Source organism: Chanos chanos, chromosome 5, assembly GCF_902362185.1.
Source record: "Chanos chanos chromosome 5, fChaCha1.1, whole genome shotgun sequence".
Lineage (NCBI taxonomy): Eukaryota > Metazoa > Chordata > Actinopteri > Gonorynchiformes > Chanidae > Chanos > Chanos chanos.
In genome coordinates this window covers 41,492,605-41,564,693 of record NC_044499.1, presented here as the reverse complement: position 1 = coordinate 41,564,693, position 72,089 = coordinate 41,492,605, and the positions used below count along the sequence as shown (strand labels likewise).

Genomic DNA, 72,089 nt, shown 5'->3' with positions numbered 1-72,089 from the left:
AGTGCACAGCTGGTTACCACAGACAGAAGCTTGCAATGAGCACGGAATATGAATCCTTAATTAAAAACTTAATGACAAAAGTCATCTCTATAAATTCACCCCCTATATATAGCCAATGCTGAGGCAGTTTGGAAATGAAGCAAGATGTGTTTAAGTTTTAAGAAGAGTCTTTAATTATAGACTAAAGTACATCCTACGGTATTCATTTACAAACTGACTCAGTATCGGTTTTGGCTGCTGAATGCGCAGATTATACTCAAAATGTAGAGACTGAATTGCAGGAAAAACACAGTTGCTGTTGGTTTATTTCCAAGTACATGACAAATGCTCTCCCAAGCAACTCTTCCTTTATCGTCGATCACCTCACTTTTGAGTTCTGGTGAAAGCTGCCTCTAATTGAAAAAGTGGCAAATAACAAACATAATCGCTCACTCTAATTTATTATTCCGTGTTTTCAGCTGAAGGAATTCTCGCAGATTGAGTTTGGCCCTCAGTCTCATTATTCATGTACTCAGCGGGAATACGGACTGCCCGAGCACAAGAAGGAAATGAATGTCTGAAATGTTCACAGTATTGAAATGGCCTAATACCTCCCCCACATATTTGAAAGCTCTGCCCATTCAAAGTGCTCTTTATTTGTATTTTCTATTCATCTAAAAATTTGAACCAGAAATTGTAAAGAATAAGGGGATGAATTACCTACTTACACTGAACATGCAGGTTCAAAACTTTTGAAGTTTGTCTAAATTCCCTGACTGAGAACCTGAGAATGTCATGCTCAACAACTTGTTAACAACTTACATGAACTCAGTTTTATTATGTCACGGCTGGGGATGTGTGTGGGTGGAGGGTGATTATTGTTTATGAATCTAGTCTCAGAGTTATGCTGAAATGTGATTGCAGATTTAACTCATCTGAAATGCTTATTCTCAGTGTTGCTGCCTTAGCTAATAAGGCACTTTCTCAGTCCTTCACTCTTGTGATTATAATAGATTCCCTGGATCCTATACTGAATTCTTACAGGACTTTGCGGCCTTCTTGTCTAGCCTGGTAGTTAACACTGATAAGAAAGTGGCTGTTGGGGACATTCAAATGGATGATGAAAGTGACTCTCTGACGATAGCCTTTGCTCTTCTTGTTTCACTTAGAATGTACTGGGGTCCACACATAGCTCTAATCGTATTCTAGATCTGATTTTAAGTTGTAGTGTTTGTGTCAAGAATTTGACTGTCTTTCCTCAGAACCCAATCATTTTGGATCACCACCTTGTCACCTATGAAATAACATTTGCGTCCCTTGATGTATCAGCTCCCAAACACTGTATTGTTCTCAATATTACTTCATTCACAGCGGTAGACTTCCTTGATACACTCCCTGAATCTTTCTTATTCATAACAGAGCCATCTTATTCAGCTGCTCTTGAACTGATGACTGAAGGCTTAAATGCTACCTTATATGATACCCTAGATATGGTTGCACAACTTATGCAGAAAACACTTCGGAAGGAAGAAGTATGCACCCTGGCATACTAACCAGAAAGCCTTTAAAGAGGCAGCATGAAAACTGGAATGAAAGCGGCGAATGACCATACTGGGGGTAGCCTATTTCATATTGCTTGGAAAGAGAGTTTCTTGAAACACAAGCAAGCTCTTAAAAGATGTTAGAAGTTGTATGACTTGTAATATCCTTGTGTTAAATTTTGAAAAGACAGAAGTTTTCTTACTCAGTCCTATGGTTGCTAGAAGTACTATAACGAATTACACTTAACCTTGCTGGTTTCTCTGTCAATCCTGCTACATCTGATGAACTTGCTTGTTATCATTTATGCTGATCTCTTGTTAGATTCTCACAAAAAAATATCCAGAAACTTGTCCAGAGAAGCCTTTTTCCACTTAAGAAACATCTGTAAGCTAAGAAAACTGCTCTCCCATCCAGATGCAGAAAAGCTAAGTTATGCATTTGTTAGTCCCAAGCTAGACTATTGCAATGCTCTGTTTTCCTTGAACAGGCTCCAGCTGTTTCAAAATGCAGCTGCTAGAGTTCTCACCAAATTTGAGCACATAAGCCTTATATAGTGCTCTCTACATTGGTCCCCTGTTACATATCATAGTGACTGCAAGTAACTATTGCTCATTTATGAGCCTCTAAATGGCCTTGCTCCCCTGTACCTGTACCTCCCCTGTACTTGTTCTATCAGTTTTTATGTCAAGGTTAAAGACATATTTGTTTTGATAAAGCCTATAGCTAAATATCCTCAAGTCAAATACTCATCGTCATTCATCCACATAGCCAAGGAGCAGAGGTGGAGGAAGGCCTGTGTTTTTCAGTGACACGGAGTTTTTCTGTGAACTACACTGTTGAGCATATGCTGGTGGGGTGCTGGCATCTTAGGGAACCCTGACGCCTATGCTACCCCCTGCCAACCCCCTCCTTTTTTTTTTTTTAGTTATGCTACCCTAGCAAGCCCTGCCGGAGTGCCATATTGCACTCAGCTGAGCATTAATCCTCTCTGAGACCTAGCCCACCCAATCCAGATCATCCATTTCCGCACATCCTGCTGAGTACAACTGTGGTCCCTGCCAGCCATGACCCAGGTCATCCCACTCTGCTTGCTTAGTTGAGGAGAACCATGACTTCCGCCAGCCATGATAAGTTGCACGCCACCCCCCATCTCCATCTGCCAGCCTTGACTCTTTTTTTTTTTTAACCGCTTATTCACATTTTAGTGTTTTAAAGACTCAGACTTTCATAAATCTTTTATCTTCTCTTGCTGTTTATGAAATCATTTGTCAGCAAATCAAACTGAATTAGGTCAGATTTTATTAAGAACTTTCTAACATTTATAGTAGTTGATGATACTAATTTTCAGAGATCCTTTTTGTTTTATATTGCTTTTATGTAAATTTGTCAATTAATCTAACCACACTGGTCCAGCAGGAGATAGCTGAAAATGTTTTTGTAAATCTGGCATTCTGTGTGCTATCTCAGTCTATGTTTTTCTGAAAATGTTTTTTGCTTGTGATCACAGTTTTAGAAATACCAGCAAAATTTGAGTCAATCCAGCTAGATATGTTTTCACGCTAAAACTGAAATGTAAGAGTTGTAATACTGCAGGCACGTAGAAATCTCCTCTGGAATAAAAACTACATTTCTACTTGTCATGTAGGGAGATTTAAATGCATGCTAACGTGTATGCATGCTCCCCTAATCCAGTGCTGCTACTTGAAACCTCTGTGATTTGCTTAGTGTTATTTTACAGTGTGTTTTTACGGAAGCAGTTTAACAACACCAGTGGTTAATGTACAGTTGTGAAAGGGATGAAATATTACAGTATGCTGTTTCAGAATTTTGTGTATCGTTATGACAGATACAGTATTTTTCTTCGTGTCCTTGGATTCTACGATTTACAAGTGTTTATCTCTGTAATATATATACAACCATTATCACCCAAACTGTTTTGTAACCACTTTGAAATTACTTACTTCAACAAATTTTAAACACACTGGCAGTTGCTGTGCGTTTTATAATAAGCTGATACTTTTTTTTTAGCACTTGATAAAGCATTATTCATGAATCTCTTTTGTAGGCTACCTGCGTTCCTTGTAGGATGAGTCTAGACTTTTCTGCAAGTTGTTTTGTTTTCCCATATCTGAACTCAAAATCCCATGTCTAGCAGTAAATTTTCTCAGACTCTTTGTGCATGACTAAACAGCATAGGTGTTTCTAGAAACAGAGGCGGGGGGTGGGGGGGGGGGTGCGTTTTCTCATCGATGGAGTATTTGACTGTTGCATTAATAGGGCGGGTAACTCCCCTAGAGGGCCGTAGCTTCCGCTGATCTGAAATATTCATAGGAAGTAAAAACCAAAAGGATTATACCTCTGTTCTGACACAGCCTTGATAAGGAAAGCATGCCATGGGCTATCCCCCTTGTTCTCCATCTGCTTTTTTTATCAGCTCTATCAGTGTCAAGGTTTAATGAAAAGACCACAGTTGGTTATGAGGCTCAAGGAAACCATAGTTTTCTCTTAAGTCTATGCTGTGTAAAATGTGCAACCTTTCCATACTACCATTCATAGAGAGCCCTTTTGTCCTCTTTAGAATTAACAATGCCTATACAGATGGCCTATGTATGCAAATCTGAAGATCTGAGGCAAAAGAAAGTGCGTGTAACCATTCAACCCTATTTATAATCAGTTGAATATTGGCCACTGTAAACATGAAAATGTCATCAAGGGCTCATGCTAGATTTCATTATCAATGTAAATCAGAGCTTTTCAAGGTGTTTGAAGCGCCCCTTCTGGGGGGCATAAACAAGACGTTTGATAAAATTCCAACACTACCGTAGAAAATTTTGTTTATTTAAGTAAATGCTTACTATGCTTTGTGTTTAACTATAACAAACAGAAATCATACTGTAGGTGGCATAATTAGCCATAACACAATCTATATTTCTCTGAAATATATAATTAGTTCTAGTAGACTCTGTTTAATGCTCCACGCCATTCATTTTTGAAAGGGACAAAAACCTTCTGGCCTTTGCCCTGTACAAGAATGTTATTAGCTGGCTGTATCGCCAGAAGGGAGTTAGCAAAAGCAGGAGCAACAACATATAAATTTATGTTGTTCATACTTAAGCGTTATGTTTGGGGAAGGCATCACAATATCAGCCATGTCTGAGGAGAAGCACATTCTCTCAGACTTTAACAAAACCTGATATAAATCATTTCTTAGTTTCATTCATGACCAATAGGTGGCTTTCACAGAATGGATTTCCACACTGAAAGGTTTGTTCTCTTATTCTAAAGGCAGTAGGCTTTATATTTTGGCCCTCACTTTGGAGAAAAATCGAGATTCTTAGCATTCTTCAAATTTTCTCAGTGGGTGGTCTGCCCCCAACGCAATGCACAGCTTTAAACCATTTCTAAGAGGCCCCAAAGTGATACACCTGGGGAAGACACTGTTGCACAATGCGGATGTCTTACAACCAGTATTCACCGTCCAAATTCACCGTCCAAGTTTGAAGGAACAAAATTGGCCATGCTCCCTCGGGTAAATGTGTCACCTGCATGTGTCTCTTTCTCAGCGCTTGTCAGTGGTACCTGGCAGTCAGGCATCTATGTAATTGCAAGTATTGTTTCACAAATAGTGTGTTCTGTCACTTGACAATGCTACACAGCACACGGCATGAAATGAAACTGTGGTTCACCTCACATACTGGAGTAAGTGTGTGTCACCCTCACTTCAACTGAGGTGGCTTCTTTGTGAGGGGAGACTTATATGGGAGTGTTAGTGCTTCAAGTGTAAGAGTTTTTTGGTTTTTTTCTTTCACAAATATGTTAAGGGCATGAACATAACCTCCAACATGTCCACTGGTTTAATGGCGACAGGAAGTGACAACTGTATGAAAATTAAACATAAATTTATATATGTATTTGTATGTATGTATGTACTGTGTGTGCGTGTGTGTGTGTGTTCATATACATATATATATTAAGGGTTTCCGCTAGGCTTTTTTCTTGCCGGTCCGGTGTCCAGAAAAAATGTAATTACTGGACAAATTTTAAACTTACCGGTCATGTTTCAATAACAGTCTAGCTTACAAACGCAAATATAATGTAGCCCACCCCTAGACTGGCAAAAGAATGACAACAACCTCAAATCAGTTTGACTATTTAATGAACAGTAATGATTAAGCAAAACAAAAAGTAATGATTGATCAAAACCTCAACATTGGCTGCTAAAATGTAGGCTATTACGAAACATCTGTAACCTGTAACATCTGTAGCCTGTTTAAAAAAAAAAAGGCTAGGCTTACATGGCATTAAATGTAGCCTATAGACTACCAGATGACGTTTTATTTTCTCCTTTTTTTTCAATCAGTTTATTTTGTTTATACATATAATAAGCCAAATTAAAAAAAAACATAAATATGATATACAATGAATATTATTCAACCCAATATTTCCATTTAAAAACCCTCCCACTGCCAGTTACTCATGAGCTTTCTCTGGCTTCTCAGTTTCCTCATTGACCCGCATTAGTTGCCCATGGAAATGGGGTGAGACAGACAGCAATTAACTTCATTTTTAACAGAGCTTAATCTCCATGTGCAGTTCATGCGGGTTGGGGCATTGCTTAGGCCCCTAAAACCCAGGGCTAAACATGGATAAAATGTTCACAACTCAGAGCTCCAGGATTTCTCTTTGAAGTGCCGCAGCCTGAAAGACATGGGAGAGGATGAGAAGTGGGAAGGAAGAAAAAGAAAAGAGAGAGTTATAAGGACGCAGGATAGGAAAAGGTTGCTTTGTTGGTCATATGAATAAATACCACTACTTAAGACATTGTTGTTATTATTTGAGCTTGTCATCGAAAAATAAGATTCCAGAAAATATTCTTTTTCATCTATATCAAGATCTATATCAAAGTCAGATGTTTGGTTCTTTTCAGATCATTGCCATTGTTTTAAAATACATCCATTATCTTACAGCAGTGTGTGATAGTTTCTCTTCCTAATTCGAGTATTTACCCAGCAAACGTTCTGTTAAACTCACATACACACTCACAGAAGAGGACAAATGGTAAAATAATTAGTATAGCAGGATGGCACTATTTTTTACACCATTTAAAGGCTTACAATATTAAACTTATGTCAGTTCATTTGTACTGTGTACCAGGTTACTAAAAATCGAAAAACAGTTAGAGCTGCATACAGTTACAAGCCAAATCTAATCACACTAACGTTTTAAGATTAATATGTATGTCACATTCCTATATACATGTTGAACTTGAAAATTCTTTTCAAATCTAACCACAAAACTGTGAAGTTTCCTTCACAGACCTGTGATGGATACAACTGGCTTAATGAAGACGATAGTGACACCACAAATCTCAGCTGACCAGTCAAATAGTTGTCACATGATTGTTTTCATTGTACCTTTTCAGTTTCCTTTGGCTAGCAGCATTGTATCAGCTTTGCCATAAGCCAATCAGGGGAGAAATGATAGCTAAGGTACTGGCACAGAGTTCCACTCTCTGCTGGGCTGGGTAGAGGTCTCATTTATCTGGAGTGAGAGGAAATGCCACTCTTATGAAGGTTGGCCAGCTCCACCACCCCCTCTGGCTCTCTCTCTCTCTCTCTCTCTTTCTCTCTCTCTCTCTCCTACAGGAGCCATATTAATAAAGCTGCCTTTTTGTCTCATTAGATCACCATTATCTCCCTGTTTACTGTCTCTAATATTCAGTGAGAGACTCTTATGGCTTATTTATCATGTCTTTGCTATGCCACAGATGAGGAATATATTGGCCTGATGCAAGCTGAGTGAAACGAGAGGATCTTTACCTTGGGGCTGTAAGTGGTGTGGATGGCAGATTTGAAACAGTGTGATGCCGTCCACAAACTATACAGGAGGGCTTGACCCTGCCCAAGCGCACCATAAACTAATGGGACAAATAGTCATCAGAGAACAGCAGTGTACACTGAATTTTATAGACAAACCTGATGAGGGGGAAAAACCACCAGGAATTCATCACAGCAAGTGTTTAGATTACTTCAACTAAGTGTCTTTTGTAGTTTATTGTAAAAGCCTCTACAGTTTACTTACACCTTCTCTGTTGCATTTGATTAGTACTAGAAACGTAATGAGTGGCGGATCAACAGCTGTGTATGGCTTATGTGCAGTATTAATCAACCGCCTGCGGATTAGTGCTGTGAGAAGCCAGCTTTAAGGCTTGAAGAGTACACAGTAGCGTTATTTTCACACTAATTATGTTGAAGACAGGCTTTAGTTCCTTTTCCAGCCCCATAACTAAATAGTCTATGGATTTACCTTAGCAATCCTATTACAGGTTTGCAGATAAAGACGACGCAGAGCTGGGCTGTCATACTGAGTGAGCCGTACAGACACAATGACTGATGCAGCAGATCAAAAGTCTGTGATTCAATGTGCGATTACATGTTAAACATAACATTCCATTAAGTGACTAGATATCTATCAGAATCCAACAGGTTGATTTGCCACTGATTAAATTAATTCAGAAAGCAATTTCTGGTCGAAAGTTTCATTAAAAGAAAGAAGATAGTTGGGAGGGATGCAAAATTATTTAAATATGTATGCGATAAGAATAATGTCTTATTAAGAATGGTTGTTGATTTTTTTAAGATATTAATTTTTTTTCCACAAAAAGAGTCTATGTGCGTGTGTGTGTGTGTGCGTGTGTGTATGCGTGCGTGTGTGTTGTTTACACACCAGAGTTGGATTTTTATGGCCTCCACGGAAAGGTTAATGGTTGTTGTCCCCTTATCTGTGAAGTCCTGGACGATTACCCTGTGAAGTGATGGGGAGTAGAGGGTTCCTCTGAGGTTGGACTGAGAGACTCCTTCAACAAGAGGAACAATGAACAGATTAGAGGCCAAAGGTGCCATGACCTACACATATACAGGGCACAGGTTATAAAGGTCTAGTCACTGGTGTCATGATGTAAGTGTTATTGGAGAATAAGCTGAGAATTTTTCAGATCTCTATTACTGAGGTCAAATTTCAAGCACTTGGTGTTTTTTAATAAAGCATCAAGAACATGCAGAGGGCATGGAGATGATGTATACAAGAGGACATGCACAGTGTGTCCACTACAGACACACACACCAGTGGAGATTTCGGTAGAATCCCAAAGACAAAAAGCTCTCAAAGCCATCAAGAGAAGCCTCCTTAAAGTGTCAGTCATTTCTGCTATTCCGCAGCCTTTTATGACATCAGTAATTGTGTTCTCTATTGAGTCTCAGAAAAGCTCACCTTTAGCCCTCTCTGACAGTCATCCTCACATCACCAAATACTTTCCACAGTTACTGTCTTTTCCATTTACTGTATTTAAATTAAAAAAAAAACACACATAGGGGGAACCGTTTAACAGTTGGTGTGGTGCTAAGTAACACTCCACACCAGTTTCTCGGTCCCACTCATGACGAATCCAATCTGACAACCCATACGTCTACGTGTCCATTTTTCAAGCCATAACCACCGGCCTCTCCACTCTGCCACGTGTTTTTTTTTTATACCTGTAAAGCACTGAGTTCTTCTTCTGCCAAGTCCTAGTTTTATTTTTGACACCTCACCGTGCTTTGGCCGTTGCACCATGTTGTGGGATCGATACAGATCCCTCCAATCTCTCAGCATGGCTGATTACACCTGGTTTCTCTTCCAAATTAACAGCTTCTCAGGAACAGTCAAGCCGCCTCTTGCCGATGTTACGATCTTCGGTGAAACCCACGACATTCACCTTTAAACATTCAAGTCTGTATTTATGTCCCAAGTTAAAGACTGTAATGTCATTTATCTGAAGCCTCTGAACTCTCAGTCATTTTCCTGCTGTGCTGCACTCTCAGCTACTTTCTTACCTGGAGAACCAGCACACCTTCAGATTTCATCATTTATTGTAAATCATCACCACTTTCTTCACAGAAGTGAAATTGAGTGTTAAAATCTCTGAGGGAGTCACATTCTTTCCTTCAGTATTCCATCAGTTTCATAGTTTCTTCAGTTTCCTCTGTTCAGCTGAGATGAATGTGTCCCATTAAAACATATGGCTTCTGTAAACTTTGCTTTAATGAGGATTAATAATGGAAAATGTTGGGTAGTCTTCAATATGAATAAAATATACTCATATTTATGTGACTCACGGCAGCCCAGGCTTCTGTAGGTACGCGTGTACATAAACATGTATTTATGTGCAATAAACTGAACACAGACAAAAACACATGCTGACACAGACAAACACATACATACACACCCCATACATGAAAATCGTCTATGCTCCAATGTCATCCGCTAGAAAACACTGAGAAAAACATTCATTTGTCACGGAGCACACAAAGAGCCTCTGCTGGTGCATTAATGGAACATGAATGCTCCTCTGTGCCCTGGGTCCCCTGAGCTACCTGCATCCTGAGTTCTTCTAAATGGGTGCTCTTGGCAGTGTGGCCTTGTCAGAGGCTCTCTCTGTCTCCCAGTTAGAGCAGAGATCAATGGGGGCCTTACAGACATTGTCAGGATGATAAAATAACACACAGCCACATGGATGCACTTATCCTTTTCTGACAAACTCCCTACAATCCCCAGGAATCCTCTTTCTCTTTTTGCATCTGTGCGTGTGTGTGTGTTGCTGTGTTGATGTGTTATGTGCTGATGCAGGGGGTGTAGGTAGGGGCACTGTTTTGCTCTGATAGATAGTAATCGTTGTGGTGGGTCAGAGAAGATTGGGACACTCACTCCTTCTGAGCGCTGTCAGGACGGGATGTTTGGTAATAAAAAAACAAAAAAAAAAACAGCATTTGTAGCATCAAGGATCTACAATTGAGCTCGCTCCTGTTTGCTGAGTTCCCAGTAACTTTTATTGCCATATGAATATACAATAATTCATTGAGAAAATCTGAAAAATAAACTTTAATCATCCAAAACATGATTGTATTCCAATGACTTTCGCCATAAATATTTGACAATCATAATTCTGCAAACATAACAAAAAAAAGAAAAAAAAGAAAACAAACAAAACTCAGTAAGTTATCACAAAGCATTTCTACTATGAGCTAATCTGAAGTAAGGCAATATCATTATCCCAAACAATGTGGCTGAACAAACAAATGCATTTTTGGTACAAACTAGGATTTGGATGCCTTTGATCGCTCACTATAGCCTACCACATTAACCTCTCATTAAAACTATGGCTATTTAGAAATGACTGGAGCTCAGTTTCCAAAAGTGTCATAGTTCACCTTATTTTGTAAAATAGATAATTGTTAGTTTTATCCATCATCAATGATGAGATCTTTGGCTTCTATGTTTTCTTTATCCAGTCTTTAGCATCAACCAGACTTAGACTTGCTCTAATATTACCATGTCAAGAAATAGGTCTCTGCTGTGAAACCAAGTGAATCTGAATCCAGACCAACAAACCATGTGCTAACAAACGAGTGAACAAATCAAGAATTTACACAATGAGCTAAAAATCATCAACTACTAAAGTCATTGTGGTGACACACAAAAGTCAGTGTTACATCTCACAAGATGTTGAAAACGTGGTAAATCAGAACAATGAGCGTAAACTCTTTAAAATGTTTGGAGATTCCTCTCTGAAGATGAGGCCCGCAGCATAAAAATGTCAGCATGTGTCCCAGGAGGGGTCCCTTACTCTAATCACAGTCGTCTCATGCAGTCAAAATGAATTAGAGACCAAAGCCAGCTCAAACCCCTCCATTAGGTCAAACCTCTGCATTTACATTATAATTGCATCCAAATTAAATCCTGTCTGCCTCTGCCATTCACAGTGCAAAAAAAAATCTTCATTTTAATTTTGTGTAGCAAAAAATTAATCACCTTAGCACGCTCTTTGAATATACAATGCTCTGCTGCTGTCAACTTAGATGCCTCCTCGTGTACAGAAAATTGGTATTGATTTCTAGTTTGTGCTTTAAGTAGTTTTACTGCATAGCTGTAGATGTAGAAGTCATGTCAAGGCATTTGAATATTGAGAGTGACTCCTTATTGCTTCAAAAAGAGCTAATTAAATCCACTGGCTCAGCAAGTCTTTGTTATGCAATTCCTTACTATTATACAATACACTCTCTATCTACCAGTACAGTGCAATCTACTGAAGTGAGAACAAACGACAGAAGAACTGGAGGAAAATGAAAAGAAACCAGTTGGACCACGATGAGACTCTGCTTAATGGTCCTGCATGTAATTAAGAGGGATGATTTTTCATTGCAGTTAATGGTTGAGCTCCCTTAGACTACATTATGAAAAGTCACAAATATGCAGTTTGTTTGAACGGCTGCTGTTATTTCTGAAGAGTCAAAATAAAAAAACAGGGCCTTTGAGGATTATTTGCTTTCTGTCTGCTGTGGTCTCCTTTGGAGTGTTGTGTCTGGCTATTCCTCTCCCATCAATATCCCAACTTCTGTGACAAACTCTTATGGTGTTCCAGTTTCATCATTGATTTTCTCCTTTGAAAACTAGTCCATGAGTTGCATCAGATTCCTCTCACTGAGATATGTAGGAACATACTTTGGAACTCAAAACTGGAGCATAGATTTTAGAGTCAGAAGAGTACAGGTAATAACAGTTGCTATGGTAGCTGCATGCAAATAGGGAAATAAGTGCGAGCCAGAACAACTTCTTCTGTTTTCCTGGAGGCCATCACAACTCTGCAGCTCCTCCTAGTGAAAGTATTGTGCACTGCAGCAGATGTTCCTTAAGGTGAGCATTGTCTGGTCTGAATGGTCTCTCCTCCAGCAGGAAATGTCTCCCACTTACAGTGTTAGTAAATGTCATTGACTTTGTAATTAGCACAAAGGTTGAAGAAGGCAAAACCTTACGCCCAGATCCTATGTGGTTTCCATGGCAACCCAATTTTCTCTGTAAAAGCATCACAGATACCTTCCCAGTGAAAGAGGTTAACATTAGACTAACTGGGGACTAATGATAGAGCTCAGAAGATGGAACATTAGACGGTAAAGCAGTCAAGCTCATGAGATTTCCATTCATAATATTCTTCAAATCATTAGGTACGTAGCTGTATATATATATATATATATATATATATGCAGCTGAAACATATATGTTTCTTAGCCTAAAAAAGGAGAATTTCAATGTCTGGCTATATAGTGATTAAACTTTTAAAGTGTTTTAAAGGTAAGACATCTCATTGATACTAGAATGGTTCTCCTAAAACTCATAAATGTCCACTCGGCTCCTCTTCATTCAGCAGACCAGTTCTCAGATGGTAGCCACTCGGGTTGCCTAGCAACAGCGCACTTAAGAATTGTACTTGTGTGCCACGTGGCTGCTAGATGGTGTTAGCACGCTCCTTTTAAACCCACTGAGCTTTGGTTCTTCCCATAGTACTTCCACTGCACCTAGGACTGGAGTCAGTGAACAAAAGGCTTTCCTTTTCCTCTCAGACCATGGTACATAAATAATCAGATTTCACTATAAGTAGTCTGAGTGTTTTCACTGGTTACATTTTTTAGGCTGTACAGTCCTAGAATTTCTTTCCTGAAAAGTTCAGTCCGACAGGTCCAGAATATCCTCTGGGCTGATTTTTGGGCTGATGTATCAAAACATCAGAGTAAAGATGCTTCACGGCATTGTAATATCAATATTATTCCACAAATAGCCGTTCATTTCTTCTGTTTTTTTAATTCCCATTTACTCTTGATTTTGGAATGCCCAAGTACCCATAAACTCTTGCAAATCTATGTCACACACAGCAGTTCTGTGAACTGCTAAACATCTCTTAGAGATGTAGCATACTTGGAGGAGAACCTGCAAATGAATGGACAATACCTGCAAATTCAGAGGTTCTTGGACCCCTGGTGACAGTCAAAACATTGCTGAGAGTTGACACTCTGTGTGGCACTTGCTTCTGGTAATAGTCATTGCCATAGACTTATATCACAAAAAGAGGTATTACACAAAAATATAGACCATGACCAAATTTAGACCAGTTAACACAATGTTTATTTTATTCTGATCCATTTGTGATTCCTGGAATTTTTCAGATCATAAGTGTTCTTGTGAAGGGCACCCTGTATCACTCTTTAGCCTTCACTTCCCTTTATGGCACAAGGTTGAGTTATTCTTCTCTCAGCAACACCCTAATCGTCTGTCATTTATTTTCACTCACGTTCATAACTCTCTTTCAGAAAAGGTCAGGGCACTTTATCTGAGGTGGGATGAGAGATTCTTTATCTTTAAGGCAAATAGCATAGACATGAAACTACGATGAGTGCAGGGTCAACCTCATCCCTCCATTGACCTCTGTACCTTTTGGTAATTGGTAGGGAGGTGCTTAAGCACATCATATAATCAATTATCTCTAGCGGTGACTAGACAGACTACTATCATCCTGTGCACATTAAAAGGTCCGTTACAGAGGGTTAAGGTGGCCTCACCATGTCAAGATTGTACAGCAGACTGTAGAAAATTATGCAAAGCAAATTTGCCTGTGTTACATTAACCCCCAAGAGTGTTTGAGTAATCCACTTTAGTGAGGGTGGGGTGAGTTGCACCTTTACAGAGTTAACCCACAGACTACAATGAATGAAGCCAGTGGAAAACAAGTAGTGGAACAACATAAATATTTCAGAATCATTCTAGACCACAAGTTACAATCACATGCTCTGCTGCACTGAGTCAGTATCTTAAAAAAAGCCTGCACATTCTTTAATTCTTAAGGAAATGGAATCAGTTAATGTGAACATTATCCTGTTGACCTTTTTTTCTGTCTTACTTTAGTGTTCTGACATTTTGTATTACATCCAGAACTCTCTGCAAAGGGACGTTATGGATGTAGAGGGCAAGACACTGTACATAGAAGCCTAGAAAAAAGTACTGAAACTACAATGGTTGCAGTTGTGCAAACAGTAGTCTCCCAGCAGTCACAGTAGTTCCCACTTTCAAATGAGCTTGAGCAATTGCCCTCTGGGAAGCATTCCCAAGATCCAATGGTAAGTGGGACAAAGTCCATTATATGTTCTATCATCACTCTACTGAACATGACTATGCAATACCTTAGAGTGTTGTGGTATTATGGGTCACTGAGCTCTGGCCTCTATTGATTTCCATCATTGACATTTCATATTGTCACAGATTTATGTGTTATGTGTATTGCTGTACCTGCCTGACCATTTTGTTTTGTCATGTGACCATTAAAGACCCAGCTTATTCAGTCATGGAGAAATCGCTTCATTAAACTGCTGCTATCTACCAATATTTGTGTCTTTGATCTATAGTCACATATCAACTCAATGTTATTATAAATTATCAGCTCTTACATTATGGATACTGAATATATGTTATTATTATTAGATTTAGCAAGTGTGGTAAAGAGGCTGGTACTCTTAGTTTCTCTATCCTGTTACCATAAAACAGTCCATTAAAGTAAACCTTCAACATTCATCCTCAACTAACACTGATTTTCCTCATAAAAGTTGATTCTCTGTCAGACAGCTGTGATACAAAATGGATGTTCAACCGAAGCCTGTGGTGAGATGCATACACGACAAGGACACTTGAGTGCCACAAAAGAGTTAAAGCAGAAAACGGAATGAGACTGATTTCTGGGTAAGAGTGTGGGGAGAGCAAGCAGAGATAGCACTTTGCCTCCTTGGAAAAACAGAGTAGAGATAAGGAGTGCTGAAATCATTATGTTCGGTGACTCAACCTGTCTGCGCTGATAAACATAAACAGTTGGATAATTGTTGTGATTGTATTTTATGTCATCTCTTTACTCTTATCTGTGGAATGAAAAGAAAAAATGAGAGACAAACTTTTACAGAACTTCTTCACTTGATTGTGCCTAATCTACCCTGAGACCTCAGCAATAATGTTTGCATCTTTGGACAAATCCTATGTCTGTGTTCACCTCTTTGGGTCAAGGGGTCGATCAGTTCATTTCTACTTTCTGGGCAAAGACAGTGTGATGCAACAAAATGGTGGCCTGAGGATGTAAAGTCACCCTTAGATGTTTAAATGATCACTTTTATCCTTGTTTTAAATATTTACTCCTAATGTATTCTTCAGAAAACTGTGACTACCTAGCGAAGTTACTATCAAAACAATTTCAGAGTGAGATATTTAGGTTTTAATTTTTTAATACTGAACTTTTTCAGAATCATAACTTAAATGGAAACAAAAACTAATTAAAATCTAAAGCATACACTGCATCAGACATAATCGTATTTCTTCATGGTTCACTACATATCACGACTTACATTTCACCTCATAAATTAGTGAATGAAAAGGTCATTCTTCTGCTGTGTTTGTTTCAATCCTGCTCCTCTTTAACCAACATTATTGAGCATTTCAAGTATGCATCTAAGGGCCCATAAAAAGCAACATCAATTGTGTAAGCAAAAAACACCCAAAAGTAATTTTACTGCTAAAGGTATTAACAAATGTGAGCTCTCTTCATGAAAGAACTTACTGGAATTTGCGGATATTATACACTGGGAGGCAACACACTTATCTATTTTCTTATACTAAATGAGGACCTTTACCTTTTTCTTTTTGTTACATGTTGTTTTGTGATTAAGTGAATGACATCACAAAAAAAGAATTTTATGTAATATGAATGCACATACATTTCAAAAATGTTTATCATGTCTTTAAATTAACACCTGAGTTTATCACAAATGTACTCTGACACTAGTCATCTCAAAATATCTTAACCACCAACCCATCGCTGATAGGAATACATGCTGAAAGGACTGACAATATGTAATACTTCACATATTGGCAGTCTCATTTACCAGGCACATTACCCAGTTTATTGTGGGTAAGCACAAAAATGTCAGTTACTTCCCTATGATTCTCAATGAAAATTTTATTTTTCCCATCCCAACTCTAGGTAAATTACATGGTTTCGAATATTATTCAGGAGGCTGACTGGAAAAATAAATCAGAAAATATGAAACCTACTATATAGATTTCGCGAAAGAGGCCGTCATGTTCCTAGAAAGCTCTGGTAGGCCACCCATTTCCAAATAACTAACAATTTTTTTTTCAGTATATTCAAGAACAGCCAAAGCAAAGGATGGTTCCTCTTTGCAGCTAAAATGCCCATTCACATTGGTGTCCACGGGGTGAAATACAGAGGGTTCATACTGTGGATGTGGAACATCATTTTACTGATATCCTTACACAACACTATCTGTCCCATCCTCTGCATGAGCAATCTTCTCCTGTGCCTTAAAGGCTAACCCAACACATCACAGGAAATTCTATTCAAATTTCAGTAGGATATACCACATCCATCCACACAGAAAACTATTCCTTGTGCTGACTTATACCTTGTCCAAAAATTCTCTTCCCTCAACATGTGAATGGATCAAGAAGAAAACAAATTGAGTATCCAAGCCTTTGTCTTTGCCAGTTTTAAAATACACTGTAAAACAAATTACTATTCAAAACCAAGTGGACATGATAACACTACTAAATCTCTATTGATGCCTCTGCGAGATATTTCAGGTACCTAGTGCATATTTATGACTATTGGAGTTTGTGTGCATATATAAATATTTTCTTATGCATAATAGTTCTTAATGTGAGTTGGGACCTTTGTAAGATGAAACATCTCAGTTATGCTGTAAAGCTACAAAAAAATCATTGTTTTAGAAAAAGTGGTCATTTGAAACAAACCCTCACAATCTTGTAAGGTCAGTGTAGTTCCTCACCATGGCGGCAATGTCATGCTTCCAGAGTTCATGCTGAAAGAGATGTAGTACAGTTGGACCTCTGCTGCACATTATCATAATCCTCATTAGCACAAAGACATTGAGAGCTTAAACTGTACAGTATTTAAACTGGACAACAATAATTAAGTTGCCTGGACATCCAAACACACTTAGGTAGAGAAACAGATGTCCATTTGAGAGCTGGAAGTCACGCAGATGGGAATCTGACTGTGTAAACACCTGGACCTTTCAAACTGCAGAGCAGAAGAAAAAGGCACAACTGTAACAAGTACTCTTTAATAACTCAGGCATCTGCCACCTAAGCAATTAACTGTGGAAGTATGCTTTAAAGAGGCTTATTTTTCAAATTAATTTTTACCTTGTGAATAAAATAATTAGGTAATAATGAGCCAAAAGTGCATAATTTAAACAAATTAAAAAAAAAAAAAAGTAAAGTAAGAGTTATGCTCCAATTTGAGCAGTGTCATTTTGAATATCGAGTCTTTTCTCACTTAGCTACCAGGATTAGCTCTCCACTGTGTTTGCTGAGAGCAACTCAAGGTGAGAAATAGCCAAGCCAGCTGGATAACAGATCTTATGAGATGAGAGTCTGTCAGTTTCACACCTAGGAGGCAGTCATGTCCCTTCTCACTGTGATGGGAACTCAACTGTCATTAATCTCAAAGCTTCTCTATGATCTGACAAGATAAATTTAGTCAGCCGAGGCGCATGGGACTCCATATTAGAGTAAATAAGAAGACTAAGAGATGAGGGTTCTTTGTATGACAACTGGAGAGAGAGGTGAGTATCAGGTCAAGGCAGCTAAAAGAGAAAAGTTTAAAGCCTTTCATCAGTGAAAGGTTGATAAAATCGTAATATTTCATCAAATAATAAAAGAAACATATAAATGGCTCTGAAGCTAAAAGCAGATAAAAATGGAGAGTCTGCCCTGCTATGCTTTACAGAAGGACACGCTCACCATGTTGACAGAGCTCAGACATCACTTATCATATTAACCACAGGCTGTATACTCTCCAAGTGGGCAGCAAGCACATCATTTATTGCACAAGTTGCTCCAGATCGTTGAGTGGCTGGTGACGCAGGACAGGACCATTGCAGGGTTCGGTAACTCTTCAGAGAGCTGATTAAAATCACCCTTGGACTTTCATTGGTCCCTATAGTCTCCGCTGTCTACTATGTCAGTGGATATATCACTATGCCTTTAGAGGTTCATTTATCTCCCCCAGTACTGTACTCCATCTGCCAGGGACAGGGATAGAGAGGGAGTTGAGGGACCCACAGCTCCCTTTTAACATCTCAGTTTAGTGAGGAGTTGCAGGAGGGATAAAAATGAGAAAAGAGCGGCACATCAAAAGACAGGATTTGAGGAGAACGGGAAACTGCTCTTCAACAATCGCATTTCATTGTGGAGGAGACAGTGTCTTTTAGAGAAGGGGATTATATAATCAAAGTCGCCTTCTTAATGACTCACTGAGAGACAGTAAAGATCAGGTCTTGGGACAGGTTTTCTAAAGTGATTTAACAAATTGCCTTTGTATTTTGAATTAGTGTAACAGGGACTCCCATTCTACCAGTAATTAATGGAGGTCTGATTCCTCTCATGTGTTTAAAAGGACACAGCTACTGTGACAAAAAAGTTAATTAGAAGCAGCTTTAAATAGCTTATGCAATTTTCAAAACAATCTTTGTTAGTTAAGGAATTACCGTGCATTAAAGTTTCTTTATTGAAGCATCTCTTGTTTTATTTGGTTTTCCTATCATATGTATGTCACATAAAGGAGTGCTTAAAGGAGTTCTATAAATGTTTTATGCCCAGTGATCTTGACAGTCTCCATATAGTTCTCCATATAGTCTTGTTCTTGTCTGTTGTCTTCTCTATTTCCAAAAGCTTGGGGAACTTTAGTATTTAATACCCCTTTCTCATTCAGATATATGGAATTTAGGCCCTGTGTTGGCCAGGAAGGGTGTTGTTATATATATGCTTAGATACAGCAACTAGATTTTTCTATTTAAAAACAGAATGGGCCTGGGAGTGTAGTGTGCTCCAGAATGACTTTAGTAGCCCCTTCATTCAGCATATTACAGAAGGGTAAAAAAAGTGCTCTGTGATAGAAATTTACTATAGCCCTCTGGTTCCCATTTTTTCCAGAATGTTCCACTTTCAAACTAAGGGTATTTTCAGATATTGTCCTTTACAAAAATAAATAAATAAATAAGTTCAGAACTTTTAAATGAACTGAGAGGTGAAAAACAAAATAAAAAATAAAATTCACTTTGTTTTGTGTTCATATTCTCTTATCCTCATATTTCCTGTTCTCATATTCATATCCTCTGTTCAGCTCTAAAGAGATCTCAGTTGACTTTTCATATACACTACCGTCTTACACCAGAATTCAGACCAGTTAAGTACATAAGAGCCAAAGGGGTCAGCAGGTTTATCCCAAGAGCAGCTCTGAGAACAGGCAAACTAGGAGAGATTTGTGTTCACACAGAATCGCAATGCAAATCATATACTGAGCTAAGACCATCTGCAGAGGAGTCTGCATTTGTTTGGAGCAGAGTTTGCAAAAATTGGCTGGAAGAGACTATGTGTGGAAACACTGTAACTCACAAATTTTAGAACTTAGCTTGTATCTTTAACTTCTGGGCCATCAGATTCTATACTGCTGTACGTCAGTCAGCAGGCCAGAAGTCATCACTATCCCCTATGGAAATGTAAACTATTTCTATGTGAAATAGCCACATGAAACTGACTGAGAGGCTTTTTTTTTTTGCACTTTGAGCCTTTCTATACCTGGGGCTTGCATGACCAATTTACACAAGTCTCATGTTAACATAAATGAATATTTTCATAATAAATATTGCAAAATGTGTTTTTTGCCACTGCAACAGATTCCACTTTGGAGGGTATGCTATCTCTCTTATCTAAGTTCTCTTCCATTGATCTGAAGTGAGGTGTGGCAAAACTTGATTAGAATTTCAGATGGCTTTGGGTGAAACAGTCCTCTGTAAATTTGCAAATGTGTCCTCCCCATTTCATGCTTCGCCACTGAACATATTGTATCACTCTGAGCTGTGAGATCTAAGCAATTCAGCTATGCTGTAGAATTGCTTGTTTTTGGGGCAGGATAGACACTTTTCTTTTGTCAGCAGTATTTAATAAGCAGGATAAATAAATCATAAAACATCAATCTGCATATTACATATACTACAAAAGTGCGCTACATTTAACAGGCATGTGTTCTGTACATGATGGTACGTAGGTATCACATCATCTTAGATAAATAGAGGAAAAACACCAGACTTATTTCAGCAAACGTCATGATAATATGATTACATGAATTTGCTTTTACCGCATTTGTACAGTAATCATTTTAAACCTCCCATTAGCCTAGTGATTATTTCTGCAGATTATGTACATAGTGAAACCTGGTAGCAAAGCAGTGTGTTTGATTTAGCTAGCCCCTTTCTTTTTAAACTGTACCTTTGCTAACCTCTCTCTACCCTACATAATCTCATTCTGTCCCACTTTAAAAGAAAGTCCTAACAAGCAATTTGGCTAATACATCCTGACAACCATAGAATAAATCACTTTGGAATTTGGATATCAATTTCATACCATTTGAATTTCCCTTTTATAATCATGCAAATCGCGCAAGTAGCATGCCACGCTGAATTGCGTGGGACAGGCTTGTCGTTTGATGTCAACCCGTGTTCACAGTAGACTACAGCAAGAGGTTCACTTGGCTCAAGCATGTATCTGAGTTTTCAAAGGGGAATCAGTGACATGCATCTCAGCCACCCCCGCTCATCTCTTTTACAGGCCAACTTTTTTGGGTTAGAAATTTACTCAGCAGATATGAATTCAATGCTTGGCATGAGCACATTGAATTTAGTTTCTGTAAAAGACCATTGTAATTCGGACCACTGGAAATTATGGCAACAAATCTGAGCCCAGATGTCCTCATACAGTAAAAGTGGAAGGGAATTGCATACTTTCATGAGAGATTATCAAATGTCCACCATTGATTAATGCTCTCCTGAGCATAATACAATAACTTGAGCAGACAGTATTTGTGTCAGAGGCAACACACAGGACCGTAAAACCTATGAAGCACTCAAGGTATAGAGGTGTTTGTGTAAAATGGCTCAAGGTGTAATGATGTAGCTGTGTCCGACACAAAAGGATTCAAACACAAATATATCATCATATGACCAGTGTGTGGACCAGTAGTTCCTCCCAGAATTTCCCTTACACAGCATAAACTTGAGGTTTAGGGGTTTTTGTAGTGAGAAGAATTCATTACGTCTCTCTGTGACACACCCTGAGGGCATCCTGCGTCTGATGTCACTCTGGAGGAGAGAGTGAAAAATTAATTAAAGGGTAACCACTCCTGATCACAGAGAGCACACCTGGCTGAGAACTCAAGCAGTGGTCTTCTATGCAGACTGGTTTCTTTCCCTGGCTGTATCTAAGGTGTGAGGTTTGACATTTTTGATTGCGTGAAGGAGCCTTATTTTCCATTTCATCTTTTGCATTACGTTTGAGCTCTCGAGACTGGGGTGTCTGTCAGACAAGTGTATGGCACTGATGAAGAAATGTTTCAATTTCATATTTTTACAGGACCTTCTGAACCGCTGATTGAAGTGCCTGTAGCTGTTGAGAATGAGGGTCATATCTGTCAGCTTCACAAGCCAAAACCAGCAAGGGCCTGAAATCGTAAGATTAGTTTTGTGTGATGCTGAATTAGCTCTGGAAATATTCCGCCGGACTAAAATCTTCAGAGAGAGCATGTCTATTGCTTAAGTCACACACTGTATACCACATTTTACTGGACTCATTACTGTCACATTACCATTTTAAGCCACAACAGCAAACACGGTTGAGCAACATTTGTAGCAAAGGCAATGAAACTTGCCAGCGTTGATAAATATGCTCAAGCCAACAAATCACTGTTCCAGCGGTTGATTTTTCTTCAGTGTAAATTCACCACTAAGAATTTTTTTTTAAACAGCTTCATTTGCAATACTTCATAGTATTTAGTTTCATATGGGAGGACAGGACTATTTTAGCCAGTGATCCTACAGAGACTGTGAACAAGAACATAGCACAATGAAACATCCACCCTCCACCTCACTCTACCTCCCCTCCTCCTCTTTCCACAGTAATTATGACTACAAGAAGAGAACTGTGTTCCAGTTTATGGGTCTCTGCATACTCCTTTGATTTTTTTTTTTTTTTTTTACGGTTTGATTCCCTAGATCTGGATCCTGGTCTCATTAGCACCCTGTGCACTTATGTCCTTTATCTGATTCTACAGAACTGCAAGCTGGATAATTACGCTTGTAATTACATTTCATTATGCGAAGACAGCTCCACCTGAACAATGCTAGAACTACCATAGCCTCAATCAGCATGCTGAAACGCTTCCTCCAGGGAAGGAGAGAAACCAAGGCTCTGCTAACAAGAAGAAAAACCGGAGGGACCGCAAAGCTTCTACCGCGAAGCCCTTTGGCTCTCTGTAGTGAACCAGAGAGAGGGAAGCAAGCTGCACGGGGGTAAACTGACTGGTGCATTTAAAAGTGTTGTGCTGGGACATCCCAGTCACTAGTCTCAGAAAGTATACCAACACGCTGCACTGAATTCAGGGCTGCTTATCAAAAAGAAAAGTGGGTTCCTTACAACAGTGTCCTGCCAAAGATGAAAAGATTGACATATATATATGAATTTTGGTTACAAATATAAATGTATATGAAAGAAAGTAAATATGCAGGGCACCTATATATATATACATACTGACAGACTGCCTAAGGGATAAAGGGGAAACTCAAGAGGAGGCATTATGCTAAATTATTCAAATACAGTACATACAGTCATTGGCAACAGCCAGTAATGACCCTTTTAAAACATTTAACAAAATTAATTACTATTCAAGGAAATCCTCCGGGGGGAAATTATACATTGCTCATAAAAAAACAAAGAGAGAAGAAACAGTTTTCGTTCATCAACATGCTTTTGTAATGCAGATGTGGTTTGAATTTTAAGGAGCTGTTAAAAACTTAGAGGAATTGATGTATTCCCAGATTGGGTGTGGCTATATTGTTTTTGTTATTGAAGCATTTTATCGTACTATTAAACATTTTGGACAAAGAACAGATATGTATATCCACTCATATGGAATCAAGCTTATGAGATTGTAACTCACAGTATCATAAACAGCTGTCACTGATGTGGGCTATGGTGCATTAATCTGCTGTATCAACAGATTCCAGGCTCTGTTTCAACATGACATTGAGAAGATGGTGGAGAATCAAACATATGTATCTCCCGGAACACGTTTTAGTTAGTGAGAGGTCTAGGGCACCGTGGAATATCTGATACAGGGATGATCTCAGATATCAGTGACCATCACTGTACCTATAACATATTAACTGAAGCAAGAAAAGAGACATATCATTACATTATGTTCTGTCAAACCACGTTAACCTTCTGGTGAGACGGTGAATTGTAGTAAAACATCAGTGTTACTACAAGCCACATTCAGAGGAACTCTCCTCTGTTTCTCAAGCCTGAGAAACCAATCATAAAGATTTTGGTCAAGTACACTTTTTTACATTTTTGAATGAATGGATTACCCTAATACTCAAAGCTTAGTTCTTTCCATTGCCCCATCTCCTTTGTAATTTAAAAGGACTAGATATGGCAGAGCAATACTGAAAAATCCAAATATATAATCCCCCTATTATACACCCTATATAATACCATTACATGCTTTTTACTAAAGCAATAGGCTTAATACATGAGAAGGAGCTCTAAATTACCAGGTTAGTACAGCCGTGATCCATCTAGGCTTCAGGCACAGCACAGGGCCATATGCTTCACAGCTGTGCAAAAATGCTGTTTTAGAAAAACATCAAGTGAATTAATACTGTTATAAAAAGGTTCCACCATAATCACTGTCATTTAAATAAATACATCAAATTTGAATGATATGTAATATGTGCAAAGAAAAGGCAAAAACCTTGTCAACCAGCTTTACTTGTACAAAACGTATCACTCAAAAAATATCAAGTGCATTTGACACTGATTTATGAACAGGTTGAGAGAAAGAACCTATCATACATCCATAACCACTAACCCAAACTTAAAATGATATATTAATTGTTTCCATGGGTGTTACTTTGTAAAGAGGAAGTTGCTTAATATTTTGCTTAGAGTGAGAAGTCAGAGAAATACATTGTTACACAATGTGGGTTGATATCAAGCGTGAGCAGATGGCTGTTCTATTATGCTCGCGTTAGCATGTCTGCAGAGTCTTTCTGACCAATCATAGTCCATGACATTAACAATTTGGTTTTTAATCCACTTCCTTTCATTGGGTCTATTCAAATGGAAAGTTGAAGGGTTAAGGACACAGGAGAAAGGAGCTATTTAATAGTGTCCAAACAAGGTCAATCAAATTAATCTGTGTCCTGGAACACTGTCCGTCATGAAGTCCAGTAGGGTACACTGAGTACTAATTTTCTCACCTAATGCATAAACAATATTATCTACTCCACATACAGACATCGTAATTATACCATATTCAGTTTAAAGTTTCTATTCATTCAAATATTCCTTCAGGGCAGAGCAAATTCATATGGACAAAATATCTTGCTTAAGCATTATATCATCCTCCTCAAAGATGCCTCAGAGTCTGGCTGTATCATCCCATAGTTTAGGGCCTCAAAAGCAATCTGTCCTCATGGTGTGGTGAGGAACATATCAAACAGGATTAATTAGAGAAATATTTCTCTGTGATTGTTCATGCAGTGTGATTGAACACAGGAGACCATACCTCCCAATTTGTCTCTTATCTCTTGAAAACAAGCCATGCTGCACAGCATTCTCTGAGCGCCGATCACCCACCACTTCTCCTCAGGATGAATTGTCAAATCTGCAGTAGCAGCAGAAAACCACATAGAAGGAAGAACACTGAATTAATAAAGAAGAGGAGATATGTGTAGCATCCGGGGAGCTGATTATAGGCATGTTCAGTGGCTGGGGAGATGCTCTCACTTCAATCTCCCAAACCTGCAAATGCATGAATTTCTTTTCCATTACTTCCAAAGCAATGTAGTGCATTAACCGTGGGTAATACTGATTTACAAGACTGAAACTAAAGTATTCCTGTTCGTAAAAGAACTCAGTAGATTTGTAACAGGATTTGGAATATGACCCACCAGAAACTATGCGAGTGGTGAATGAGTAGTAGTAGTAGTAGTAGTAGTACCTGAGGATTGATTTGACAAATTTCCATGAATGTTTACTATTCTCTGAGCCTAAAAAGAGTCTAAAATTGAACTGGTCAACAAACTTTGTCAATTAAATTGAACTGGTAAACTAAAACCTTGTTAGTTAAAGCCAAGTTAATCCCAAAGATAAAATGGTTCATATACTGTAACATACAAAGACCAGTCCTCGAAGACTCTGCTCCCAGAAGGGGAGCCCATAAAAGTCAGAAAGCATGACACACTTTTTTTTTTTGTTGTTGTTTTTTTGGGGTTTTTTTTACAAACAATAGAGGTTTTAAAAAATGAGATACATCAACATAAAACCCCAGTTGTGGCAAAAAAAAATAGCAAGAAATTTTAGATTTTTTTTTAGATTTCGATTTTTTTAAGCGAACCTCCAAATGCAAGTCATCTAGTTCAAATGATGTCTTGATCTCAGGCTCTTTGCTTCAGAGTGCACGTCATCTCCAGGGCACCAATTATGAGTTGAGCATATTAATTACAGCCTCATTACAGATTTCTGGGAGGCTTGCCTCCCTCTTCTCCTTCAAAGAGACACCTGCACTCAGCAGCGTCCTGAACACATGCCAGAGCAGTGGGTCTCAATCAAAGCCAATGCCGAGGAAAAGTAAAACATATCACGCTCACAAAATTCACTTCTACTCATACATAAAATCGTGGATAGATTGCGCGTGAAACCCTCTGCAGATAAAGCGTTGCGGAGTCAACCCGAAGGCTGCAGACACGTAACCACTAATGTTGCAGGAAGAAAAACACTGCGTGAACATGTGCACGTCACGAGGGAGTGGTAGTATTTCATCTCTGTTTCTCTGTCTCCCTTTCCCCTTTGGATGTGAAGCGGAGAGACAGAGAGGTGTATTCGCACAGACATACAACTCAATCTGTCAGTGGAGTACAAGCAGCACAAGGATATCTCAATCTTGTGGACTCAGTGCACAACAGACATTAGAGTTATTGGAGAAGAGCTTGTGTTGTGGCAGGGATCGATAGTATACTCTAATAGGGAGGTGGGAGGGTTGGTTGAAGGGATGGGATGAACAAAGACACTGATGCTGGGTTAAAGTCAAATGCTCCCAAGGATTTCCTCAAAGACAAAGAAGAAGCAGAGGTTGAACCATGTGTAATAATGACTGAAGATTTGATAAAGCACAGATATGCCCTTGTGGACCGGTAATATATTCACAGATAATTGTCCAGTCATGTCAAAATGCACTTTAGAAAATCAGTTGAATGAAATCGGTTGAAACACATACAATATTGAAGAAACGGTTAGTATAATACAGTTTACTGCTGGTGAACTCAGTTATCCTTCAACAGTCAATCGCTATCAGTAACATCTGCTGCAATTAACCTGTTCACAATTTGTTTGGAAGTTCAGTCATTTAAGAGAAAATATGGACCGCAGTTCTCTTAATTTGTATTTTGTTTATTCCCTATGGTTATTTGGGCTACTTGGTTTTGCTCTGGTTACTGTTGCTCTCTGGGTCAGACCTCATTTCTGTAGAAAACAACATCTTAATTCAGAGAGCTCTAGGAAGGGCTGCTGTTAATGAGATGAGACCAGAGCCCCCTGCAGTCATTAAACATCCAAGAGTACCAATTACAAACAGTTAAAGTGCTATCATACCCTAGTCAATCTACAAATCTGCATTATCCAAGCTGGCAATCTAATTACATTCAAGTCTAATTAGTAAATTCAATCCTCCCTTGTCCAGAACAACTGATGATAATACATAAATCCGGGCCATTTCTATATCTGTCGTAGGACCGGCAGCTAAAAGTTATTTTCAACCGATTCCACTAGGACTTACAATAACTGTGGACCATATGCTTTTGATGACAGTGACTGAAAAGCAAAACGATAACGTTCCTCGAGAAGAACAACATTCATTTCATCTTTTCATACGACTGGCCATGGACTTACACCTCTGAGAACTTACCCCCAAAGCACTTCAGCACGCCACACTAAACTTCTCTGATTTCTTTCCCTTCTTCCATTTTTATAGAGCAAGTACGCAGACCCAAAAATGAGCACATTCCTGCAGAGGTATTGAAAATTCCATTAAATCTCACATAATAAAAATTTTCTCCACTCTCACTTCAGACATCTTGATACGGCTTAAGAGCACCAATCCTAAAACCCTAGGGAACAACACTCTGTACCTCACAGTTCAGAAAAGGCGGAAGTTAAGCTGAGTTTTGAATGAGCTGTAAAGACACATTAACACCTGGGTCTCCATTTGACAAAAAATTTTGCGAATAATTCTTATGGCTGAATAAGGTGACTCTGAAGCAACTTTACACACATTAGATATGTTTGAAAGCTGCTGCTTCATAAGACCTTTCCCCTGCAAAATTAGCTCTTTCTGTCAGATAACCACGGACAGGCACTTAAGGGGAAAGGTCAACGGCCACGGGCACATCACGCTTGAAGCGCCTGAAAGACAACAATCAGAGGGGGGAAAAAAGGCAAAGAATATGAGGAAACTGGGTTCTAAAGCTGGAAAACAACTCAGAAAAAAAAAATACAGCAATATTTTTGGACATAAAAAGAGCATAAGGAGGGAGGCTTGGGAGATTATAGCAGACACTGAAACATAATGTTCCCAGACAGGAGCTGTGTCTAAAGCAGAGGAGTGGACTACTACTCTACTCAGAGTCACCTCAAAGATCAAGACATCATAACACACACATACAACCAGATCCCTCTGAAATATTACAAGAAGCAGCACATTAAACTTCAGAATTTTCTCAGGTGTCCAAAGGCATAACCCAAAGATGCCAGTCAGAAATTGACTTTTTTTTTATCAAAGCCAATGGAATGAAGAGTTAAATGAAGAAGCGACAACATGGAAATATGCCAGCACCATTCTGTTGAAGTCACTGGAAAAGTTTATAAATTTAAAAAAAAAGGCCAGCTCCAGCCAAATCTTGTTGTAACCAAAAGATATTCAATTTAATAACTCATGTAGTCATACAGTGGTGTTCTGAAGATCTAGCTTTGCTATTCATATCCCACTTTATAACTTGGGATGGGGTAGCCTATTCGTTGGTGTTACATCAATTACATCAGTGTCAAATTCATCACTTTGTTTGTTTTCACAATATGCCACATACTCTACTCTTACCCGACAGACTTACAGGCTTTGATTTGTGGGGTGTGTAGCCTACGGCACTCAGCAAGTCATTTCATTAGAGCTGGCAGGCCCTCTTTTAGCAGGGCCTGTACCACTGTGCTCCAGAAGGGCTCTGTGCTGCGTGGATTCAGTGCAGGTATTGGATTTGGTTTCATTATGTGGCTGGACATCCCATGGGGTGGAGCGCTAACAGGATTAGCCCGTGATGCTGAGAGAGCCAGCATCAAGCCACCTAATCGGAAAGCTAGCAGGTGCAACCATACAATCCTCCATCAACTACTCCTCTCTCCACACACACACACACACACACACGGTCATGTCTCCTTTCTCACTAACTCACCAAATACAGAGAGGAGCACAAATGTCCAAACCCCATTATATCCTTGGCAGGCTAATTCTTTCTCCTTCGCCGTCATGTTTGCTTCCTACCTGTCCCTCAGTCCACTTAGCTAAGACTGCACGCACCACAGCCTACCCCTCCTATTTCCTTTCTGCAGACCGACTCTGACTGGCACTCAGTAACTGAATCAGTCTGGTCAAAGCTACACCTCACCCTCCGAATGACTGCATCACAAGGCAGAGTGCTAATTCCACTCACTTACACACATACACAAACACAATACATTCTATCACACACACAGTCCACGCTGATTAACTGAGAACAAGACAAGACTCAAAGGACATTTTGGTGTAGTCTTTATTCAGGGGCTCTCAGACAGTCAAAAATAAGAGAGAGAACAAGGCAGAAAGACGAAAAACAACACTTACTTTCAACCCCACGGCCTCCACACAGTTATTTAAAGTGCATTTTTTTTGATTGAGATCTTCCTTTTTTTTTTTTTTTTTTTAAACTCACAATTAAGTTACAATGACAAAATGTACTGTAAATAACATACACATACATATAAATTAAAATAATTATACCGCCATATGTTTTTATTTGAGCTCTGAACTATAGTGCACAAATTCTGACAGCGTTGTAAACAGAAAGAGGAGAAAATTTGAAACTTGACAGATTAACATCTTATATGGATAAATGGAAGTAACCAAGAATATTTCTTTTTCCTGTTATGACATCAAGCCCCATATAGTAGCAGTACAATGTTGAGGGGGGGTTTTAAGCTTACAATGACAGGTGAACAGGGTATGTTAAAATCACATCAGCTACACAGTCATGGTGGTTATAACTCAGTGTAGTCAGTGCTCTGCCCAGGTTTACTATTGTCAGCTTCGACGCAGATACCGCTCATCTCCAACCGCTTCACGGATCTCTGTGCATCACGAATGAAAAAAAGTGATCCCAAAATAAACCATCAAATGTTAGTAATTTAAATAAAAATGACCAGCCACCTTGAAATACTGCAAATATCAGCAATTGTGCTGATACTTATAAAGAAGGAGATACGACAAGAATTGTTCGAGGGTCGGCTACAACCGAGGTACAGACCGATGACACTTAGTCCGTTCTGAGAAGTAAAGCAAGACTCAGAAATGCCCGAAACAGTCTAAAACAAAGGAGAAGCTAGTTCGGTATGATCTTCGCAATTCTGGCCAGTTCACATGTCTGGTTAAAAGGATTTGAAGGAGAGCAGAGATAAATTCATAGACTTAAGAAAAAGAAAAGAGTACTGCAACATAACCTCCTTTCTTTCTCTCATTCGTACGTATACACTCTCTCTCTCTCTCTCCCTCCCTCTCTCACACACGAAACAATACCTTGTCTCAAAATTAACTGCACTGGGGATGGATGGGTACACAAGAAAATACTCTGTATGTGTGTATGTGTGTGTGTGTGTGTGTGTGTGTGTGTGTAGACCAAATGATTTAATTCTGCTGGAAAACTGCCACAGACTTTAACAGGAAGTCTACATCTGTGTTTTGTGGGCAGGCCTAGAGACAAGAGGGTTCCTCTCAGGGTGTACCTGGAGCTACACTCATCACCGTCACAAATGTTGCTTAGGGACAGGACTGACAGAAACAACTCAGTTTTCAAAAACTTCTGCTTCTGGTATCAAAGTAGGACAAAGCCTCTGTTAAAAACAGACAACAAAAATTGTTGTCACATTAAAAGACCAAAATTCTGCATCTTAATACCCAACACTGTCCATTAATAAAAATGGACTTAAATCAAGCCCTTTGGGACAAAAAGGGGATTACTGCCAAACTGTTAGGCACTTGCACAAAGAACATTTGGTGTAGAATGAGTTATATTACTATTGCTAATATGTTAAATGCTACACTTTTGGAAAAGTAAATTATACATCCACAAAACAAGCTTTTCAAAATTAAAGAGAAAAATACATAAGTAGACATTGCAAATAAATAATGACTACAATATATTACTGATATTCAGTACAACAAAATAAAAATACAGTGGATATTTTCAAATCATCATGCTCTCACAATAGTCAAACAACATATTCAGATAAATAAATAGATAAATAAAGCACTCCTTTTTCACTTTGTTCTTGCACTGTATATACAACAAAGCACAATGAATTCAAGTGTTGAGTGTAAGGTCAGTGCCAAGGGCTCTGTGGTACCACTATTACTCCTACGTGAATCTGCTATTGTGAGGACACGTCTGAACACACTTCAGAACACTTCACCATAACAAGATCATCTTAAGCCCATCAGAGACATTATTTTTGAACACACACATACATGCACAGAGACACGCGCGCACGCACACACACGCGCACACACACACGCACACACACACACAGATACAGACACAGACACTCAACAAATACCAAGAAAACAAGGTGAGGGAGGGCTAGGGTGGAGAACAGAGGTAGAAAAGAAGTGCTTTGGAAATCAAGTACACTTGAGGAAGGGTTAAGGGTCACGGTAAATGGTTTCTGTCTAATCTTGTCATTCTCAAATGAAATGAGTTCTCCTCAGGTCCTGTCAAACTATCCACAATAACTGCTCTTATTAAAGAGACAGAATATGATTCTGGTTGCCAAAGAAAACGATGTTGTGATCATTTTGCGATTTGGTGGGATTGTTATGCGCATATAAGTGAAGAAGCATTAGGGTTTAGCTGAAGTCCACTGGATTAAAACAGGCAGATGATGAAAACTTCTGATAATAAAACAGATAACTGACAGGGAGCTCCATTTCAGCGCCATGCTAGCCTCTGTGCTCTCATCATGCTTGATATTGCAAAATAAAAGAACAGTTAAGTGCAAACAGGGGGCTAAAGCTAATGAGATGATTCACTTTTGTTTTCTTAGTGCGGCTATGTTTGGTATACGCAAGTTTTCCACTTAGGCATAGGACGGCACTGTGAAAATTTGAAATGCTAGACACAGAAGCAGCGGGCTCAGCATGATCAGGTTAAGAGTGCATACTGCCTGGTGTGCTGAAAGAGAACATTAAGAATGGAGGAATAGCCTAAGAGGCACATATTATGGCTTTAAATAAGGCTATGAAGCGGCTTCCTGCCTCCCTGTTACATAGTCTTGTAATCATGCACTGTTCTTCTTCTTTTTTTTCTTTTTCTTTTTTTTTTTTATCAAGGTCCCGTGTGATTTTTACAGGATTAAAGAAGAGATAAGGTTGGAGCGCAGCAGCGGAGGTAGTAAACGCCTTTCTGACCGGTCACTGTGGAGCCACCAAGCTTGTGTGTAAAATCTCAGCATCCTGTCTTTCCTACGCTGCTCTTCTTAAGTAACCATGCCAACAACCACCAACTATTCAGTCAGCGCTCTCCACACCAGGAGTACTGATTCTTAGTGTTTCTCTCTCTCTCTCTCTCTCTCTCTCTCTCTCTCTTTTTCTTCTTTTGAGTACCTCCTATTCAAAGTCTGAAAGACTTTCTCTCCGAGCTCTTGGCGCTCCCTCTCATTAAGGGGCTATGTGGGAGGCTGCTGCCCGTGGCCAAAACCTGATGGTTGATGGTTGCACAGAGGAACAAAGGCAAGCAGAGAGAGAACGGGGAGAAGACCAATTGAACAAGATGGCTCCTCAAAAAGCGTTCGTGATGGAGCATCCAATCACTGTAACGTTGGTACAGTGAAAGGGCTAAAAATCAGTTTGGGGGGGAGGGGGGGGGTGGTTCTTTCAGTGAGCACATACATGAAGGATGAATTGAAGAAAAATAAGGCAAGGAAAAAAGCAAACAAGATGGACTATGGTAGAGAAGTGTGTGCACTGTTAACTAGGGACACAACAGTAGCACTATTTTCATCAGTCATCGTAGAAGAACTGCGGCAAGGGATCAAAAATCTCTTCCCTGTTCCCACTAGTTTGGCAGAGAAACAAAAGTTTGTTCAGAAACTCAATTGTGCACCTTTTGACAATTCACTAAAAGAAAAAAAAAAAAAAAAAACTTTAGGGGACAGTAAATTACAGGCAGGCTCTCAGTGGGTTTTCTCAGTCCCATACTACACCATCTAAACCTAAACACAGAAATAACTGCTACATGTTACAGACAGGAAGCCTATTATGCACACAGTACATGAGTAGTACACATGAAGAGTTGTTGGGTGAGTCAAATTCAGGTGCCCATCGCGAAATGGTCGGCGTGTCAGTTGTTATAACATGTTTATTACACAGTACTTATGCCTCATCTAGCGTGGAAAGGGTAAGAAGGCCAAATTTCAAACAACAAGCAGGTGTAAATAAACAGGCACAATACAGCAAGTTAGAAAAGCAGAAATACTCAGCGCTCCACCTAAGTGATAACTGACTTTTTTTTTTTCACTTTTACATTGCCGTTTATTTGATTAATCTTATTAGCAGGTCGATTCAGAAATATTCTTTATGTTGCAGTTAAGATCCTTCTCATTTACGATTTGACAGTAATGGGCACAACCGTATCTTCTTTGTCAGGGGGCATGTCATAAATACTAACCTGCTTCTCACGTATTACATTAAATGTGCTTCGTTTTAAACCTAGCACTGACAGTGGGAAAATTGAGTGTAATACATCACATTAGCGGTTCCTTAAGCATTAGAGTTCCCCTCATGTGAGAAACTCCTGAGGAGCAGAGTAACATAGGCAGTTTTTTGGGCCGGCCTTGAGTGTATGTGTTATTTTGAGAGCACAGTGCATCTAATGCTCTTCTACTGTAGGTAATGTTCCAAAGAATAAATAGGATTTTGAGACTAGAATTTCACACAGAGCTTAAGCAGCGACCTTGCCAGAGGGGAGGCTGGGAGTCCTGCGGGAGGCCCTGAGCTGGCTTTAGTTAGGATGTTGGAGGACTGCAAGTGGAAAGAGTTGTGGTGGTGTGCGGCTGGGTGGGTGGGGGGGGGTATTCTTGTTTGGCCTTGCTCCAGGGCTGTGTCTAGAAGACAGTCAGTGACTTTTTGGCTTGGGAAGGCGCGAGTGATTGGGTGCGAGTAAGCCCCGGGGTCTGGCCACTGCTTCTCTGTGAGCTGACGTCTGTCTCTGTGAGCGGTCTTGAGCAGAGTGCGACGGAGCGGTGGCAGAGGCGGGCGCCACGGCCTGCGGGGCTGAGCTGAAACTGAGGAGACCTCGAGATGGCGAGTGCAGTTTCTTAGCCCTGGATGGACTAGCGGAATCCACTCTAAGTCCGGTCCTGCTCTGGGCCCCATGCCGCGTCTTTGCGGGTCCTGCAGGACTTTCCTGTGGCTTAATCAGAGCGGAGGTTCTCTTGTTTAGGCTGGGGGGCTGAAATGTGTGCAAGGCGAGCTTCTTTTGTGATTTCTTCTCCGACCGCTGGCGAGAAGTCTGACTGGGCTCCAGCCGATCCGGGTCAGTGATTTTTAGATGAGTGCCGAGAAAAAGTCGGAGCTCATTAGGGCCAGAGCACAGAGGGGAGGACGGGACAACAGCAGCAGCAGCACTACTAGCACTGGAGGAAGGACACATAGCAGCAGGGCCTGGCGGAGGTGCAGGACAGGACTGAACTTTCAGTAGGCGGTCACTAGTCCCTGCATTAACACGTCCACTTGGGTCTTCTGTGTGTGGATTTGCTCGTCTTTGCTGGAACTGGTGCTCATTATGCAGGAAGCTGGAAGGCTGTAGTATTTGAGGCTATGAATGAAAGGGGGAAAAAAAAAAACATTATTTTACATCTGTAACTCTGATTTACTTTAAACAGTCATTCCAACTTGGCAGAGGTAGAGGACCAATAAATGACAGGACACATTTCAGGAACAAGTGACAGTTCCATGAAAGGACTAACAGACATTAATATATTTAAAGAAAAAAAAACGCGTTACACAGAAAAAAAAGGCTTCAATTTGTCTATTCTGTTGTGTTCTATTTCAACACATCTGTCTTCATGGAACTGTCAAAAAAATGATGTGAAGCAAACGAGAAATATTCAGCACTACAACAGCTATACCTCAAAGTTAAACAACTCTTATGTGACAGGCAGTATGCCAAAACTCAAATGACAAGTTGTCTGCAGTCTCTGTAACGGTGAGTCATCTTAGTGGAACTTTACGATAAGATTACCATCTCTAAACATTGGCCAACAGGCAGCAAGGTCAGAATCAAAGAGCCTCACGTCAGAGCATTGTGATTCAGCTTATGGGAACCTCTGTCATCTCGCAGAGTTGGATGCTCTACAGAGTCACCAACGCACAGTGAAGATCTTCAGTTACAGAAAGGTCGGTGCCCGTGGAAGGGCATGTGAGCAAACTCCAGCCTGGTCATTAACATTTAACGGATCCTCGTTAAGGCAAGAATGGGTCCACATCCACAACCACACATACATACACTGTCAATCACTGAGCTGTCCTCCTACTCAGCTCAAACAGAATTATTCTGTGTGATGCTTCCCTCTGTGGTTGGTGGGACACAGGCTATGGTGCTGGATGCATGCTGTGCTATTGTAAGCTGGGCTTTTGCTTGGCATTTGGGAGCATGGACTTATGGGAGCAGATAGACCGTTAGAGATGAGGGACCAGCAGCAAAGGTTTAGCCTAGAACAGGGGAGACCACCTTTGCAATCCTTGTCTTGTCAGAGTCTCTATACACTGCAGAAATGATACATGTAGAATACCTGAGTGGGTTGCCAATTACAACGAAAAAAAAATCAATGGGACCCAACGCAGCACTACAGAAACCATATATATCCTTAGGGCATTTTCCATTCCCATGTACAGCTGAAATCTGTATGATACAGCTTAACAGAACCCTTCTTAATCACGCTACTATTGAATATAGTATATAATAAAATGAAATATGGATCCCATAACATCAGTCTCACATTTCAGAGTCATAACTGTGAACATATAAAGCTCTAAAGAAGCGGCCTAGGTGTTGCAATAGATCAGAGAAAGCAAAGTAATGTTGGCCTGTGTCCCTCTGATCAGCCTCATGCACCAAGAATGACACAGCATTCACCAGTCCACAGCAGCACCTACTGGTCACTATTGTAACTGCACCTCCACTTTAGTCACCGCAGGTTTGCTACGGTCCAGAGCTGAATTTATTGATAGAGCGAATCTTTCTTGTTTTCTGTCAAATTTTGCCCATGGCCTCAGGCTATGTCTTCAAACATGTATCCTATTTTTTTTTTTTTTTTTTTTTTTTTTTTTTTTACAGACAGTACTCCAACAAAGTGATCAGAGAGAAAAGAAGAAGGAAGACGGAGGGAGAGAGACAGAGAGGTTGTTCAGGTGGAGCGGTCCTATGAGCTCAACCGCCCAGGAGAACCCGCCTGTCTGTCCAGACTCCCGTTCCTTCGGGGGGAGGAACTTTCAAAGGCTGAGCGGAGGGACGCCCGAGGGTGGGCTCCAGCTTTTTCTGGCATAATTTCATTAATAATTTATGACAGCTCACAGGGGATTAGGAAACAGTGGCTGACAAAAGGTGACAAAAATGTTCGGAAGTAAAATGGAAGATGGGTGTGGGTGGAGGGAGACAGCCAGAGACAGAGAGAGAGGGAGAGAGAAGGAAAGAGAGAGAAAGACAGAGAGAGGGGGAGAGAGAGAGAGAGAGAGAGAGAGAGAGAGAGAGAGAGAGAGAGAGAGAGAGACTAAACGGGTCTCATAAAACCCAGCAGGTGTTTCAAGGTGGGATTCTCCTTGATACGCTCAGACCCATCAGAGTCATGCACACATACTGGGGGGGTGAGGAAGAGATAGAGGCCCTCAGCATCAAACTAAAACCTTCTCCACATGTACTTTTTCCCCCTCTCCCAATGCCCATCTCCATCATACACAACACCAACTGCTTCTGTACTTAGCACCCTTCCTCACGACCCACTGTTACTGAAAACTGAGCACCTGTTCTTCTCCTGAGATCAATTTTAATTCAACCCCTATCTAAGCCAACACATTTGAATAATGACAATGCAGCACCACAAGTAATTTCTAAAAGCACAAAGCACTTTAAATAATGATTACAATAACAATAAAACAGAAGAATAAAGGTCTTTTGTCCAGTTAGCCCTGGAAGGTAAGGGAGAGGCAGAGAAGAATGGCAAAATGTCAGGAAAAATGATTTCAAATGTTGTAACAGGAGACCTGTCCCCAGGGTGGATTATATATCATTGACAAGCGATTTATCACAGGTATCATAATCACTGTCAGCAGAACTGAAATGAAGTCATTCATGTGCACACATTACGTGTCTCTGGTTACATAATTATCTCTTTACATGCCTCTTTTACTTTGTCCATGTACATAATACCTAAGGGAGCCAGAAGACCATGTTCCGAAATAGACATTTTCACAGAGAACTTCAGATGGATGAAGCCTAATGAATCCAAAATGAAGTGAGGCACACATGTGATAGCAGGATTTTGACATGAGAAATGATTAAAAGGTCTCAGAAAAATTCCCTTCCGTTCCCTAGTCTTGCCTAAATGTATGTTCAACTGCCTGTGAAATATTAGCTACAATTGTAATTTTTCTCATATGCAGGAACTTTGCCCTAATAGTTCTTTAATTTAAATGACAAGAACATTTGTATATGGTTTTACACATAAAGCACATAAGAGCTTGTCAAAAAAATTGCCTTTGTTTTGCGCCCACCGTTTGCTATTAGCAAAACATTTCTTTGAAAAGGATTTGTATTTGCATTTTCTCCTTAATAACATCCATTTTCTGAAACTAATATTCATTTTTTAATATGAAGTAAAAAAAAACCAAAAAAAAAAAACACCGTAAGGGTATGTATAAACAAGAGTGTCGGTGAAAGAGAGTAGAGACCTAGAGAGAAAGAAGGAGAGAAAGAGTGATTATGAGAAGATGGAGTGAAAGAGATAGGACAGATGAAGAGAGTAAAGCTGGGTTGAGTTTAGGGTGTTGTGTGGACACAGCCCAAGCATTGTAGGACTCAATGATAAGAACCAACCATGAGAAGGCTGTCAGACACAGATGGACTGTACAGACTGTGAAGACAGGCAGGAACCATGCCAGACAACCACGTGACGAAGAGACGGAGAAAGGAGGAGGAGAAGAAGAAGATACAAGGTTGGAGAGAGAGAAGGATGGATTTAAGAATGGAGAGGGGGTGTGAAGACATGGGTCGAACCGGGACGGGCATATAAAAGAAAGTGAGGTAGTACTGTACCACGCTGTATCTCTGAAGTACTGTACTAGATGTTCCACTCCTTGCCAAGGGCAGTTTGGGAGAGCCAGAGGGAGAAAAACAACAGGGAGAAGTCAGTCAGTCAGAGACAGACGGAGAAAGGTCAGGGGGAGAGTAGGAGGGCACAGGCATAGGGAGCGAGTCCCCTCTCAAGCACACGTTCATGCACGAGCACGTACACACAGACACACTCTAACATAACCACAGGAACATAAATAACCGTACTGAGGCATCGCACCCGCTCAGCATACACCTTAAACAAGGACAGCAGCATAACAAAAGGCATCATGCATCATACGCTAAAAAAAAAAATTCAACATAAAATAAAAGAAACACATTAAATCAAAGCAAACCAAAATCCAAATGACTGAGTGCACTTTTGCTTTGCACCTCTCCAGTCATTAGCACAGATGAACAGATATTATAATTTAGGGTTCAGCTGAGGAGTGTGGGATCAAGGGTTTTTTTTTTTTTTTCCCACTTTGCCTTGTCCGCCCTCCTCGATACCGACGCGACAGAGAGACGGAGCGGCAGAGCGCGTTTTGCCCAAAGGGGCGGAATCCAGCCCCCGCCCTCGTCCCGCTGAGACACATCAAAAGTGATCCTGTAATGAATTAGCAGCTCCATTTCTCACTCTGCCTTACTATTGCTCTCCCACGGCTGCTATCTGAATACGTAATCGTTCATATTGCTCGCGTGTCTCAGGTGTGTCTCGCAGTCAGATTCAATCTAAGCATTTAACCGAGAGGAGACCAGAATTCTCACAACCCTCCGCTGATGGCATTTTAAACAATTTTATCAAATCAAATCACCGACCATTAACGCAAGTTAGACGATAAAACGAGGGAACGGATAGGCTATGGAAGAGTGAGGTGGAATTTACATACTTTTCATTGTCTGATGTGTTTCTGTTTTGATAGCCACCATGGAGGACCACAGTGCAGAGCAATCTAATTACCCAAGACCGCTCAGCCTCAGCACATCAGCATCACTAATCGGCATGGAGGACGTTCCCCTAAAGACTGCAAGCACTTTAAATACTGACCCCCACCCCCCCCACCCCAGGGGTAAAGAAGACTTAAATCTGGAAAGGGTTCTATACAGTGTTTGCGTATGATTTACTACTTATTTCTAAAGCTTTGAAAACTTAATTATCGCAATACAAAGCCTTCTGTTGCTGCCACTCCCATGTGTGTCACGGTCTTGATGTCCATGACTTCGTTTAAACAATCTTTCCTTGGACTTGTGCGTTGCACCCTCCCTAGTTATGCCCACGCGTTATTCACACAGTATGTTTATAAAATTTGCACTTCACCTCGTGGGACAACACCTGACAAACACTCAGCCGTTTATATACGCGTCACACAAACGACGTGTTTTGCCGTGGCTGGTTTCGGTGAGAACATTTAATGAAGAACTGACAACATTCAGACAGTTTTGGTGTGCTTTGCTCAGAGAAAAAGAAAAAAAAAGTCCAAGCGAAAAATCCAAGTGAGCAAGACAATGATTGCCTGGACATGTGCAGAGCTGTTCTAGCGGTAAAAGAACTGTCTTTTTGACAACTGACCACAGGAGAGGTAGCCAAGCAACATCACACACAGACTACGAAAGGGATAAGAACAGCGATGAAAGACAAACAAAATCTGAGGTGTAGAGAGAGAAAGAGAGGGCAAAGGAGAGGGAGGGTGAACTGAAACTAGATGGGGTTGTGGGGGGAACGGGGGGGGGGGGATGGATCTCTACAGGCAGATGCAGAATGCATGTCTGCTTGAGCAGAGCTGACGGGCAGCAGGCCTTAGCACCAGGGTGTCTGGGTTGGTTTTAGGGGGTTAGTGACTCACTCTGTCGACGGTGGAGGGGCATAGATGCCTGTGGGCTCCCGTGATGCGGGCGCTGCCAAGGATAGAGAAGAGGAACAGGCAGTATGCCCTGTGTAGGAGAGAGAGAGAGAAACCATGCTAACCCCACAGCTTCTCTCTCACACACACGCAAACACACACAAAGGACCTGCGGTTTACCTTACACAAAAACACACACACACACAAGAGCAAGACACATTCAACAGCATGACAGTGACACAAACATACATTCAGGGATCATACAAACCAGACGGAATTCAGCACAGAAACAGAAATCTGCCATGTCGGGAGACTTGGAGCACAGCTTGCCATTTTGGGTGGACTTGTTCGGAGCTCAGCATCTGCGTCAACTGTACAGTCACTAAAGCATTTAGAAATAGCATCTGCTCTTTCCAGAGGAACAGGAAGCTGTTAACTCTTAACTGGCACAACTGAGATACGCCTCCTATTTCCTGTGGTGTCTCCTTCCCTTCCTACAGATTCATCAGATAATGCACCTGCATATTAAGAGCTTCTTTGTGAGTGTGTTCGTGACAGCAGATGAGTGTTTTCCTGGGTGTACAAGTGTGGACGGAGGTGTTTAGCATGTGTGTGTGAGGGGACACAGCCTAAGCACTTGGATTGAGTATGGATTCGAATACACGAAAATTGTCACCCTGGAGAAGAGTGAGGGTCTGAAGTGTTCTCCGACTGAGTCATCCTGCCTGCTCCTCGAAAGGAGAACTAAAGCTCCATGATTGGCTGAAACGCGGCCAAGACCATCATGCCTCCATGGAGACGCTAGCGCATTTCCTGGCCTGTCTCCTGCAAACCCCCTTTTCTTTGGGCTTCCTGGTGCCCCCGCGGTTACTGTTAATTCCAAAAAGGAAAGCACCTCTCATGTACCCCGGTACAACACAATCAATGAGATCCTCACTCAGCCCTGGTCATGAAAAGAGGGAGATGAGGGGGAAAAAAGAAAGAAAGAAAGAAAGAAAGAAAGAAAGAAAGAAAGAAAGAAAGAGAGAAGAGGTCTGCTGCACTTGAGCCTGTGGTTCTGCTAGTGCTGCTGTTGTAAGGTTTTTAACCCTGAGGACTTGTTAGGAGAACGTCACCACACAGGAAAGCCATGCTGCTGAGATCTACGGACCTGCAGATCTGCGGACCCTCTCCAGTTTTTCCAAAGAGATGCACTTGACTGTAGGCTTGATATTAAAAATAGCACACAAGATTCCACATAGCTTCACCTGTTTCACCTAATTCTTTTTGATCGCTGATTGATGAATGTCATATTTGATAATTACTGGTTCAGAAGTAGATGAAAAAAAAAAAAAGAAAGAAGTTGTGTGTTGTAAAGTGTGATGTCTTCTGTCGCCGGGTAAAATGAGCTGCGAGGTTTCCTCCTCGGCTTTGATGCTCTGAAGGATCAGATGCTGTCGTGCAGCGTGCGCTGACAATGTTCGAGCAGCCTGAGAGATCAGAGAACCCCGAGACTGCCCTGGATGCTCCCGCCGCAATTCAAAACAGCCTCAAACACAAACTGCAACACACAAAGGCAAGAGAGAGAGAGAGAGAGAGAGAGAGAGAGAGAGAGAGAGGAGGGACAGAGACGGAGGGAGACAGGCGAGACCGGGGTGGAGTAAAGAAAAAAAAAGACTCACACAGTGAGCCCACTGTGGTAGCAAATGTGAAACAGAAACCTCAAGTTGGTCCTGAGCCATTGCTACACTGTCCTGAGGCTTCTGTGTGACTTACTACTTTGCAGGATCCCTTTCCTATGTTTTGTTTTTCTTTTGGGGTTTTTTTTTTTCTCAAAAACAAAAGCAACACAACAATGACAGTCTCCCAATAGCCTTTCAAAGAAAAGGCAAAGTGAAATGTCAAATCTATCAAGGGCGGCATTTGCTTTCAAATGGAAGCGTTTGCCTCCGGATGAGAGACCGCATGCATGCTTCAAAGAGAGCGGAGCACTTTAATTCTTGCGCACCTGACTTATCAGAGTTTGTCTACCATGCATCTGTATGTCTGAAGGCTGGCACATTCAATCAGGGCCACGTCTTCCTTCCCACCCCAGGTCATTTCAACACCGCGGATGACCCACACTTCTCATTCTGTCTCCTCCTGTGTGTGTGTGTGTGTGTGTGTCTGTGTGTGTGTGTGAGAGAGAGAGTGTGTGTGTGTAAGTATGTATACATCAGACTCCTGCCTCTGAACTAAACCCATCTTCCTATCCTCTCTTCTAGCCACCTTTCCGCAATTTTTATTACCTCGTCCAGGTGAGGTGGAGACAGGGCTGTAAATCAGAACAGGAGCAATTTCACTCACTACCAACCCACCACCCACATATATTCCAAAGTCAGGCCCAGGGTGAGTAAATCCAATCACGGAAGGACACAAAAGTGGTAAAAAAATGTGTTGGTGTCTGTGATTAAGCTGCAGGTTAGGCTCTTGATTCCAAGCCCCGGGGAGCGTAGCGGTCGCCTTACGTCGTAATGCTAGTGTCCTTCCTCTCGGCGTTAAGATGAGACCTCCCAAACTGACTACTATAGCAGAGCATATTTCACATGAAGACTTTTCTCTAAAGCCTAACCTGCTCTTCAACAACTGCTTCCAAAAATACCGCCTGTCCGTCATGAACGGGCAAATATAGGAGCACCATGACGAAACTTCCATGCCAATGTTACACTAGTGTTTGTTTATAGGGTAAAGATAAAAGGCTCCAGTGCTACAACAAAGTCAAGTCAGCCACATTTTAGTTTAAGGTTAGTGATTACTGACTGATCTGGGAGCAGCAGTGTGGCACAGACTGGGCATCTAAGGCATAAGTCGATAGTGAGATATGAGAAGCTTTGGACATAGAGTTCCAGTGTGTATTTTTACAAAGCATGCTGTTTTCATACATATTATTCTTACTTAGATTCTAACACATATCAATCTGAATTTTATTCTGTTCAGACTATCTCACAGTCTCCTAGCGGTAGAACACTATTTCAAATAAGCCCTGACTCCAAATGACTGATGATATCACTGAACAACTCCAAAACACCCTCACAATAGTGACAGGACATGTTAGTCTTCTTCAGTCACCTGAGGAATGCAGGATTTTGGGCAAAAAAAAAAAAAGAACTCCATTTTTAAAATAATAATCATACAAGCCAGAATGTTAGTTAGTAAAGTAAGTCTGGGGAAATCTCTTCTAGTCTTGTGCAAGAGAGGCTTCAGGACTCTTTTTGAGGAGATACTCACAGCTTGGCTCCTCCATGGAGTCTGAGTGCTCTTATCATGCAGAGTGTGTCTCTCCTCCTGGCTCTCCTCTTCCCTCTGCAGGCAATGGCACCTGGTGGTCTCCAATGGGGTAGACTGTTAAAGAGAAAACTCAATGTCAGTTTAAAAAAAGAGGAACACAAGAGGTACTCAGGAATAGGGTAGTCACTCAAGCGCTACCCAATACAGCCTTTGAGAACACGCTAATTGATTTTAATATGCCCAGTTTAATATGCCCTTTTAACATGTATCAACTGGGGTTTTTTTTTTATTTTGGATGCTTCAGACAGTCCAAAGCGTCCGTGAACGCATTTATGCAGGCTCACAAAATCGCTTCCCAAGTCATTTAGATGAAGAAATCAACTGAGCATACATGCAACTAAACAGCCATCCACACATACTGCCTACTTGTCACAAAAATATTGTGTGTGTGTGTGTGTGTGTGTGTGTGTGTGTGTGTGTGCGCGCGCGTGTGTTTCTGTGTGTGTCTGTGTGTGTAAATGTGTGTCACTTTGACTACCTCTACACAGAAGAACCACAAACACACAGAAAAACACACATTCTCTTCATCTGAGAAGTCATGGACGTAGCTCAGTAAGTAAAACATCATTTGTGTGAGTGGGAAGCTTTAATGGCCACAGTGTGCTCAGTCAGAGACACACACTCCATAATGTCTGCTCCCTTCAGCACAGCAGCATAATGACAAACTGTGTGTGCGCACAGCACTAATAGCTGTTGGCCCACCTCAGGACACCACCAAACACGAGCCTTTATTTCCCAAAGAAAACACCATCCAGAGCACACAAATGAATCTCAACCCACAAAACACCAGAGCCTACCGACTCCCTGCACGGCCCCAGACAAGGGTGGAAAGTGAAAGAGGCAGCAGTCATGAGGAGAACGAGAAAGAGAAAGACAAAGAGAGAGAGAGAGAGAGAGAGAGAGACTCCTAGTCATCTTTTTGATGCACTAGCGCCGCAGAGGGACAATGCCAGGCTTTGTCCAAACGCTACGAATGCCTCCTAAAGCCTCTGTCATTTCAGCCAATAAAAGTACAAAGTACCAACGTAGAGCATAAATTACAAGGACCTAATGCACACCCCTGTCTGTTCTGTTTCAAAAATCACAGAGCATATTCCACTGGATCCGTTACTGTTACTTTTGCGTGTGTGTTTATTTCAGCACTGTGCTCTTAAACACAGAGATCTATGTAATATGTATACCCAAGCAGACACTCCATGTTAACTGAAAGATGGAATGATGAGAGGAGGACCTGAAAGAAGTTGGCGATAAAAAGGACAGCAAGCTTCTAACTGATCTGTGAGGCTTTTCCCACTCCTAATAAATGAAATTCCCTGTCAGGTCTGAGTGTCGCGAGGCATCCAGCATCACCATTTGAAAGCAGTCACCCATTTGATCACCAAAATCACCAAAGCTCCACAAGACAGTGCTGCTAAACTTGGGGACTCTGTGATATAATAACCATAGATCTAACGAGGTGTACACTTTATGTTTACTGAGAGATAAATCCGCCAGAGAGGTTGAGAGACTCGTGTCTTTTTTTTTAGCTCTGAAATTGCTGTTGCTGTAGCAATTGCCATAGAGACTTACGTTACATTATACAACAAAAATCATTTAAACAGGTTATTTAAAATATGTACTTTTCCAAGAGCTCTTATCAGCCTCTGCAGCAACTCTTGCGTTCAACAAAAGAAACTTTGAAGAGTCTTTGCTGTTTCATATCAACAAATCGATAGTACTGCATGGGACCACTTTGCTTTGTATTCCACGGGCACGCCGAATTAATTGCCACAAAAAAAAAAAAAAAATCAGTGTTTCTGAACACGTACGTGCCCGTTCTTTGGACATTTCAACTTTTAAATAGATTTATTAAGCAATTAGCTTACAGATTTGAAGAATAAAAAGTCATCTTTGAAATGGGCTTCATTCAATTAAAGCAGCACAGTGGCAAGCGACATCAAAAACACAAACTGTGTAGGAGGAAAAAAAAAAAAAAATCATGTTTTCGTCTTTTTTTCCCCCCCTCAGCCTCAACCTCTTTGTTTATTCGACTTATGCAGTGAAACAGATTTAGGAGAAATCAGAAAAAAAGAGAATGAAGGATAAAGTGGAAAACAATCAGACAGAGGGAGAGATGTGGGGTGGACTTGATTTTTCCCCCAGTATGAGATCAGACATGTTTTCCATTACTAAGTCTGATAATAAAAGCTCAAGTTCCAACCTGCATGAGGAGCAGCACAGGTGAACATAAGGCATAGCTGAGTAGCATGGGGCCAGGATGTAACAGAATTTTGTTTTGTTTTTTTCTTCATTTCCTCATGAATCCCCTCAGCTGACTGTCCCAACACCCTGCCCTAAGAACCCTAACCATAATGCAAACTGAGTTTTCTCCAACTGTTCAAATTCATGAATTCCCAATGCTCCAAGCTGTAGTTAAAAGAGCGACGGTCAAACGAATGGTGCGGAACAACAGATATATATATGTGTGTGTGTGTGTGTGTGCGCGCGCATATTCAGTGGAAGACAACAAGAAGTGACAATGTGTGTGCATATATGTTAAGGTAGAGGGATCTGTAAGAAGCTGCAGGGTTGAAACACACACACACTTACAGTGGTTTTGATGAAGATCTGATGTATTGCCAAATCATAGTGAAGGGTCAAGAGCTGTCATATGACTTAACCCTCTAGTTAAGCCCCATGAAAATGAATATAATGAGCTCATCCTATGTGATATAATTACTTTTGACACTTTGATAATAAAGGTGAAAACAGTTCTTATAAAAATGAGCCAGGCTCTAATAAATACATAGATAAAGTACAGAAAAGAAAAATAAACTATGATAACTTTGTAGCCTTCACCTTTTTTTTTCTTAGTTCTAAAAATACACACACGCACACACACACACAAAACAAAAGCAATCAGGACGAAAATAACATTTCAATCAAAATGAGCCGTTGTTTAACTTGACACTTACCATTTGCTGGGTGAGCTCAGAAATCATATTGTCTTTTCTTCTCAATTCTTCTCTCAGCTCCTGAACCTCCTTCAATAAATCTTCCACCTGGAACACATGACAAGATAACCATGTGATACACAGCTGTGGGGCAGACACCGTTCAACATCAATAATGTTGTACCCACAGGGGCACCGGCAACCTATATGACTTCTCTAACAACTGAGAGGAACTAAAACCATTTCATGTATGGAGTGGCAGCACCCCAGAGACATTCCTCACGCAAAAAAGAAAAGCACATTTTCAGACAAAGGAATTGGTGATCACAGGCACCACTCAAAAATAGCGCATCCAGAGATGTTGATAAAAGACTATTTACGTCAAAGAGCATTTAAGTAAAACGTTCCACTGTTTAATTTTGCTGGATGTTCTGTCTGTTTTTCGGTGGATAGGAACACATCATTTGTCTTTATTCAATAAATACAAAAATCACTGCGACTAGAATGTCACGTCTGGTGTTGATGAACGGCTAAACTCATGAGAAGACTCGTGAGACCAGTCCTGTCAATATTACCTGACTGATTCATGAATTGATTATCACACTGTCAAAAACGCAAGGCCTAACTCTCCCAAAACTTTTGCCCGCCAAATTTTTAAGCCGCAAGCATCTTTAATGTTGTTTTTCTACCACCGCCTGATTTACAGGGACAAAATACTGATCCACAGAAACAAGCCTCTGAGTATGTAGTTAACAGAGATGATGCTACAAGCATCTCCGATTACCAACTCTGCCAATCTTGCAATTCTCTCCATCTGCAATTGTGTCTTTTTCCATATTGATCCCACGGAACAATGACTCTGTATTTAGTGGAAACTGAATGCTGCCAGATTCAATTAGTTTACTTTTCCACAGTCTAAAGTCAAAACCAGCTTTGAAGTTCTTTGGTGATCCATCCCCAGATTCAAAAAGTGCTGAAATGAAGTGCCTTTTACCACAGAAAGACAACCTTCTGAGGACACCAGAGAAAGATCTGGAAGGATCCCATAGCTGGCGCACGTCCTCACTGTTGACATCCTTGCCACAGTTTCATGCTTGGAACACCTTTATTCTCTCCTGGCCAATTAAAACAATTACACCGATCCATCAGCCAAAGTCTTACTACAGTTTAACCCGCCTTCTCAACACAACATTTGGCATGGTAGCTAATTTAGCTCTTTTGATAACTCCTTTCCCACAGCACTTAGTATAAATCAGCAAGACCACAACAACCGGGAGACATTAACTTTGGAATTTTTCACATTCTCTGATCATTCTGCAAGCATTTATAGCCTGCACCTGCTGAATTTATCTGCTCTAGCTGTGTTACTTTACATTTAAGCATTTCATCAAGTGTATCGTGTTTGCTACATTGTCTGCATATCAGATGCGATTACTGTCGTTCCCTTTATTATTATTTTTATTAAATCTACATTTTACTTGTGTCTGCTCCACAATCAGATTTGTATTATAGTCAAAGTGTGCTACTTCAAGAATTGATGACTAGGATAGGTTTTTGATGATTACAAATTTAACCTTCATCCCTAGGTTTCAGAGGTCATTTGTCGATTTAAATAAACTGATACTCAAAAATTATTTAAATCGGTGTTTATTTTAGAGTGATTAATCAAAAACAGCAATAATTAACCGATAACATCCTACACAGCGAGGAACCACACACGAGGGAGCTCCTCAAGAGTGTCACATCCCCATTCCCTGTGAAGCCGCGCCAGCCGCTAACCACTGCGCCGTGCTCATAACCAATATGACATCGCCTCCAAAACAAACAACATCCAAAACAGACGAGGGCCGACGAGCCAGACAAGACCAGAAGGCATGAAGCAGGGTTGTGACGGCTTTCCAAAGACTAACGAAAAAGAAAGAGAATATGTATGCAGAAAAGAATGAAAAAAGGAGGAAAGGAAAAAAAAACGAATTTTGAGAAAGAGAAATCCTCAAACAGAGGCTCCCTATGTAAGTAGAGGGAAGCACATCAGAAATGGAGCGTGGGGGATGGGTTCATGAACTTTTAATCAGGCACAGCCAAACAGCACTCGTAGCCTCAGGGCCGGAGAGGTAAGCTGAATGCTGATTGTCAGTGGTGCTTCGCTAATGCCAAGTACAGTGACCACTCACAGGAACTTAAGCAAACACCATTCCTGACTTGCTAACATTACTGCCGTTGCTGCCCTAAGAGTCAAAGGGGCCAGGGCTGCCATTAAACTTAAATGAAGGTCTCAGCCTTTCTGTCTCAGCCTGTGCTCGCCTGGTCTAGACCGCAGACAAGAGCGTCTGAACTTAACGCGCACCTCTCATAAAGTCTTTCACCCCCCCTCTCTGTACTTCGAGCGCCTTTAGGAAAAGACAACTTTAAATTTGACATGGCAGTTCTTTCAGTGTTTCAACATGCATTATGTATATCACTACTGAAAACCCGAGCGCGTAAGCTGGCGACGGGAAAGAAGCCGAGACACGCGAAAGCTTTATTAGCCAGTGATGAAAAATTTCCAACAATTAAAGCAGGAAGTAAATGCTTCTCAGCCTATGGCAACTTTCTGAGCACCTTCCAACTTTCAAAGTCGTGGGTACGTAATTAAATTCTCCCCCTAAAATATCAGAGCAATATTCTCTTGGAATAAACAAACAAACACACACATGCAAGCAGGACAAGCTGAGGGAAGAGCTTTGAACAAACACATAGTAATGGCCAACCTGGAGGCTACTTAGCTAGTTTCAATTAGAAATATAAAGGTATTTAAGATTTACACGTTTTCAACCACATCAACATGTCCTCCAGTCAAAAAAATAAATAAATAAAATGTGTGTGTGTGTGTGTGTGTGTGTGTGTACATATTTAAAGCATTTAAGGCACGAAAAATATCATACATTGGGTATTGGTTAAATTCTTACTTGCTGATCACAGCTTTGCTCCACTGTTGACTGTTGACTACAAATTTCAGATACCATTGTATCTTCTACATGGCTCTCTTCCTCCATCTACAAAGAGAAAAGACATCAAAAGTTTTCAGATCTTAAATCTCAGTCTTTCTAATAGTCTTCCATTACACCCACATTAAACCATGTCCTCTCATCCAGCAATTACAATGCCATAATGACAGCTACTGCATTCACAGAGCATTGTTTACAACCCAATAACACAGTTAAAAAGCAAAATGGAAATTAATGGTGAAGAATACGGGACTGTAAGCCAAAGGTTTAATTATGACATGCAAATCAAGTGGTGACTGTGGACCAATGAAGTGCTCTCCAGAAGTAATGAAGGAATTAATCTGTTATAGGAAGCATGACACAAGCCAAGCCCCTGCATACAGAGAGCAGGGAGAAGACGTAGCTCAATTCCCGCTCTTTATTCGGCCCAGCCGAAAATGTCAGGCAGGGACCTGAGCTGTTCCTGAGGGCGAAGTTTTTTTCCGTCCCTGCATGATACAACGAGAACAGAGCAGCTGGCGATATGTACGGATCGTCAGCGTGAGAGCACGGTGATAGAATTTTTTTTCTTTTTTTTTTTCTTTGAGGATCGGTCAAAAGCGAGCCAAAAAACATCCACGTATTGGTCTCGGAAAGGAAAGGAAAGGAGGGGAGAGGAAAGGAGCACTTAGTGAATGGCAGGCAGGGTGCTGAGAAGCATGGCTAACGAAAAGCCGTTCGTTCAGATCTCCATTAATCAGGACTCCTGTCTGTCCTCAAAGGCTCAGCACTTTACAAAGCTACACTTATTTCACTGCACCTTCTGGGAATGAAAACACCACTCCTTCTGAGAACTCAGGGCGTTTTTTTTTTTTTGTCTTCACAGGGCCAAGGATTTTTCATCGTACAGTCACAAAAAGAGAGACCTGCCATAGCTCAGTCCTGCCCTCCCCCCTCCCCCCAAAAAATGGAAGGAAAAGTACTTTTAAAAAAGATAAATGTTATATTTTAGAGGACTATTTATGATGCTGACACACACAAGGCAAACAGATCCATAAACATCCACATTTCAAAACGTCTTAATGCAAGACTGACGTATGGAAACAAAACAACGTGATCTATTTTGGGGTGAAAAACTATTTTTAAGTTAGAGTTTAAAACTTCATGAATTAGTAAAAGGAAGAACATGAGAGAGATCAGAGCGATGGAAGGAGAGGGATTGTCTCTACTTCGTCTCCTGTGATCCCCTCCATCTCTCCCTATTCATCCCTTCATCCCTTTAAAGTCCTCCCACGTGTGAATACGGCGAAAAGTCTGCAGGCCTCCCCTGCAGCTCAGTGGCTCGAAAAGCCATTGAAATCATTTACCTCAGAACATGGCATTTCTGTCCACCATTTTACCTAGCAATCCTTCGCAACCAGTCCTAAATCTAAAACAAAGACCGCGTCGAACCTAAAAAAATTAGTGTTTTGGAGGAGGCACACGCAAACACTACCAGCGTGCCAGAGTCCTTCATCGAGATGGAGTCAGGGGCATGTGTGGAGAGCAGCGTTTACGTTAGAACGATGAGAGAACCGGCTGGCTCTGTCTGAATGCGTTTCTAGTGTTCAGCTGCTCATCACTGCTGATTCAAGCACACGGACAACACACCAACGCCAACCCAATGAACGTCTGTGTGTTCGCAGGGGGATCCTGAGACCTGCTCATTAATCTTGTCAATGACATTTGTCTCTGACAGAGATAGATTAGCCCACAAGCACATCTCTGTGTCTTACACATAGCAGGCCATGTATGTAAAGAATCTCTGGCTTCCCTCATTCATATTGACATTTTGGGTTGGGCCATAATACTGCCAGAGCCAGGCACAGTGTGGGTCTTCTGTGAAAATTGCATTTCTGATGGAAAGACATACTGTGTTGTATATCCCCCAGAGTCAATCATTTTTTGCATCTTAACTGGATCTCAACACAGTGGCGCGAGATAGACGCACCAGTCAGATTTCATGATTCAAGACTCAACAGACATTCAAAATATATGTTTGCAAAGAAAAGCAACAAGTCTTAGGGGGGATTGTTCAAAGGTCAACCCAAGCAAAATGGATATAAAAAATTAATACCGAGAGGACAAAAGAAATTCTAGCCGAATGATTTTCTGCGATGTTAACTTATGAAAGTAAAGCATGAAAAATGGAGAAAAAATATGTGAGTGTTTTGTGTGATCCACGTGACAAAACCTCTAGAAAAAAAAAAAAAAAACACCAAATTAAGCCAAACTTGTATTCTGTCTTCTTTCCATTGTACTAAGTCATGGTAACATAAAAGAGGTCGACTGCATAATTAATGTGCTCTGAATAAGCAGTATCTCTACTGTGTGAAAAAGGCCTAAGGCAATTTCAAGTATGTAACATAGGGCCTCAGAATAATTAAATAAACTAAACTACTTCAGAGTGAATAAAGTACCTCTTCTCTACTAACTATCTACACATTGAATCATCTGATAAGCAGTTTGAAAGTCCCAGAAGGTGATACATTTTACCTCAGGTGTGTCCTGTACGCTAAGCCTCCATTTGCACGGCTTTACGCTCTCACAAACACCAACACCGAGGTTCACTTTGCCCTTAAATCCATATAATAGTGTTCTATAATTAATTTACAAAAAAAAAAAAGCACAGATGACTGTCTCTGGGCATGTTTGTATATCCGTCCCATCTTTCCTCGAATTTCACCCGCAGTGCATCTGCCTTTCCAACCTCCTGTAAGTAAGAGTTTGCTCTAATACCCTTTCTGTATGCTTCTCTCTCTCTCTTTCTCTGAACAGTGTGAGTCTGACCACAGTAGTTTAAAGCCCGTCATAACGCTCATCAGAACTGCCGGGCTCCGGTTGTCCACGGGGCACACAACAGCAGGCCGTGTTAATCAGACCACAGCACCATCCATCATGCGCAAAAGCAAGCCCAATGCTTATTTTTCCACAAGCCTCCGCTGCTCCGCTCCTCCTGATCCCCACTGTGCCCCTGCATGTCAATCCAGATAGAAAGAACTGTGTGCATGAGAGCCCTCAGAATGTGTAAAAAAAAAAAAAAAAAAAAAAGACAATAGCACCCAGCATGAAGACAAAGTCAATCAATCGCAGCTTCTCAGATGCAGAAGCAGCAGCGTGGAGTGTGCAGCCTTAACAAGAGATTCTTAAATACAGTCTCTCTTTCTCTCTCACAGATCTAAAGACCATCTTAAAGAGGAACACATAATTATCAAGGTTGGCGCACACAGCAGGGGTTAAGAATGGTAAATCAATGGGGAATAGAACCGCTGCCAGCAGGGACCAGTGTGCATTAGTCAAACATAGCACCCAGACACCGATACGCCCAGGACATTGAGGGAAAAGTGCACAGCTGCTTGTAGGGCGGGCATGGAAGACATTACATCGGTAATCACATGTACTGGACTTGTGTAAACCCACAGCTCAAGAGGATGCTGCAGCTTCAAAAGACGCTAAATTATTTTTATTTGTGCGAAAACCACAAAGCTGAACCAATAATATCACGACCTGATTCTGTCTCAGCACACATGTTTGAAACAAGATGGCACATCTTTGCATTATAAAAAAAAAAAAATCAGGATGCAAACCAGTGGAACAGATAAAACAATTTTTAAAGAGAGTCACACTGTGCAACGAACTTACACGTGAAAGCTTGACAAACAGCAACGAGAGAGGATCTAACTGAAGGCACTACCAGTGTAATTAGCTTTGCAGACATGTAAGGCCAGCAGTGGTACATGTGTCTCTTACCTCCAGCAGTCTCTTCAATTGTAGCAGCTGTTCTTTAACAGAGAAGCAGTCTTCAACCATGTGCTTTAGTATCAGTTCGTCCACAGGCAACTGGCCTGACCCCAGGTACCCAACACCTTGGTCCTGACAGCCATCAAACGGCTCACAAACAGCACCTCTGGAAAAGCACAGAGACAGAACATGCACACACGCGCACACACACACACACACACAAAGATAGAGAGACAGAGGGAAAGAGAGAAAGTAGAAAGAGAAGAGACACAGTGTCAGGCCCAGAGCATAACATTTCCTATGTCTCCACAAAGACAAACGAGCCTCCGACAGGTGAGAGGCAAGTGAGAGGACACCCCAGACAGCCACATTACTCGTGATCCCTGCAGACCACGCCATGGTGTCTCAGATACGTCTGAGCAGCTCTCACATCAACTTAGGATGCGCATTTGTGCCCTAGCGGAGAATCAAGACGGAAGGACAGGATACGGGGGACGGACAGCGCCGGGGTTGGCACGATGGGCCGCGGGAAGGAAATGTCGACGCGGTGACGGAGCCCTCTGTCAGGAAGTGTCGAGCTATGGAAAAGTCAGATCCGATCTCCCCGAGTTCAAATCACGGTATGGGTAGAGACACGCTGAAAAAGAGCTGCTCCACTCTACAAGGTCTCTTTTCATAAAAGCACACATCAGCGCTGAGCCGTCTGACAAGCACTAGTCTGAATGCAGAAAAGCCAAAAGTTTCTCCTAAGCGATGAGGTTCAAACGAATATTGACAGTCAAACACACTTCCTGTCGAGTGCCTAGTGAAGGCTATTAAAGGGGGGGAAGGGGGGGGGCATATTTGGCATGTACTGTTATTAGATGTAATAGGAATGAACTCACTGCTGTCTCCTCCTCCACTGCATTGGCCAGTCTGCCCTCCCTGAGTGGTCCAAATGAGAAATCCCATCTGCATCTGTGACACACACACACATACACACACGCACACACGCACACACGCATGCAGATATGTGTATATTAACACTAGCACGTACGGCCAATAGAAAACAAATTCAGCTCAGGGACGTGGTGAGAAGAGGTTCAAACTGATTTGCCTCCATTCCAGAAATGTACATTTTGTGTGCTTAATCCCACTTCATGTGAATGGTTGGGCACGCTATCATGATTTTAAATTGCACATATTGTTATAAATTGTGTAAATATATATGTGCACATACACACAAGTAAAACTCTGCAACTGGATCTATGATTAATGTGATAAACTCAGAGCAGTCCCATTGCCTCAAGCCACCACAACACTGCAGAAGAGCATATCAAAACTAATATGAGAAAATAACTCAATCTGATGCCTGAGATTCTGCCTCGGCATAACCCTCAGGGGGTTCACATCAAGAGATCTACTTTCTCTCTTTCTCTTTCCTTCTCTCTTTCTTTCTCTCTCTCTCTCTCTCTCTCTCTCTCCTTTTTCTCCACACAGTAGTGTTACGCAGGAGAGGGAAGGTATTATGGAAATTATCAGATTTCATCTTCCACACAAAAGCAGTTCCCGCTCAAGTTGAGCTGTCAGTCTGACTGGGCTGAGGTGAAAGCAAAATGAAGTACAGAGTACTACTGCAGGGAGAGGAACTGTCTACCTTCTACAAGCCACAACTAAAGAAAATGTAGTATGTCTAATGAGTCAACTTTGAACATTTCTTCTATAGTCCCTTGTCTCTGGTCTGAAGTCTGGAAAAATTGCATTTATATAAACACACACAGAGAGACAAAAAAAAACAAATGGGCAAAGTTGTTGACAAAACAAATAAAAACGTCCCGCCTCTTGAAAGAGAGACTGAATTTGCTGTTTTGTTTTTTTTGGTTTTTTTTTTTTATTATTTATTTCCTTCAGCAGAATCACCCCTGTGAGCTCACCCAGGAGAAAGACGATTTACCGACAGTAGCCCAGACTGCCGTAGCGGATGTGTGTTTCCTATCAGGAAAACTAGCAGTAAAAATCTCAGGCCTACTCTTTCACCTGAACTGAACCAGTTAGAAAGAAAAAAAAAAACATCATATCTCCCAGGCAATACAGAGTAATATGGCCATGATCCGGCATGAGTGCAGACTTGGGATAAATCTGAAACTGAATTGAGAACTATCTATCTTCTCCCTCTTATGAATACTGCTCTGAGCTGTTTGAGATTTATAGAACTACTCAGTTTAACCCTCCATTACTCACCACTGTGTAAGGAAGCATCTTCAGGCAGGTCGACATCCAGCATGAGGTCATCTTCCTCCAAATCACAAGATTCCAAATTGTTAAGAACGTCCTTGTGAAGATAAATAAAAACGTAGAAAGATGGAGGGAGAAAACAGAGAAACATAAAACACAGTCATTCACTCAAAAAAAAAGACAGATGAATCTCAAATCACAGTCATTACAAAGTTGTCCTCATCTGACAATTAGAATGGAGAGGGACAACAGCGAAGGTAAGTTCTGTTCTTTAAAGAGGCACTGGCCTTGAAGAATGAGAGAGAGAGAGAGAGAGAGAGAGAGAGGGGATGTGTGCAGTTGTATTTCTCAAAAACTCGTAACGGACAGACATGCAAAAACCCCAGCACTGATGCGGAGCAGGACGCTTTTGTTAGCAAAGATCTATGTTTCATTTACTCGAGCCGTGAGAGGTACGGAAAGCAAAGAAAGCCAGGGTACAAATCGATACATTCAAACCCTGAGTAATGAAACTGTTCCCTATTATACCGGAGAGTGAAAATAAATTGCTTAGGTTTCTTTTTCAGAATGAGCGATCGCAACAAAAGACCGGCGACAAACCAAGGGAACGGGGAACAGGGCTGCTTGGGCAATCAGTCGGAGAGTAACATATTTGAGACAAACATGAGCACTCTGAGGAAGGGAAGGCGATGAAAAAAAAGGGAAGGGGAAAAAAAAATGTAGAGAAGTCCTCCAGTCGAAAAAACAAGCAGTTCGTTTCTGAGCGAAGTGCAGTTATCTGTGGACCCCAGTGGCCCTCACATTCCCCTCAACACCAGCACCTCCCCGTGCAGACAAGCTTAGTCACAGCGCAGGAGTCCTGTGAAATGATTTTTCCTCTTGACAGAACCTCATCCACCCACTGCATGTCATTACTGGATTTCTTTGGGGGCGGGGGTGAAGAAAATACATTAAATATGCTAGATTTGACCAAGACCACATCTTAGAAAAAAAGGGGGGGAAAAAAAAAAAGTATTGACGTTTGCTGGGATGCTGTCCAACATTCAAATTTGTATGTATCAAAACACGAATGCAAAATGTTGAACTAATACTCAATACAATGGACTCATTTTGCACTTTCAGTATGATCAACAGCATAAGGACTCCATAAGAATATATTAGGTAAACATATGTATAAACATGCTCCACTGGACCTTGATTTTCATGTTTACTGTGCAAATTATGTTTACTCTTTCCCTTCAGCACAAGAGGGAAATATTTATGGCAAAGAAGAGAGCTCATTTCAACCAAAACGTCCATTTGTCACTACACACATTACTCATTTTGCTTATGACATTTGGGTTACCACTAATTCCTCACAGGCTTGCGGTTGGCACCAACTAATCCATCCAACAAGTACATCTGCCCATATTTGGCTTCAGTTAAGATGAATTTAAAAATTAGGGCCAAAAAAAAGCAGAATGAAATGTTATGAAAGTAGACCCTGTACAACACTACTGTGTAAGCTGAAAATTAGTAAGCATGGTAATATTTAGCTAGGGGTGTCGAGCTGATTAACTTGGCGAAGGAACTATTGAGGTTCTCTGTTTCACCGAAAAAAGTGTCCTTCAGGTTCCATCCGTAAATGCAGAGAGATGCATACTGACCTTGTAGCACAATAGATAGGCAGAATACCAAACCACTTTTCCCAGTTCTGTTCACTATAAATAGTTTTTTTTTACTACTACTACTACTATTATTTTTTTTACTATTATTATTATCATTATCATTATTATTATTATTATTGTTCCACCATTCCCTGTTAGTGCTCTGAGCAGCCTTTCTGTCTGTCCTTCATTCAGTACTCCTTGCTTTCATTCTCTCTCAGCCAGGATCATTGTGTTTTCCCCATTTCAAAGACATTCATTTGCCATTTTATATTATTTTTATTTATTACTGTAGCAAGAGACCTTCTCATGTGGCCTCCAGAGCGGTTTCAGTACAATTAGAGTGGCCTTCCCAGGACTGCACCACTTAAACCTCTCCCGTTCAAACACTTTCTATCATCCAATTACACTGCTCACTGGTCACTCTAGAGGACGCCTGCTTTCAATCACTGGTTTGTACTATCAGCTCTGTGTGAGATGTTTTCCATTCCCACAGGCCTGAGTCCTTAATTGACTGGTGGGATTGAAAAAAATGCAGATTTTTTTTCTTTCTTCTTTTAGAAGACATGAGATTTAAAGGGCTATTATTAACAAACACAGCAAGGACACATCTAATAATACACCTCACTTTTGTAAGAAGGCAAGTGGTAACCTCCAGGGCCTCAAAACAGTCCAAAAAATGCCATTAAATTGGACTAGATTAATTGGATTAGATTAAATTAGATCGGACTCATTCCATTACCAGAGTTCATATTAAAACCACAGTTCTGCTGGATGAAAAGTAGCTGAATGCTGTTGTGTTAACACTGGTTACCCATTTGTCAACCCCTCTTTTTTTTCCCCAAAAAAAGACAGTGCAAGGATTCACAGTGGAGTTCTGCACACAGGTGCTGATAGGCATGTAGACACTGAGATCCAGAGTCGGTCTGAAAAACAGCATGGGTGAAAATCAGACCCTTTTCAAGCAGAGGCATGACTTCTGAAGTTATGTACTCCCAGCCGTCTGTAAGAAGCAACTGTGGAAATATGTCCATGCTGCTGGGACTCCCATAGAACTCCACCGGTTACAAAAACAAGAGACATGCTTACAATGGGAGCTAGCAGAGTGGAGAGAGAGAGAGAGAGAGAGAGAGAGAGAGAGAGAGAGAGAGAGAGAGGGCTTCTCATCAATATTTCAGACAGGTCGTCTTACCAATGGTGTGTGACAGAGTCTGAAAATACTGAACAAAAACACCAGAATGGCTGCACACCTCAATGCCTGCTATGGCAGTATGGCAGCTCAGATAGAGAGAGAGAGAGAGAGAGAGAGAGAGAGAGAGAGACAGAGCTTTGGGGGAGAAGACTAGAGAAGTTAATGTAGTAACATTCCAATTACCTCTCCATTTTGCACCACTCAGACAAAGTGATGATTAAATGAGGGATAGAGACCCGGAGGCAGAGTGGACCTTTATTTTTCAAAGGGACCAGGAAGCACAGATACAAGCAGAGTGAGTTCAACTCCACCAGACCTCTATTAAAATACAGCTCTCAATGTCAGCTCAGTCTTGTCAAAAGCCCTGACTCATTGTCACTCTTCCAGACATGTTCTGATTCCTCTCACTCCAGGGATGCCTGGAAGGCTCTGTTGCCTGCCTGAAATGCTCTGTTAAGATTTTAATATACCCTACAACAGGTTGTGTCGTCACCAGTCAGAACATTTTCTCACTCACGCATCCTGGCCCCAAGCACATGTCTGGGTGCATTTAGAGAGGGCAACTGCAGTTGAGGCAGGTGAAGGAGGAGAGGAGAGGAGAGGAGAGGAGAGGAGAGGAGAGGAGAGGAGAGGAGAGGAGAGGAGAGGAGAGGAGAGGAGAGGAGAGGAGAGGAGAGGAGAGGAGAGGAATTCCACTCTATTTGGTATAATCCAAATCAAAGCTGAGGGAGACAGAAACAAGGCCCCTCTGTTTCTGTTACTGGTTCTTACACAGGGTGATACACAGGGTGGGTTTGGAGAGGGAATAAGCTGAAGGGTAATGAAATTGTTGAGCGTCATCGGTTAAGTGGAGAGAAAGGTCAGGCCCATCACTGCGTGTGATTAAATCTGCGCAGCAACCTTAGAGAAACTAAATCCAGAGAGAGTCAGGGCACTGTGTGAGGAACTGCATAAGATTACAAGACAGGATTCACTCAAAGCGCTCTAAACATTCTCATCCTTACACACATTCAAAAGTCACTAATACAGTGCTGCAGAGTGTATAATAAAGACACCATTCCCCTCTCTCTCTCTCTCTCTCTCTCTCTCTCTCTCTCCGCTGCCACATTTTCCTATTACCCAGAAGGACACGTGAACCTCCCCACGTTGAGATAATAACTGCAATGAGAGCTAGCATCCATGCTGAGAAAATATGTGCTGCAGAACGAGTTTTAGCGCTCGCATAGGATTTGGTGGGGCTTATAAATCACTGTACACAACTCAAGACTTTCAGCTCCGACAGGTCCCTAACTCCCTGTAAGTATCACCTATTTAGCGCGGATGCAGAGCGTGGCTGGATTTAGCTTACCCTAATGACCGAGAACAAAAGAACTTAAGAGCCCAGCTTGCATAGCCCAGCTAATGAAAGGAGCCAATCTGCAGGAAGAGCATTCGTACTGAAACAGAAAACAAAAAACAAAAAAAAAGAAAGAAAGAAAAGAAAGAAGAAAAAAAACACAAGCAGCCAGAACACAGGAGCTTTGATGTGCGCATCAGAGAACGGATTCAAAAGAGCATTTCGACAAGAGTTCTCAGTAATGAGGTCAAGTCATTCCAAGGTTGACGAGGATCTGAACGAGGAGAGATGATCTAAAAACCCTTGTCCAAAGTCAAAGGTCTAAATTTAATCTGGTCTCCAATACTGAAAGTCAGCATCTGAACTGCCAACAACTCTATTCACCGCACTGATTACAGAGTTGAGTTGTTTTTTTTTTCCTCTCCAAAAAAAAAAAAAAAATGAACGATGCATTTTAGCCTATCAAAATCCTAATGCTACCGATGAACCCAGCTTTCCAAAAAGCAGCTAGTGTGAAGTTTGGCATGCAACTACAATAGGCGGCCCCAGGGGCTGTGGAGCTCTGTTGAGGTAATGTACCCTGCTTGCATATTCTCTGCTCTAACAGTGGAGATGATTATTCAAAGCTGAGCGAGTCGGAGTGAGGGCCCGCAGGGACCATGCGAGGGGAGTAGGCACGTATGAAGTCGGGTGTGACGCCCAAGCACTTCTCTCTCACAGCTCTCAGGATCTTAGAAGATAGCCTTCCCTATCAAGCCGGCCAGTCTGGACCAACAGTGCCCCCCAGTGGACAAACCATTGATATCTTTTAAACATAAATCTATGAAACACAGAACGCTCCTCTAGCACGGTTGATGGATTCGTTTGAATTATTATGCTATTTTAACCCGCGATTTTAAGGGTCAACTACATTTACATAGCAAGAATCCACAAATTTAGCGAACACCAAATAAATCAATGCCAGTATAACTGAATTTATATGGTTGTTCTTCTGTAAGTGGACTGGGGAAGTTACCAGAACATTTCTCTCAGATCACTGCTCCAGTAACATTTCTCCAGAATGACAATTCAATTATTCAAAGTCCTCAAGGGGAGCAAAATGTCATAGCGTTGATCTTTACTTTAGAGTTAAGTTATATGTCTTCTAGGAGAGCTGAAAGTGTACCGAAATCACCAACTAAAGCCATCAATAATCGGACTTTTCTACTCTCTCTACTTTCCTCCCAATTACCGAGTGGCACATTCTAAGCACTTAAGTCCATTCATTCCAGTGCTAGGACTGATTGTGCAAATTTCCAAGTCATGTCCCCTTGACCAGACTACAAAGTACTTTTAAATGCTTTGTCTCAGCACAATAAGAGCACATTAAAGGCCGGGCACGGACGCAGTGCCAAACCAGGCTAGCGAGGGCTGTCCGAGGAAATTCAGCACACACAGGATGATAACCTTCTACCGTGCTGACGTGGCTCATCGGGGCCCCTGTGTTGTGATGTCTGAGTGTGACAAACATTTCTGCACTAGGCTTGATGGAAGGAAAGAGAATGGAACACCGTCACACAGAGTTCTCTCGCTTGGCTGCTTCCAGGATGAAACACGTCCTCTCCCTCCGTCCCTACACTTCAGCGCGTACGAGCGTACTTGTGTGACTGATATTCATCGGTTTCTACTTGACCTATTTTAACCAACCCTTCGAAGCGGTACTCTCAGTTTTTTCATGGGTTTACAGATTGCTTTAAAACGTAATTGGTCTGAATGGTTTGACTTCAGTATGTTCATCTTCCAAACCCTGGTAATCATGTATCCAGCTCCTACACCCTACTCATCTGCACGGCACTAGTGAGGTCTCATTAAAAAACAAAAGACAGAGGAAGAGAGAGTGTTCTTCAAAGTCTCATCACACTGGTTCATTCACATCAACACAGCAAGGCCTCCATGTGACAGCCACTGGTATAATGAGACTACTTTGACTCTAACACCTGCCACATACTTATAATGAGTCCTATCTGGCTGAGGAGATGTCTTCGTTTCCCTGACCATGGACGTGCACATGATCATGGTAAGACTTGCCTGTGTTTCTGTTACCAAAATATTATCTCTAAATTTAGAGGGGTTCTCTCTCACACACTCAATGAAGAAAATTTGTACTCTGGGTAGCACAATGCAGTACTACAAAATTTTATACTGGTCTGAACATGGACAGCACAAGACAAAGGGCCATAGGTTTTAAAGATGTTTGCTATCTTTAACTTTACAAACAGAAAGCCTTTGAAAAAAGAAGCTGTGCAAACACATAGAGAACCTCATTTTTTTTCTCTAAAATTATTGGAGCCAATAGTAATCTTGCTGCAGTCCAAGATTGCAGTTTTCTATTATTAATCAAGTGATGAATCCTGCTCCTGTAGATGTGTGTTCTAGCCAAAATACATCATTACAATGCAATAAATTTTTGTTATACTTACGAGAGACAATTTTAAATAGATCTAGCAGTGAACAGACATCAGCAAAGTTGAATGAGACACACACTTTACCTCCTAAACTCCTTTTACATGATTATTGAATGTATACTCCATGAAGTTGTGTCCTAGTTAGTATTTTCCATTTGCTGTCTGGATCCCACTCTGACATGTCTTTCCTAAGCTGTTTTGAAAAGTCTGTCAGACAGCGTCCTTCATGGTGTGAAATGCTTATTCGAAAAGACAGTTTTTGTAAGCAAAAATTCGTGACACAAATTCTGGGCAAGGTAGTAGTTCCTCAACTAGAAAAAACCCCCACTGAGTCTAGTTTTCACAACAATCACAGCACTGACATCAATCAATAACCTTAGTATCAATGTTAATTATTTATCTGTGCTTGCACTTTTGGACTTTAGTGCAGCATTTTATATGATTTACCATTAAATACTTGTTACATCTCCACAGAAACTGTGTTGGTCTTCCTGCACCATGCTTAGTTGATTTGATAGTTAATCTCTGGTTGTCTTTGCCAAATATCAAAGAATAAAGAGTACAAAGTGAGGAGTCTACCACGGATTGATTCTTGGTCCATTCCTCTATCATTTGTACATGCTCCTAATTGGTAGAATTTTCTGTTAACATGTTGTTAAATTTCATAACTATGCAGATGACACGCACAGTTATATCTCTAATGTCTTTGATCCTTAATTAACTTTTTGATGAGCACTCCAACTGGATGTCCCTATCTTCCCAGCACTAAAGGAAGATGACACAGCAGTCGTCCTAATTGGTTCCAGAAAACCAAGAGGACAATACAATCATTTCAAACTCCAACAGTGTAGATCCAGACGTTAAAATTTTAGGTGTTACTTTTGACTTCGACCTTCAGTTTACATGTCATATTAAACCAGGTTATGAAGACTGCTGTAATGCATCACTGCCGCATCACTGCTGCAACGCTCTCTCACTGGCCTGCCAAAAAAGGCTTTTCATAGATTAGACATACTGCAAAACACAGAAGAAAGTAGTTCAACCAAAACAAAGCAGAGAACTCATTTAATTCACGCATTTACCTCATTTCAGAATTGAATTTAAGGTTATTTTACTTGTTTTTAGGGGTCTTACTGGTAGATGCCAGATCATGAGGGCACATTAGAATGTTTCACAGATAACATCCAGGACATTCTCAAAGATCTGCAACTTGTATTTCACAGAATTTTTATAGTATAATTTTAATGATGCTCCTTCAATTTCAGACTCTTTATGTTTGAGCAGTTTTTAAAAGATATCTCCTTTTACTTCTGTTCCATCTTCTGAAATTTCATGAGGTCATTTTTGTTCTTATATTCGTAGTTTTAACTTGTTACCATTTACATCCTTTTTTTTTCTTCACAATTGTAAATACTCTTCATAAAGAACGTTTGTTTAAATGTCACTCAGTTTACCATGATTTTACAGAGCCGAACTCTAAGTCAATGCTGCCCCCAACAGCATGTTGTTAGTACAACATGATCACAACTGCATTAAGCAAATCCTGCTGCAGCCTAGCCCTGTAGATGGTGCAATGAACTCATTTCTAGACTCTGCAGAACACAGAAAAATATGAGAACAGATACCATTTATACATCATTAATGAAAAAACCATGCACAACACATCTTGGAGGCTGCAAGTCACTAAAGAATGTACACTCAGTGATATTCACCAGTTCATCCAGTGATGGTCACCAGTTCATCCAGTGATGGTCACCAGTTCATCCAGTGAAGACAAACGCAAACATTCTCAAGACCATTTCCATTTCTATTATCACAATATAATGTTAAAACAGTGGTGCAGTCCTCCAAGGACCTTTTTGGCATGAGCCAATACCTTTGGTGTTTTGGGAGGACAATCTGTATATTAACGTGTGAAAAATTTCTTAATATTTTTAAATGAAAGCCTTAAAACAGGTTCAAGTTCCTTAAATATGTTCCCGGTACATATTTTGGAATTATTATGATAGGGAAAGAAACTGGGGAAATGATGTGCTATTGTATCACCTCTACACCTTTGGAAAATATTCATTTTTTCTAGATTAATCGAGGGTAATTTCTCTTGGACAGTCCACATTTTGTACGTTTATGGAACAGCAGTATAAGGTTTACAAAAACACCCTTTGTTGATTCTTGTCACCACAGCTGGTTTTCATTACATCAAGCTGTCACTAGGGGTCTCTCTTAGATCATTTATGGATTGGTGTGCTGTATCAACACGGCACTTCAAGCGTTCTCATCTACTGGATTTTTCAAGGAGAGATGACATGTTCAAATAATGTGCAAAAATTAGGTTTAATTTGATCAGTTTAAATGAAAATGATTTTTGATTTCTTTTTCAAAGAGGAAAAATGGCAAAGAGAAATATAAAGAAGGAAAGTAAGATTTAAAGGGAGAGAGAGAGAGAGGGAGAGAGAGAGAGAGAGAGAGAGAGAGAGAGAGAGAGAGGGAGAGAGAGAGAGAAAGATAAGAAGAGAGTAAAAGAGATCAATTTCCTCTACACAGAGATTAGGGTATATCAGTACTAATAACAGATCAAATTCAGCTGGTAGTGTTACTCATTAACTAGCTTGTTTTCATTCAAGAGAGATTTAAGATAGACAAAAAAACGGGAAATGCATTATATCTTAAACCTTGCACAAAAAGATTTGAAATATTATAAACCTGGAGAGATTTAAAATACATTTTAAAATATTTGCAACCCACTCTAAATGGGCTATGTCTTACATCATTTTTTGGAAAAGGGCACTTATTTCCATTACAAACTAAGATAAAATAAGTATTAAGTGCATGATGTCATTTCTGACCACATAGGTGCTGGAAGTGCACAGTCATTCCTTGGTTTGCCTTTGATTCCACTATATCTCCTGACCAGGCCTGAAGCTAGCAAAACGATTGGCTGCTGAGATAGGATTGGGGAATCACCATAGGCAGCAACCAATGAGAGCCTGAACGGATGACACCATTTAACAGAATACAATTAATAGCCCAGCTCAAAGAACAGGAAGCAGGGGCTCCAAATTTTTAAAGAGAACCCATCCTTACCAAATTCTGTGCTGTCTATTTCAGCATCAAACACGTTCCTGACTAAAACAAGAGAAACGCCCTGACCCTAAACTATTTTGCCCTTTGTAAAAGTCATACGTGGAAGCTAAAGTTCAGTTGAAAAGAGCTGTTGTCAAGGGTTAGGTGGAATTAAGTCTATGGAACCTCCCAAGCTAAGCTGCCAAGAGAACGGAATCACATTTCTTTTCTCACAGTTGAAAATTCCCCTGATAGAGGAGCTCTGCTTTTCTCCGTTGGTGAGCATACACATGCCACTGCATTTTCTGTTTGAGTACATGCAGTATTGAGCAAAGGTTAAATGCAATGTACATGCCGACATAGATCAGGATCTGTTAATGTCAGCATTTGTTGAGAAGTTTACAACCCAAAGACGCTGTTTACCCATTAAAATATACAAATGATTAAAACCTTTTTGCACATTATGTTATGAATATATAAATAGGGGCTGATTTCCCCAATAACCAACAAAAATTTGTGGGTAAGATACTAACATGTAAAAGGGGTGTGCAATGTACTACAGAGGAAAATGTAGAACTATGCTGGTCAGAGACAAAGAAAATACATTCATCTGTCAGGACAAACACCTGGTAACATCACAGACAAGTTTTCAGTGTAGTGACATCTTACTGATAGGACTCACCATGCTGTTGAGGTCAGAGTTGTAGCTCCCACATAGCTGTCTACTGCTACCCAAATGTTCCAGCCCCTCTTCATCCCACATGTATATACCCCCTGAACTATCAGAGGGCGAGAGGTCCAGTGAGGAGCCATTTGGGAACTCTCCTCCTGTGGGAAGGCTCTGGTTCAGATGGCAAGGAGAGATCTCTAACTCCTCTTTACTTCCTACAAAGGAACAAGAGGAGCAGGCAATAGTATGAGGGCAATCATTTGCATAAATATTCTACATATATCATATTCAGATATACTGTATGGTATCTTGTTCAAGGATAATGCTTGCCCCGATTTACAGCAGCAATAAACTATATATGGGTAGACATGCACTAACTTTTGTGCTGGGTGTTAAAATACAGTTTGTGTATAACCCCAAGAAAAGAGTATTCATTTCAAACTCACCTGTAAGTACTATATCTCCCCAGTCTACGTCGTCAGTCAAGAAACTGTGTGAGTCTGTCACTGGTGACACATCACAATACTGATTTACAGGAGCGTTATCATGTGCTTGTGAGTCTGATTCAGCGATCTCTCCTTCGTGGTTGTGCAGTAGCAACATTCCACTTCCATTACCAAGGTTGTCAAAGTCGTCCATGTACTCCTCACTGGTGTCATTGCGCTCAAGAGAGGAGGTCGAGGAGAGAGACATGTCTTCTGCGACTTCCATCGCAGGGTCCAAGCTGGGCTCTGTCTCTTTAGACTCTGAAGGCTCCTCAGGTGTTATTCCAGTAATTTCTGCATTACTGTTCAGATCTGATGTGGGAGATGGTGTCTCATTTGATTCTTTCCCTTCCCGTGCTGACTCAGAGTCAGCCAGTACCTTCCTTACCTGAAGCGGCTGTGGGCGCTTCATGAACGTCGGCCGCGTTAGCTTGTAGCTGAGCGCTGGGGATTTGTTCCCTGGACAGCTGGGCAGAAGGGACTTCATCATTGTAGGTGGCAATGGGCATCCCGTGCCAGAGGACATTGTTGGTTTCGCTATCATACTTTTACCGACACCGGTTATATTGGGGCCGGCCATGCCATTGGGTGATCTGGCTAATGGCGACTTGGCCAAAGGCCTGGGCATCTCCTTGGCCACATCAGTGGCCCGGTTAAAGGAGAGGGAACGGGTTATGGGCTGATTGGTCGGGGACGGGAGTCTTTTGAAGTGCGTGAAGCTATTAGACCTCACGATGTTCTCCTGGGAAAGGGATTTTAGGCTGTCACTGGACTGGGACAGGCTACTCAGCCTGCCCCTCTGCGAGGAATCAGGACTCAGGCCAGGCCCTGAAGAGTTAGAGTGTCCAGCCCCGCCACCAACCCCATTCATACTGCTCCTGCCATTATACAGACACTGTCCAGGTTTGGAAGCAGCACTATAAGTGCTGCCTCTGTTGAAGTTGGGGATAGTCCTTGGGCTGGTGGTAGACACCACAGGGCCAGAACGCCGCACCTTACCACTGGGTGTAGAGGGTTTCTTAATCTCCCTTAATGGCACCGGTGACTGAGGCTGTTGCACAGAACGCGAGCCTGTCCTATCTTCCTCCTCTTTACAGTCTACTTTACCTTTCTTCCATTTCATAGAGAGTGATGGGGGCATCTGAGTGAATCCACTCTGACTCCCTTTGGTAACACCTTTTCCCCCCGTAGAGCAAACAGGAACAACGGATGCTGTGGGCCAGGCACTGGTGGCACCTGGTGGGCGAGAGCCAAACTTGGGCAGCCTGGACACCATAGTGGGCTGTTTGAGCGCCTTGTGTTCCATTACCTTCCTGCTGGACCATGGATATAAGCACAGAGGCTGGTGCTAGCTGCAGGGGAAATAAACAGAAGGGAAGGAAGAGAAAAAAATTAGTCACAACAGCAATTAATAAAAGTTTCTTGTACAGTGTGATATGTTCATTTTATGATTTAATAAAGCCTCTACAAAGACAGGGAGAGTTAATCTATATGAAACAGCTTGATCCCATAGTACTCAGTGAGTGTTTCATGACCAGAATTAACCATGTTGTTTTTTTTTTTTTCTTGAAAAGATATGGGTGTGTCGTCTGCGTGCGTGCATACTGGTCAGAAAGGAGGGGCAGAACCAGAGCATGTCTGAACTAAGCAAGCGTTACCAAACATGCTTCGAGTCATTACCACTCAGTTCAGCCAATCACAACATCTCTCCCCTTGCCACACTACCAATCCCTGCTGCTGGCATTTAAAGGTAACAGCCCCACCCCTCAGAATGAAGCACCTCAACCTTTCTTACCATAAATTCACACCTGCTTCACAACCAAATGTCAAGTGCCTACGCAGCACTAGAACTATGAATGAAATGCGCCAACTCAAGCTGCAGACAGGGCAATTAAGTGGGATTGAACCTGTATTTTAGCATTCAAAACACATGGAATCATGTGGAAAGCATAAGCCCAGAGGCTAAACTAAGAGGTGGGAAACAATCTTGGCACCAGTGAGAGGTTAACAGGAGGCAATGTTCCTGGGCTACCCAGTTCTCCGCATAGAATCACGTGGGTGTTCTGTATGGGTTTTGGCAGAGAAACACAGCATGGCTAAACAGGGTCTCCCATTATTCTAAGTGCAAACATACAAAAGGATGAAAAAGCTGAACCTTCATACCGCAGTTCAAGGTGCCCACAGATACGTTGGAGGCGAAAGCATGACCACACAGATATATCTAGATGCCTCCTTGTCTTTCAGAAAACAAAATTCTCATTCATTTGGCTAGCAGAAAAATCCACTCCCATGACCAGAGACCATAGCTGTGTATGCTGGAAGCTAAAGATGTTCTTCTGATAATAATAAAAAAAAAGATTCCCATGGCAAAGTGTCAAGTGTCATCTTTCTCAGAACTGCTGAGATACTGTCTACTCTTCAATCATGGTGATATTAAGTGATAAAAAAAAATATTAGGCCATTTACTAAATTTATGCACCTTTTCCAGAAAAAGGTCCCAAGACAACTAAAATATATTTTGAGATGCGAAAGTAAAACTATGTAAGATTTAATCTGTCACCAGCTAACAAACCAAACACACCAGCACATCCATGACAATCAAAAAGACCAGGGAAAGATGTCTCCAAACATTTTTTCACTTGAGACATTTTGGAATTCACTATAAGAAGCAGGCGTTCCACTGAGAGTCATGTTTCTGACATTACATCACCTTGTCCTTCAAGGCTGACAAACTCAACAGCTCTTTTTACACAAGGCAGATAGCGTGTCAAGATCTGATATCAAACAAACACACACCCTGCTCTCTGACTAACACAGTGCTACTGCTAACAGAAAAAAAAGAAAGTCTTAAGTACAACAAATACTATTTAAATGTTAGCTCAGAACAAATACAATAGCAAAGCCAGTTTAGCATACCTTTGTCGCAAAACAGTGATGAACAGGTGAATTTCAGAGAAAACAATATTCATAGGTAGGGATAGCTCACAGCAGTGCTGTAAAAAGCACAGATACCTCACTCTAACTCCACAGAAGCCCAAAAGTCAGAGAAGCTGAGATGAGTCTGGGCTGTTCCATGTCTCTGAGGGTTTACTCACCAATCAATAAAGCACTGGCTTGAATCCATCCAGGCTCCACACATCATGACTAAGGATAAAGACCATAGACTCACTCTGCATGTGTGTGTGTGAGTATGTCTATTAAATCAGCACAACCTGTGTCTGTGAGTGTGATCCATGCATAAAAACAAATAATAATTTAAATATAAATTATAATAAATAATGTGTTTTCTGACATTAAAACACTGTAGTTTGTGTATACATCACGTTTTACAGCTATTAAAATAGTGCTAATGCTATTTTAACCAATATATCTTCTTTTAGCACACAAAAACAGAGAGTATAACTTTGTATTAATATTCAATACTTGTTAGAAGTTCATTATTTTGTTTGCAAAATAACTGTTAGTTCTACAGGTAAAGAATACAAAAGCATTTTTATATACCCATCTTGAACTTATGTTTTTATTAACTTTCCATTTCCAGTGGTTACATCTGAAGCTGTTGTTGATTACAAATGCATGGAACAAAATCTTTTATCATCATAAAAAGACATACAGCTTAATCATAGCATATTGTGTATTAAAAGTTTCTTAAGGAACATCTTTAATTCAAAAATCATATCAGCAACCCATTTACCACGGTGTAAACTGATATGTAGCCTGCAATAGTGGATTTGTGCACAGTACGTTTCAGGCAGAGAGAAAAGCATACGATGCTCTACTGCAGTGTCATGAGGTTGGTCAAGGACAGTGGGCACGTAATGATGAATGGAACTATTCTGTGCTAATGAGTTTAACTTCATTCTCCGGCTCACAGGCATACCTCACGCACACGCTCACACACATTCTAAAAAATGATCTCCTACATCACCACCGATCCGCTCGTGATGTGGCCACATATCTTGAGTTTTTAGGAGCTACGCTGACACTGGCTGTTATACAGTGCCCTCAGCACTGCAGTTTTGACCTGACTGTGGGAGTGTGGATGTGTGTGAGCAGTGATGTGAGGTAAAGCATGGGCCTTTGACAACACTGTGGCAGAAACGTCAACTCAAGCGCAGAGTGGTATTCAGTAGAGATCAGCGGAATATTGATCAGATAGGCTGAGCATAAAATCAAGCATAAGGAATGAACACAGCTGCCCAAGGAAGCACAGCATAAGACGTTTTTTTATTGTCCATAATATACTTTTTCATATTGACTAAACGTCTCAGGTAACTTGTAGTCAAAGCTCTACATGAAGGTTGTTGATTTTGTGTTTTAACGAAGCTATAAACTAATTGGACCTTCCTGGAGCAGAAATCTGATACCTCGTAACATCACTACTTTAATTCAAATTTTTCCAGCAGATTCAGAAATGATCAGTGACCACACATACAGCCACAAGCAACTGACTAGCACACTTACACACAATCTGACCCATATATTCTAAGCTTTGGAGACAATCCTTACTCTAACCTCAGGGCTTTACACTGGGCCATGCCAGACAAGGCTTCAGTGCTAGTCTGGGTAATCCCCTCCTCCCACCCATTTCCAGCCGTCATAACCAGGTCAGAGAAAGAAACAAAGGTTTCGTCATAGCTAGAGTGTGTGGGGCTAGTTCAGTATAACCAATATCAGACCATATTTGTAACAGCTCTGAAGGAGCAAGTGAGTATATCACAGCATTGTAAGAAGCGCCTCAGAAAAACCTGTAACCATAACAGTGAACAGACCAGCTACCGATTACTCCAGAACATATTACACAGTAATGTCACAATGAAGGTCTTACAGGCTATAGAAAAACGGGGTCCATTTTAATACAGCTACTACAACAGGAAAAAACAATATAGCTCCAGTGCTTTCAGTGAGGGTTGATTGAGGGCTAAGCAAAGCACAAGCTACATAATTTGTCTTGTTCAGTGGAAAAACAAACAGCGGAAACTTTGCCTCTCACCAGTTTTCTGACCTTCTAAGACACATTAAAGTCAAACAACCATGATACAGCCAAAGACATATTTCAGTAATGAGCAGTGGTTGACTTCTGAATTGATGAATTCTTATATCCAGAATGATGGATGGAGACAGGAGGTGAAAGTGGCCCTGCAGTCATGTTCCAGTGTCTGAGAGCCAAAACGAACAGTGCTTTTCTGTTGTCTGAATTATCAGTTGAGGTCTAGAATCCAGTAAGTTTCATCACAAGTGATGAGATAACTACAGTTTTACAGAGATGAAACTAAATGAGGATTACAGTGTGACTTTAAACAAACTAATCCTTGATTATTGAGAGTTAAATTACATAGAATACCAGTGAGAATCTACTGACTCTCACAAATTGAGATGATTTTACTAATACTATCAGTCAATGGAAAGAGGTACTGACATGGCAGGGTACAGGAATTAGACTTGACCAGAATAACCACTCTTCCTACCGCATTATCTCCTGCCTGGTTGGAAGAAACCCATTAACCTAATGAATTTGGTGTCATTCATGACCACTTACCCTCTGAACTAGCACATTAACTGCCCTGGGGTCACTACCTCCCTAGCCATGAACAGAGAGCGACACACTGAGGTCTGAGTCAAGTAAATGCCCAGAATTCCACACATGGTTAAATGGTAACATTTCATTGAATTTATATTGAATGTAAGCATGCCTTTCATGGATCCCCTGGGCATGAGTGAAGGTATGTGGGTTTAAGACTTTAGTCTAATTTTGCAAGCCACGACATTTCGAAAGAGCATGACCAATCACCAAGAAGTGAGCAAGAATGACTCTTATTTGAACCTTTTTAAATATACTAATTTTGAGAAGTACTAAAATTAGATATACCACCATTTCATCCAAAAAAGTGTATTACAAATGTATTCTAACATAGCTCACACATAATTACTCTAAAGCAAAATACCTTAATGTTTTCATTTACTTGAATATATTCATACACAACATTCTAATATGTCATTCATTACAATTAAA

At 40.9% G+C, this 72,089-nt stretch overlaps 1 protein-coding gene across 1 annotated transcript; it reads right to left on the bottom strand.

Moving 5' to 3' along the window:
• Positions 1-33,568: 33,568 nt before the first annotated feature.
• ccser2b (coiled-coil serine-rich protein 2b) lies at positions 33,569-67,382 on the bottom strand. Its single transcript, XM_030774332.1, has 9 exons — positions 66,038-67,382; positions 65,604-65,806; positions 55,247-55,337; positions 53,911-53,983; positions 53,036-53,192; positions 49,229-49,315; positions 46,303-46,389; positions 43,289-43,402; positions 33,569-34,691 (listed from the first exon to the last, which is right to left on the bottom strand). The coding sequence occupies exons 1-9, from the start codon at positions 67,380-67,382 to the stop codon at positions 33,990-33,992; spliced, it is 2,859 nt and encodes a 952-aa protein (XP_030630192.1). The 3' UTR covers positions 33,569-33,989.
• Positions 67,383-72,089: the final 4,707 nt, after the last annotated feature.

Excerpts from the sequence above, each read along its gene's own strand:
- ccser2b (XM_030774332.1), bottom strand. The coding sequence starts at position 67,382 with ATGGAACACAAGGCGCTCAAACAGCCCACTATGGTGTCCAGGCTGCCC. Across the intron at positions 53,984-55,246 it reads AGATGCTTCCTTACACAGTG|ATGCAGATGGGATTTCTCAT; the intron begins GTGAGTAATGGA and ends TGTGTGTCACAG. Across the intron at positions 53,193-53,910 it reads CAGTGGAGGAGGAGACAGCA|AGGTGCTGTTTGTGAGCCGT; the intron begins GTGAGTTCATTC and ends GTGCTTTTCCAG.